This window comes from Bombina bombina, chromosome 7 (genome assembly GCF_027579735.1).
Source record: "Bombina bombina isolate aBomBom1 chromosome 7, aBomBom1.pri, whole genome shotgun sequence".
NCBI classification, from domain to species: domain Eukaryota; kingdom Metazoa; phylum Chordata; class Amphibia; order Anura; family Bombinatoridae; genus Bombina; species Bombina bombina.
The window spans coordinates 66,927,373-66,999,461 of record NC_069505.1 but is presented as its reverse complement, the minus strand read 5'-3'; positions in this window follow the sequence as shown (position 1 = coordinate 66,999,461).

Genomic DNA, 72,089 nt, shown 5'->3' with positions numbered 1-72,089 from the left:
CTAAGTCAGGGATGTTGTTCGTAATAAACATATCAATAATTAACGGATTGCTTGCATTATGGCAAAAAATCCTGGCTGTCAAGACAGCAATTCCAGCAGTAATTACATATGTACAAAGGCATAAATATATACAAATGATCATCAGCGTAATCCACAGGAAAAGACGTCATATTAATAAATTTGACAATCCTGTTCATACGGTGAGTGCCTTTTCTTATTTCTAAAGAATTGTGCATATACAGTATATATATTTATATATATATATTTTTATATATATATATATATATATATATATATACATATATACATATGTATATATATATATATATATATATATATATATATATATATATATATATACACATATATACATATACATATACACACATATATATTTATATATGTGAACTAAAAAAATATTTATGTGTGTTTATGTATTTATATTTAACGCCTATGTATACGTGCATTGAAGCCCTTTGCAGTCAAGTAGATGAAGACATGTAAAATCATGTCTATGCAATGTTCATATTTAATAAACTGTGCTTTTACTGTAAATATTATACATTCCAATGTTCTGCACATAGCAGAATATGCTTTATGTATTATGAAATATATATATATATATATATATATATATATATCATTTATTTTTTTATTTGTGAACATATCCATCAGATATATATTTAAATATATCTAAGAATAAATAGAACACAGTTTGCTATGTGCAGAACATTGGATTATGAAATATTATTGCAATTAAATAATATTAATGCAATATTATCTTCTTATTTTGTGCTTTTAAATATCCGTGATCGTGTTTGCTAGACTTGTGGGTGTTTTTTTTTTTTTACTTTTTCCACTCAATTGAAGTCTATGGGGGAATGTTCTTTTGCGTTAGCTATTTCTCAAAGTCTATTTGTTACTGAGACTTTGCAAACATGAGAACATAAACTTTTTTACTTTCAGCTCGTAGTCTGAGTGCAAAAAACATACTTCTAGCGGTGTTAATGATCGAATGTGAGTACAAACTACCGATCCACTCGTAATCTAGCCCTTAGTTATTTAAAAGTGTTTTTCTGTAGTGTAGAGATCCCTCTTACCCTCCACACTTTCCCCTTCCAAGTGATCATCTTTCTGTAGTGTAGGAACCCCTCCAACCAATTAACTTGCCTGTAGTGTAGCCATCCCTCCCTCTTCCCTGCAAATCCAAAGTGTAGGGGGCCCTCCTTTTCCTCAATCTCTCAATGGGGCGCCCACCTGCATCCCTCCTTACCTCCCATACTACCAGAGCAATGATGCAGACAGCGATGCTGTCTGTTTCACTCTCTGTATCGGCGTTGTGGCTTCATATTGTAAGGGATTATGACCAGTGCTCCCTAAGCATATGAAGGCAAATTCCTTCTGCCCCTGATAGCGGGCCCGCAACCTGTGCCACAGAGATGGATGTAGGTGCTACGTCACAGTTTGCTAGGGAAAGTGCTGTGTGATGTTGTACCAAGGTCCATTTGGTGCAAGTGGTTAAGCACGCAGACTAGAACTATGATAGCAAAATTTAAAAGGTTTTGCAAACATTCCGCTAGATTTAGAGTTCTGCGGCCAAAGGGGTGCATTAGCTACGCGTGCTTTTTTTCCCCCGCACCTTTTAAATACCGCTGTTATTTAGAGTTCACAGAATGGCTGCGTTAGGCTCCAAAAAGAGAGCGTACAGGTATATTTACCGCCACTGCAACTCTCAATACCAGCGGTGCTTACGGACGCGGCCAGCTCCAAAAACGTGCTCATGCACGATTCCCCCATAGGAAACAATGGGGCAGTTTGAGCTGAAAAAAAAATCTAACACCTGCAAAAAAGCAGCGTTCAGCTCCTAACGCAGCCCCATTTTTTCCTATGGGGAAACACTTCCTATGTCTGCACCTAAAACCCTAACATGTACCCTGAGTCTAAACACCCCTAACCTTACACTTATTAACCTCTAATCTGCCGCCCCCGCTATCGCTGACCCCTGCATATTATTATTAACCCCTTATCTGCCGCTCCGTACACCGCCACAACCTACATTATACCTATATACCCCTAATCTGCTGCCCCTAACACCGCCGACCCCTATATTATATTTATTAACCCCTAATCTGCCACCCCCAACGTCGCCGCCACCACCTACCTACACTTATTAACCCCTAATCGGACCTCACTGCTACTATAATAAATGTATTAACCCCTAATCCGCCTTACTCCCGCCTCAATAACACTATAATAAATATTATTAACCCCTAATCTGCCCTCCCTAACATCGCCGACACCTAACTTCAAGTATTAACCCCTAATCTAATTAGTCCCTTCCAAAAACCTGAGTCCCTAAACCAGCCAAACAATGCATGCTCTCAACCAGAGCATGCATTGTTTGGCTGGTTTAGGGAGCCTTCAATATTTGCTTGTAAATGAGTGCTGGACTTCCTCTGTGTGATATATATATAAATATATATATATATACACACATACATACATACACACATCAGCAGATAAGCAGGTACAAACTGTCACTCAAACTCTGTTTCCTCGCAAAGTCACCAAACGTTTTTCTAACAAATTAGCAGAGCTTTTAAAGCAATGGAAATAGGACCAACAAATAGTGTGCAAGAATTTAAAGGGATAATATATATATATATATATATATATATATATATATATATATATATATATATATATATATATATAGATGATAGATAGATAGATAGATAGATAGATAGATAGATAGAGATATAGATGATATAGATATAGATATATATATATTTAAAAAAAATGCATAGCATGATCATTCGGGTCAAGATGGTGTTAAATGCCGTTCTCCTGTAATTTTGCTCTTTAAGTCCAAGCCACCAATGAGCCACTATATTTTTTAAATTATGTGCATCATAGGGTTATAACATATTACTTTCTCATGTTGCACATTTTGATATTATTTAGTTTGAGAAATGTTTTATTTATTTCTGCCTCTCCAACCAGGAAATATATTTGTATATGCCCATGATGTATAGAATATATCTTAAAGAAGTTAGAACTTAAAAAAAGTGAATTCGTAATAAATTTTTTACCCCCTTAAAGGAATAGGAAAGTAAAACTTAAGTTGCATGATTCAGATAGAGAATGTACTTTTAAGACACTTTTAAATTCACTTCTATTTTCAAATGTGTTTCATTCTCTTGGTATACCTTCCTCAAAATGAATATGCACATATCTTTCAGTAATGGGAGCTAGTTTCTGATTGGTGCCTGCACTCATTTGTCTCTTATGATTGGCTAACTAGATGTTTTCATCTAGCTGCCAGTAGTGCAATACTGTTCCTCCAGCAAAGGATAACAAGAGAATTAAGCAAATTTGATTAATAGAAGTAAATTGGTAAGTTGTTTAAAATTTGATGTTCTGTCTGAATCCTGAAAGAAAATGTTGGGGTTTCCTGTCCCTTTAACTACCAGATAGCTCTAAAGCAAAACTTGCTATTGGAACAAAAATGGTTGTAAAAGCTTTTCTGGGATATCCTTCGTTAAGAAATAGCAGACCTGCATGGTTTGCCATTGGTTTTCAATAACTAGAAGACCACTAATTGCAGCTATACACCTTACTTCTGTAATTCCCAGCAGTGAGGAAGTTAATCAGTTATCAGTTAAGGATTAATATTTATTGTAGTGCAGGGGATTACCCTCCTATCTGAAACCTCCCACCTGCCGATCCTTACCTGATCCCTCCCAAACAGAAATCTTTCCTCTCACGAGCCAACACCATCTTAGGCCTGCCCGTACCCAGTGTAGGACCTTTATTTTTTATATTTATATTTGTCTGTAGTGCTGTTATTAAATTTAAATTTATTTAGGGTCAGATTACAAGTGGTGCAATATTATTTGCGTGGAAGCTATATCGAGTTTCCGTGGCCGTTTGCGCAAAAATAAATTCTACACGTATTACAAGTTGAAAATAAAATCGATTGCACAAGCTCAATTGCGATTTATGCTAGAATGATTACCGCAACCTTAGAACTCTTGTTAACGTATATGCGAGTCAAAAAAAAAAAAAGTGCCACAAAACACATCAAAATTACATTTAAAAGTACATTTACACTCATAATAGATACGATAGCTCATAGATATGATGTCTCAAGTGTTAGACAAAAAGGTCTATAACATAGAGGTAAGTACATATACATTTGTAAATATGGATATGTGTATATAATACACACACATACGTATACATTTCTAAATATGTATATGTGTATATATACAGTATATATACAGTATATATACAGTATATATATATATATATATATATATATATATTATTAGCGCAAGCAGGGGTTGGCACTCTATAAAGAAATTGTATACAAATCAGCAGCTGCCAGGGTGCTCCATGCAAGTCACATACACAATTCTTTAGAAATAAGCAAAGACACTCACCGTATGAACAGGATTGTCAAATGTATTAATATGACGTTTCGGGGTGGTGTCCCTTCATCAGACAGACAATACATAACACAAGGGACTTACCCTCTTAAGTACCCACCACCAATTACAATCTAATGAGACCCACCATGTCCACGGCGTCCTCCCTGCGCTATTGTGCATGTGGAGGACTGACAACCATAGCCCAGAAAGGCCAAAACTAAAACGCAAACAGGAAAATGGCTGGATTGTTGATCACGTAACTAAGCAACCTAATAAGTTATCAGAACAGCACATAGCAGCAATACAATTGACAGCCAGGGAACCATAGATGCCAAACAGCAGCAAATCGCTACTAAGTCAGGGATGTTGTTCGTAATAAACATATCAATAATTAACGGATTGCTTGCATTATGGCAAAAAATCCTGGCTGTCAAGACAGCAATTCCAGCAGTAATTACATATGTACAAAGGCATAAATATATACAAATGATTATCAGCGTAATCCACAGGAAAAGACGTCATATTAATAAATTTGACAATCCTGTTCATACGGTGAGTGCCTTTTCTTATTTCTAAAGAATTGTGCATATACAGTATATATATTTATATATATATATATTTATATATATATATATATATATATATATATACATATATACATATGTATATATATATATATATATATATATATATATATATACATATATACATATACATATACACACATATATATTTATATATGTGAACTAAAAAAATATTTATGTGTGTTTATGTATTTATATTTAACGCCTATGTATACGTGCATTGAAGCCCTTTGCAGTCAAGTAGATGAAGACATGTAAAATCATGTCTATGCAATGTTCATATTTAATAAACTGTGCTTTTACTGTAAATATTATACATTCCAATGTTCTGCACATAGCAGAATATGCTTTATGTATTATGAAATATATATATATATATATATATATATATATATATATACAGTATATATATATCATTTATTTTTTTATTTGTGCACATATCCATCAGATATATATTTAAATATATCTAAGAATAAATAGAACACAGTTTGCTATGTGCAGAACATTGGATTATGAAATATTATTGCAATTAAATAATATTAATGCAATATTATCTTCTTATTTTGTGCTTTTAAATATCCGTGATCGTGTTTGCTAGACTTGTGGGTGTTTTTTTTTTTTTACTTTTCCACTCAATTGAAGTCTATGGGGAATGTTCTTTTGCGTTAGCTATTTCTCAAAGTCTATTTGTTACTGAGACTTTGCAAACATGAGAACATAAACTTTTTTACTTTCAGCTCGTAGTCTGAGTGCAAAAAACATACTTCTAGCGGTGTTAATGATCGAATGTGAGTGCAAACTACCGATCCACTCGTAATCTAGCCCTTAGTTATTTAAAAGTGTTTTTCTGTAGTGTAGAGATCCCTCTTACCCTCCACACTTTCCCCTTCCAAGTGATCATCTTTCTGTAGTGTAGGAACCCCTCCAACCAATTAACTTGCCTGTAGTGTAGCCATCCCTCCCTCTTCCCTGCAAATCCAAAGTGTAGGGGGCCCTCCTTTTCCTCAATCTCTCAATGGGGCGCCCACCTGCATCCCTCCTTACCTCCCATACTACCAGAGCAATGATGCAGACAGCAATGCTGTCTGTTTCACTCTCTGTATCGGCGTTGTGGCTTCATATTGTAAGGGATTGTGACCAGTGCTCCCTAAGCATATGAAGGCAAATTCCTTCTGCCCCTGATAGCGGGCCCGCAACCTGTGCCACAGAGATGGATGTAGGTGCTACGTCACAGTTTGCTAGGGAAAGTGCTGTGTGATGTTGTACCAAGGTCCATTTGGTGCAAGTGGTTAAGCACGCAGACTAGAACTATGATAGCAAAATTTAAAAGGTTTTGCAAACATTCCGCTAGATTTAGAGTTCTGCGGCCAAAGGGGTGCATTAGCTACGCATGCTTTTTTTTCCCCGCACCTTTTAAATACCGCTGTTATTTAGAGTTCACAGAATGGCTGCGTTAGGCTCCAAAAAGAGAGCGTACAGGTATATTTACCGCCACTGCAACTCTCAATACCAGCGGTGCTTACGGACGCGGCCAGCTCCAAAAACGTGCTCATGCACGATTCCCCCATAGGAAACAATGGGGCAGTTTGAGCTGAAAAAAAAATCTAACACCTGCAAAAAAGCAACGTTCAGCTCCTAACGCAGCCCCATTTTTTCCTATGGGGAAACACTTCCTATGTCTGCACCTAAAACCCTAACATGTACCCCGAGTCTAAACACCCCTAACCTTACACTTATTAACCTCTAATCTGCTGCCCCCGCTATCGTTGACCCCTGCATATTATTATTAACCCCTTATCTGCCGCTCCGTACACCGCCGCAACCTACATTATACCTATATACCCCTAATCTGCTGCCCCTAACACCGCCGACCCCTATATTATATTTATTAACCCTAATCTGCCACCCCCAACGTCGCCAGGCCACCACCTACCTACACTTATTAACCCCTAATCGGACCTCACTGCTACTATAATAAATGTATTAACCCCTAATCCGCCTTACTCCCGCCTCAATAACACTATAATAAATATTATTAACCCCTAATCTGCCCTTACGTCACAGGTTAGCTAGGGAAAGTGCTGTGTGATGTTGTACCAAGGTCCATTTGGTGCAAGTGGTTTAAGCACGCAGACTAGAACTATGATAGCAAAATTTAAAAGGTTTTGCAAACATTCCGCTAGATTTAGAGTTCTGCGGCCAAAGGGGTTGCATTAGCTACGCATGCTTTTTTTTCCCCCGCAACCTTTTAATACCGCTGGTTATTTAGAGTTCACAGAATGGCTGCGTTAGGCTCCAAAAAGAGAGCGTACAGGTATATTTACCGCCACTTGCAACTCTCAATACCAGCGGTGCTTACGGACGCGGCCAGCTCCAAAAACGTGCTCATGCACGATTCCCCCATAGGAAACAATGGGGCAGTTTGAGCTGAAAAAAAAATCTAACACCTGCAAAAAAGCAACGTTCAGCTCCTAACGCAGCCCCATTTTTTCCTATGGGGAAACACTTCCTATGTCTGCACCTAAAACCCTAACATGTACCCTGAGTCTAAACACCCCTAACCTTACACTTATTAACCTCTAATCTGCCGCCCCCCGCTATCGCTGACCCCTGCATATTATTATTAACCCCTTATCTGCCGCTCCGTACACCGCCACAACCTACATTATACCTATATACCCCTAATCTGCTGCCCCTAACACCGCCGACCCCTATATTATATTTATTAACCCCTAATCTGCCACCCCCAACGTCGCCGCCACCACCTACCTACACTTATTAACCCCTAATCGGACCTCACTGCTACTATAATAAATGTATTAACCCCTAATCCGCCTTACTCCCGCCTCAATAACACTATAATAAATATTATTAACCCCTAATCTGCCCTCCCTAACATCGCCGACACCTAACTTCAAGTATTAACCCCTAATCTAATTAGTCCCTTCCAAAAACCTGAGTCCCTAAACCAGCCAAACAATGCATGCTCTCAACCAGAGCATGCATTGTTTGGCTGGTTTAGGGAGCCTTCAATATTTGCTTGTAAATGAGTGCTGGACTTCCTCTGTGTGATATATATATAAATATATATATATATACACACATACATACATACACACATCAGCAGATAAGCAGGTACAAACTGTCACTCAAACTCTGTTTCCTCGCAAAGTCACCAAACGTTTTTCTAACAAATTAGCAGAGCTTTTAAAGCAATGGAAATAGGACCAACAAATAGTGTGCAAGAATTTAAAGGGATAATATATATATATATATATATAGATAGATAGATAGATAGATAGATAGATAGATAGATAGATAGAGATATAGATGATATAGATATAGATATATATATATTTAAAAAAAAATGCATAGCATGATCATTCGGGTCAAGATGGTGTTAAATGCCGTTCTCCTGTAATTTTGCTCTTTAAGTCCAAGCCACCAATGAGCCACTATATTTTTTAAATTATGTGCATCATAGGGTTATAACATATTACTTTCTCATGTTGCACATTTTGATATTATTTAGTTTGAGAAATGTTTTATTTATTTCTGCCTCTCCAACCAGGAAATATATTTGTATATGCCCATGATGTATAGAATATATCTTAAAGAATTTAGAACTTAAAAAAAGTGAATTCGTAATAAATTTTTTTACCCCCTTAAAGGAATAGGAAAGTAAAACTTAAGTTGCATGATTCAGATAGAGAATGTACTTTTAAGACACTTTTAAATTCACTTCTATTTTCAAATGTGTTTCATTCTCTTGGTATACCTTCCTGAAAATGAATATGCACATATCTTTCAGTAATGGGAGCTAGTTTCTGATTGGTGCCTGCACTCATTTGTCTCTTATGATTGGCTAACTAGATGTTTTCATCTAGCTGCCAGTAGTGCAATACTGTTCCTCCAGCAAAGGATAACAAGAGAATTAAGCAAATTTGATTAATAGAAGTAAATTGGTAAGTTGTTTAAAATTTGATGTTCTGTCTGAATCCTGAAAGAAAATGTTGGGGTTTCCTGTCCCTTTAACTACCAGATAGCTCTAAAGCAAAACTTGCTATTGGAACAAAAATGGTTGTAAAAGCTTTTCTGGGATATCCTTCGTTAAGAAATAGCAGACCTGCATGGTTTGCCATTGGTTTTCAATAACTAGAAGACCACTAATTGCAGCTATACACCTTACTTCTGTAATTCCCAGCAGTGAGGAAGTTAATCAGTTATCAGTTAAGGATTAATATTTATTGTAGTGCAGGGATTACCCTCCTATCTGAAACCTCCCACCTGCCGATCCTTACCTGATCCCTCCCAAACAGAAATCTTTCCTCTCACGAGCCAACACCATCTTAGGCCTGCCCATACCCAGTGTAGGACCTTTATTTTTTATATTTATATTTGTCTGTAGTGCTGTTATTAAATTTAAATTTATTTAGGGTCAGATTACAAGTGGTGCAATATTATTTGCGTGGAAGCTATATCGAGTTTCCGTGGCCGTTTGCGCAAAAATAAATTCTACACGTATTACAAGTTGAAAATAAATCGATTGCACAAGCTCAATTGCGATTTATGCTAGAATGATTACCGCAACCTTAGAACTCTTGTTAACGTATATGCGAGTCAAAAAAAAAAAAAGTGCCACAAAACACATCAAAATTACATTTAAAAGTACATTTACACTCATAATAGATACGATAGCTCATAGATATGATGTCTCAAGTGTTAGACAAAAAGGTCTATAACATAGAGGTAAGTACATATACATTTGTAAATATGGATATGTGTATATAATACACACACATACGTATACATTTCTAAATATGTATATGTGTATATATACAGTATATATACAGTATATATACAGTATATATATATATATATATATATATTATTAGCGCAAGCAGGGGTTGGCACTCTATAAAGAAATTGTATACAAATCAGCAGCTGCCAGGGTGCTCCATGCAAGTCACATACACAATTCTTTAGAAATAAGCAAAGACACTCACCGTATGAACAGGATTGTCAAATGTATTAATATGACGTTTCGGGGTGGTGTCCCTTCATCAGACAGACAATACATAACACAAGGGACTTACCCTCTTAAGTACCCACCACCAATTACAATCTAATGAGACCCACCATGTCCACGGCGTCCTCCCTGCGCTATTGTGCATGTGGAGGACTGACAACCATAGCCCAGAAAGGCCAAAACTAAAACGCAAACAGGAAAATGGCCGGATTGTTGATCACGTAACTAAGCAACCTAATAAGTTATCAGAACAGCACATAGCAGCAATACAATTGACAGCCAGGGAACCATAGATGCCAAACAGCAGCAAATCGCTACTAAGTCAGGGATGTTGTTCGTAATAAACATATCAATAATTAACGGATTGCTTGCATTATGGCAAAAAATCCTGGCTGTCAAGACAGCAATTCCAGCAGTAATTACATATGTACAAAGGCATAAATATATACAAATGATTATCAGCGTAATCCACAGGAAAAGACGTCATATTAATAAATTTGACAATCCTGTTCATATGGTGAGTGCCTTTTCTTATTTCTAAAGAATTGTGCATATACAGTATATATATTTATATATATATATATATATATATATATATATATATATATACATATATACATATGTATATATATATATATATATATATATATATACATATATACATATACATATACACACATATATATTTATATATGTGAACTAAAAAAATATTTATGTGTGTTTATGTATTTATATTTAACGCCTATGTATACGTGCATTGAAGCCCTTTGCAGTCAAGTAGATGAAGACATGTAAAATCATGTCTATGCAATGTTCATATTTAATAAACTGTGCTTTTACTGTAAATATTATACATTCCAATGTTCTGCACATAGCAGAATATGCTTTATGTATTATGAAATATATATATATATATATATATATATACAGTATATATATATCATTTATTTTTTTATTTGTGCACATATCCATCAGATATATATTTAAATATATCTAAGAATAAATAGAACACAGTTTGCTATGTGCAGAACATTGGATTATGAAATATTATTGCAATTAAATAATATTAATGCAATATTATCTTCTTATTTTGTGCTTTTAAATATCCGTGATCGTGTTTGCTAGACTTGTGGGTGTTTTTTTTTTTTTTACTTTTTCCACTCAATTGAAGTCTATGGGGGAATGTTCTTTTGCGTTAGCTATTTCTCAAAGTCTATTTGTTACTGAGACTTTGCGAACGTGAAAACATAAACTTTTTTACTTTCAGCTCGTAGTCTGAGTGCAAAAAACATACTTCTAGCGGTGTTAATGATCGAATGTGAGTGCAAACTACCGATTCACTCGTAATCTAGCCCTTAGTTATTTAAAAGTGTTTTTCTGTAGTGTAGAGATCCCTCTTACCCTCCACACTTTCCCCTTCCAAGTGATCATCTTTCTGTAGTGTAGGAACCCCTCCAACCAATTAACTTGCCTGTAGTGTAGCCATCCCTCCCTCTTCCCTGCAAATCCAAAGTGTAGGGGGCCCTCCTTTTCCTCAATCTCTCAATGGGGCGCCCACCTGCATCCCTCCTTACCTCCCATACTACCAGAGCAATGATGCAGACAGCAATGCTGTCTGTTTCACTCTCTGTATCGGCGTTGTGGCTTCATATTGTAAGGGATTGTGACCAGTGCTCCCTAAGCATATGAAGGCAAATTCCTTCTGCCCCTGATAGCGGGCCCGCAACCTGTGCCACAGAGATGGATGTAGGTGCTACGTCACAGTTTGCTAGGGAAAGTGCTGTGTGATGTTCTACCAAGGTCCATTTGGTGCAAGTGGTTAAGCACGCAGACTAGAACTATGATAGCAAAATTTAAAAGGTTTTGCAAACATTCCGCTAGATTTAGAGTTCTGCGGCCAAAGGGGTGCGTTAGCTACGCATGCTTTTTTTTCCCCGCACCTTTTAAACACCGCTGTTATTTAGAGTTCACAGAATGGCTGCGTTAGGCTCCAAAAAGGGAGCGTACAGGCATATTTACCGCCACTGCAACTCTCAATACCAGCGGTGCTTACGGACGCGGCCAGCTCCAAAAACGTGCTCATGCACGATTCCCCCATAGGAAACAATGGGGCAGTTTGAGCTGAAAAAAAATCTAACACCTGCAAAAAAAGCAGCGTTCAGCTCCTAACGCAGCCCCATTTTTTCCTATGGGGAAACACTTCCTATGTCTGCACCTAAAACCCTAACATGTACCCCGAGTCTAAACACCCCTAACCTTACACTTATTAACCTCTAATCTGCTGCCCCCGCTATCGTTGACCCCTGCATATTATTATTAACCCCTTATCTGCCGCTCCGTACACCGCCGCAACCTACATTATACCTATATACCCCTAATCTGCTGCCCCTAACACCGCCGACCCCTATATTATATTTATTAACCCCTAATCTGCCACCCCCACACTTACCTACACTTATTAACCCCTAATCGGACCTCACCGCTACTATAATAAATGTATTAACCCCTAATCCGCCTTACTCCTGCCTCAATAACACTATAATAAATATTATTAACCCCTAATCTGCCCTCCCTAACATCGCCGACACCTAACTTCAAGTATTAACCCCTAATCTGCCGACTGGACCTCACCGCTACTCTAATAAATGTATTAACCCCTAAAGCTAAGTCTAACCCTAACACTAACACCCCCCTAAATTAAATATAATTTTTATCTAACGAAATAAATTATTTCTTATTAAATAAATTATTCCTATTTAAAGCTAAATACTTTCCTGTAAAATAAACCCTAATATAGCTACAATATAAATAATAATTATATTGTAGCTAAGTCTAACCCTAACACTAACACCCCCCTAAATTAAATATAATTTTTATCTAACGAAATAAATTATTTCTTATTAAATAAATTATTCCTATTTAAAGCTAAATACTTTCCTGTAAAATAAACCCTAATATAGCTACAATATAAATAATAATTATATTGTAGCTATTTTAGGATTAATATTTATTTTACAGCCAACTTTGAATTTATTTTAACCAGGTACAATAGCTATTAAATAGTTAATAACTATTTAATAGCTACCTAGTTAAAATAAGTACAAAATTACCTGTAAAATAAATCCTAACCTAAGTTACAATTAAACCTAACACTACACTATCAATAAATTAATTAAATTAACTACCTACAATTATCTACAATTAAACCTAACACAACACTATCAATAAATTAATTAAATAAAATACCTACAAATAAATACAATTAAATAAACTAACTAAAGTACAAAAAATAAAAAAAGAACTGTTACAAAAAATAAAAAAATAATTTACAAACATTAGAAAAATATTACAACAATTTTAAGCTAATTACACCTACTCTAAGCCCCCTAATAAAATAACAAAGCCCCCCAAAATAAAAAAAATGCTCTACCCTATTCTAAAATAAAAATAGAAAAGCTCTTTTACCTTACCAGCCCTTAAAAGGGCCTTTTGCGGGGCATGCCCCAAAGAATTCTGCTCTTTTGCCTGTAAAAAAAAAACATACAATACCCCCCCCCCCCCCAACATTACAATCCACCACCCACATACCCCTAATCTAACCCAAACCCCCCTTAAATAAACCTAACAAGAGATCCATCATCGGGCTGAAGTCTTGATCCAAGCCCAAGCGGGCTTACCTGTAAAATAAACCCTAAGATAGCTACAATATAATTAATAATTACATTGTAGCTATCTTAGGATTTATATTTATTTTACAGGTAACTTTGTATTTATTTTAGCTAGTTAGAATAGTTATTAAATAGTTATTAACTATTTAATAATTACCTAGCTAAAAGAAATACAAAATTACCTGTAAAATAAATCCTAACCTAAGTTACAATTAAACCTAACACTACACTATCATTAAATAAATTAAATAAACTACCTACAAATAACTACAATTAAATACAATTAAATACAATTACATAAACTAACTAAAGTACAAAAAATAAAAAAAGCTAAGTTACAAAAAATAAAAAAATAAGTTACAAACATTTAAAAACATATTACAAAAATTTTAAGCTACTTACACCTAATCTAAGCCCCCTAATAAAATAACAACCCCCCCCAAAAATAAAAAAATGCCCTACCCTATTCTACATTAAAAAAGTTCAAAGCTCTTTTACCTTACCAGCCCTTAAAAGGGCCTTTTGTGGGGGCATGCCCCAAAATTCAGATTAGGGGTTAATTATTGTAGGTAGTTGGCGACGACGTTGTGGGGGGCAGATTAGGGGTTAATAAATATAATATAGGGGTCGGCGGTGTTAGGGGCAGCAGATTAGGGGTACATAAGGATAACGTAGGTGGCAGTCGGCAGATTAGGGGTTAATTATTGTAGGTAGTTGGCAGCGACGTTGTGGGGGGCAGATTGGGGGTAATAAATATAATACAGGGGTCGGCGGTGTTAGGGGAAGCAGATTAGGGGTACATAAGTATAACGTAGGTGGCGGTCGGCAGATTAGGGGTTAAAAAAAATTAATCGAGTGGCGGCGATGTGGGGGGACCTCAGTTTAGGGGTACATAGGTAGTTTATGGGTGTTGGTGTACTTTAGAGCACAGTAGTTAAGAGCTTTATGAACCGGCGTTAGCCCAAAAAGCTCTTAACTACTGACTTTTTTCTGCGGCTGGAGTTTTGTCGTTAGATTTCTAACGCTCACTTCAGCCACGACTCTAAATACCGGAGTTAGAAAGATCCCATTGAAAAGATAGGATACGCAATTTACGTAAGGGGGTCTGCGGTATGGAAAAGTCGCGGCTGAAAAGTGAGCGTTAGACCCTTTTTTGACTGACTCCAAATACCGGCGGTAGCCTAAAACCAGCGTTAGGAGCCTCTAACGCTGGTTTTCACGGCTACCGCCAAACTCCAAATCTAGGCCTTAGGGTTTATTTTACAGGTAAGTATTTAGTTTTAAATAGGAATAATTTATTAAAGTATAGTGTAGTGTTAGGTGTAATTGTAACTTAGGTTAGTTTTTATTTTACAGGTAAATTTCTCTTTATTTTAGCTAGGTAAGCTATTAAATAGTTAATAACTATTTAATAGCTATTGTACCTAGTTAAAATAAATTGAAAGGTACCTGTAAAATAAAAATAAATCCTAAGATAGCTACAATATAATTATTATTTATATTGTAGCTATATTAGGGTTTATTTTACAGGTAAGTATTTAGTTTTAAATAGGATTAACTTAGTTAATAATAGAAATATTATTTAGATTTATTTAATTAATATTTAAGTTAGGGGGGTGTTAGGGTTAGTGTTAGACTTAGGTTTAGGGGTTAATAATTGTATTACAGTGGCGGCGGTGTAGTGGGGGGCAGGATAGGGGTTAATAAATTTATTATAGGTGGCGACGGTGTAAGGGGGGCAGGATAGGGGTTAATAAATTTAAGATAGGTTGCGGCGGGTTCAGGGAGCGGCGGTTTAGGGGTTAAACTATTTATTTATTTGCGGCGAGGTGCGGGATCAGCAGGATAGGGGTTAATAATATAGAGGGCGACGGTATAGGGGGGGCAGGATAGGAGTTACTAGGTATAATGTAGGTGGCAGGGGTGTCCGGGAGCGGCGGTTTAGGGGTTAATACATTTATAAGACTTGCGGCAGGGTCTAGGAGCGGCGGTTTAGGGGTTAATACATTTATAAGAGTTGCGGCGGGGTCTAGGAGCGGCGGTTTAGGGGTTAGTAACTTTATTTAGTTGCGGGGGGCTGCGGGGGGCGCCGGTATAGGCGTTAGAGCAGTGTAGTTTAGTGTGAGTGCTTAGTGACAGGCTAGCAAGAAAGCTGTCAAACAGCCGAAGAGCAGCGAGATCGGATGAGTGATAACTCTCACAGTCCGCTGCTCATCGCCCAGCGGCTTTTTGACCGCTTTTTTTGATAACTTAGGAGTATTTTTTAAGGTCCGCTGCGCAAAGGTAGGCGAGCTTAGGCGGGCGTATTGGGCCGGCGAAGTCAAAAAAGTTGACGGCTTGATAACTACCCCCCATTATCTTTCTTTTTAAACAACAAAAATTCTGGTGTTGACTGTCCCTTTAATACATGTTAATTTTCCATACATTATGACTTATTTTTGATACTGTAAATAACATTTTATTTTGTTTTTAGTGTGTGTCACATTTATTCATGTTTAATACTTCATACTAATCATATATCCCCCACCCCATCTGCTTTGAATGATTGACTACACTATAACTATTTATAATGAATAGGCTAGGAAGAAATTTGTCAGGTTCTTTAATAATAAAATAGGAAATATGAATTGTTTCAGACCTTAATAACATCTTTATTTTCATAAATATTGTAAAAACGTTCTCTGCCTGTTTTTTCTGCTTTATGAAAAATGAAAGCTGCAGGGAAAAAGTAGAATATGTTTCATATACAAAATAAATAAAAAATATTTTTCTAGAAATTACATTAATTGTATTTAGTTCCTTCTTCAAAACTTTATTCTACTCATTTACACAATTTTAATACATTTGCATGGAAAAAATATAACTGCTCATTTTAAAAAATACAATGGTTTATCATCACTATTAGTTTTCTTTTTTGTACTTCTGAGTAATTTTTTTTGCAGGTACTTTTATGTTTTTTTTGTTATTCTCTAAATTCCTGTTGGAGGATGACAATACCTTCTTCTCCTGCACAAGGGGGTTTGATCATTTACTCTGCGAGGGGGGGGGTAAGATCTCCTCATTTCTGGTGCTCAAGAGCGGCCTGATATAAAAGATCTACACTCAGATGAGATTATATAAAATGATGCTTCAGCACTGTGAGATCACTCACAAAGATGCTAAAAATCAGATTTTACATCACACATAAGAGTTTCCTGAAGGAGATACAAGCCCAGTGCAATATTTAGAGTTGTTCTAAATTTACACTTTGTGCTTTGTATTTTATATTACTTTACACTTCAGATTATATCCTAAATGCATTACAAATACAAAATAGAAAGTACAAAGCTTAAATGTAATAAAACTTAAAGGACCCGGGGGGCGGAGCTAGCCACGGACTAGAGCAGATGTATAGTACAGGAGCTCCGTAGCCAAAGGTGCATAAAATTACCTTTTTAGGCAAGAGAAAGGGATTACAGAACACATATATTGCGAGACAACATACCCTATAGCACCTAGGAGAAATCTATCTAAGCAAGGAAAGCTATTTACTGAATTATCCGGATTGTAAAGCTGAGTGCAGTGGAGAGCAGCCATCTTTTTCTCCCCGAGTGGCGCAGCATAATTTGCTGAAATGGAGGTTCTCTATAACAAACTGGATGCTATACTACAAAAAGTCGAGAGGAAGCTTACTCTCGTGGTAACGGGGTATGACTCTCCTCAACAGCTACCTAAAATGGAACAAGAATCAATAGTACCAGGCTGGTCCTCTGCTGACAGAGAAGGGGACGCAGAGCAACAAACGGAACATGCTAAAACTCCCGAAGTAGAGCAAGTGACTATTGCGGTGAGTGCGACAGGAGATTACACATCTATCTTACAGATGCCTATTTTCTACAAAATCGAGTCTCTTCATACCCCAAATACGATCCTCAGATCCACATAGCAGTGATGATGATGTCGGAGTGCAGCGGCTCTGCAGGACTGTGACACTTACTGATTGTTTTGAATTACCCTGCTTCTAATGGTCTACAGATATTCTTGAATTGTTGCAGTGACCGGGGTCACTTACTTTTTGCGATCTGTGGTGCCCCAGGCATCCACCACATCAGCGAGACTGAACGGAGCGTCATAGAGGGGAGAGAGTTTAGACCCTCTGCTTGGAAACTCTGGCCTTCAGTTTCTGTAAGCCCAAAGCAGCCGGCTAAGCAACTGCTTTCCCACACAGAGGGATTCCACATCAAGTCTCTGGTTGGCTCAATTTCAATGGGCTCGGATCAGGACAATATAGTGCAGTTGCAGTTCAGTATGAATAAGTGCATGGCTGGGATTGGATAGATATCCTTATAACAGCATACCTCCATAGTCAAGAATCGTAATTCTGCTTTTTCTATAGTTATGTACCCACATTTTATGTGTTTCAGTGTTTATTGTTGTTACCTGAACTTATGCAAAATGATACTTTAACTATTAGATGTTGAACCTATATATGTGAGTTAGTGTGACTGTTCTTTTGAATCCTGCTGTATAACAGGGCTAGTTCAATAGAAGTTGATTAATGATTTAGGTTGACACCTATTACAAATCTCACTTTTTACCTATGGATGGAGGATGGACAAAGACCAGCTACTATAAATGTTTTTATTATTTATTCATGAAAATGCTGGCCTGGGACTGTAATAATATATTTGGACTCTAGAGCCTTTCTTTCTGTACCCCTTTCAGTGTTAAGATAGTTCTGTCATGTTTATTTTGCTAATATCTATGTGCCTAATACTGGGGAGTTTATTGTTTCTATATGTCTTATATGATCCTTAACTTCCATATCTAGCTATAGTATAGTCTAATATTTCAGTACAAATTCCTCTGGGTACTACAGACCAATGCTAAGTTTTAATGCTTTGCTATGCCCCATGTTTTGTGCCTTATGCTCTCATCAAGAATATACTGTTTAATTGCTTTGCATTTTCAATGTTTGGGGGGGACTACTAGAAATGCCTGTGAGACTACAATTATATAGGTTTAGAGCTCTTAGTTTGCTTACAGTATTTGTAACATTTTATACACCCGTATACTATCATGGTGCCAGTAAAGGAGAAATTGCAGGTTTATGTTAGGTCCGGCAGGATTTTTATACAGTATATTAAATGAGATCATCTAAGGAATTTGGAGTGCTACTGCGTTGTCAGCGGCCGAGACGACGCAGTTTGGAGTTTATTCTGATCTAGTGTTAAGAATCTCTATAAAGTGTAGTCTTCTAACCTGCCTTGGACTATACCACTATATATACTAACCATTAAGCTAACCCTGATAGTCCTGATGGCGAACTGATCATAAGGCCTAATGAGATAGGATGTACAATCTACATAAATACGTTGGTTGTAATTAGCTACAGGCCCATGATAGTACTTAATCTGTGATATCCACTGTCCACCACAGGAGACCAGATATTGGGCAACTTATATGGGACTATGGAACTTTAGTTCATTCTGTAGTCCACCTTTTGTACTCCTCTTGAGGTATAATCGCAGAATTAATCTGTACATATCGCCCTTAGGTGTTTTGTGAAAACCCTTCCGCATTAATCTATATTTAGCCTTATTGCTCATTCACTCCTGCAAACAATTATTTTATTACTTTTATACATAAAGATATAGCTTATACGTCTATAGTGTTTGCAGGCTCTATCTGCAAGTCCGATATGTTACGAATCTACTATTTGAGCCACCAGTACTCAAGGTTAGAAATGTATTATTATTGTAAACCTGGAAATAGCACATGATTTCATATTATACAGTGTATTAAGGGTATAGCACATCTACACACGTTACTTTTCCTTCAGTCTACTTGATAAAAGCCCAGGACTTAACCTTTATCTATAGTAACATTACAGCGCGGATGAATGAACAAGAATCCCATATTATTCTCTTGTCTTATAGCTATTTTGTATTATTTGTTCCCCCAGGCTATTTGATAAAAACCCAAGATTCAACCTCTATGTCTCAAAATATTAGAGTAAGGATGTTTTTCAGTTTAGAGGAAGATGGATAGCCCTATCAACACTCCTAGTACTAGCTCATGTGCAATTCTACTATTTACTGTTTTATGTTTCTAAATTGCTCCTACCCTAATGGGCTCTGCCCCCCCCCCCATTTGTGGGGCTTATGTTTTAAGCTACGGGGCACAGATCCCATTTAAAAACCCTTATAAATCATACACAAGTCCTTTAATATAGTTATGGTTGATAAACCTTCCCTTATATATGTTTTTAATTACAGTCCTGATGGCCCAAAAAGGGTCATATATGTTTTATAGTTAAAAAATCTGAGGCCAGTTTCTACGTCCTTTGACCACATAGGAGTATTTCAATTTTAGAATTATTCTTGACTATTAGTCCTCTATTATATATTGTTTTTGAAATGTAAGATCTCATTTATGACTTTGCTTATGATCTGTCATGCTCCACGTATCGATAGTGATGTATATGTTTGATAATTGCCTTTACAGGCTAAAGGCCTATGTTTGTGGTTGCTATGTGCTATACTGTTATATTACTTGCCTCAATAAATATATTTAAACAAAAAAAAAAACTTAAAGGACCCAATCTAAAGTGTAAAGTAATATAAACTATAAAGTACCAAGTGTTAATGTAACAAAACTCTCAAATCACACTGTGCTATATTGCATTAGGCTTGTCTCTCCTTCACATACAGACATGCTGAGAATGCACCTTAGAGAAATATAGCAACATGTCTAGAATCTTGAGAGAGATCTTGCAGTTCTGGAGGATCATTTTAATTCATGTCATCTGAGCTTTATATGAGGAATCTCATCTCTCTGTGACCTCCAGGTTCTGCCCTTTTACTTTGAGCATTCAAGGAGTTAAGCCCCTGTTAAGTCTGCACTATAATTTCTCTCCAAGCAGGAGAACCTTTAATCATCAGACCCCTAAACTGTGTGAAATGGAATGTGGTTGTGCTCCAGGAGTATTGGCACATTATCGTTTGAAAATAAGAGTCATATTCTTGTAAGATGCAGATAATCACAGTGGCAGTTAATCTGCTGTTTTGCCCCGAGGCAGAAGGGGGCACTATCTTTACCCCTCTCTGTTATAGTAAGCTCTTATGTGAAAAGAGATGTAGGTGGGGCGGAGATAGCCAGCAGAGCGAGAGGACGTGTGTGACTGCAGCTCTGTCACTTATATACCCTTTCTTATGTTTAAATACTATTATCTGCAAATTTTGTGTTTTTTTTTTACATTCCCCATACGCTCCCCACTGGTATCCTGTATTTTCTGGGACACAACAGACTTTTTTTTTTGATGAATAGTGACTCCGGGGCTGCTGGAGGCCTACAGCGGGATCATACCCTTTGCCACGCAACTGATCAAAGACCCGGCACTACGGGGAGGCATTCGAGCTACAGCTGCTCAACGGAGCCACCCCTAGCTGAAATTTGAAGTGCCAGCAGCCGATATCTAAACGACCAGTGAGACCCTCTATGGTAACGCAAGACCGGAGCCCTGCCAACCGTCTCGCTTGCTAGCGGTAAGAAAAACACGCCATTGAAAGCCGGTTGAGAGGGAGGTTACGGGGCCACAACCGCTTTCTCAGCAGATCAGACCAACTGCCCATTGGGACATAATTGAGGCAACCCTGGGTTCATATTGCCCTTAGCACCGCACCCTCAATATTACCCGGTGCACAGACAGAAAGATTAAGGCGCGAGTCGCCATCTTACTTGCATTAACACATACGCAACATTTTCACCGCACAGCTCTTAGCTTGTAATTTGTATACTGGATGCAATACCAACTTATATTTAACTGTTAGCAAGTGGATTTATCATAGAAGTGACAAATTATAACAGAGACTGTTCGTTCTTATTGTACTGATACTTGCCGCTCATACCTGACATATCACAGAGCCCTGCACTTTTATCTTTTGGAAGAACTTTTGGCTACACAGTATAAGTGGATTTATAATAACACAATCCTTGTTACCTGCCATATCTACCCTCTCTCCGGTCAAACACCCATTGTGCTTTATGACTAGCTGAGAAGCTCCCTCATTTTGATATACATAACTAATACTGGGACTTTGATGCTAACCTTTTTGATATTAACTCATACATCAACTAATGTTGTGATCTGCATTTATTGGGATTACGTCTACTGGTAATGAAGTGTGGTGTGTACTACAACTGTGACATTTTCCTCCTTGTGTGATCCCTATTAGCCTGCATCTAATTCTTCCTGAATCATTTCTCTAGCATCAACAGCTGTTTGCCCATCAATATAACTAGAGAGGATACTAACACCTCTCCCTAGGTCTGGACACCCTCTCATCCTTTCCCACTGCCCTTGGTGACAGTGGGTCATACCCAACATCCTTCTCCTACTTCGCCCAAAAGGGGGCACTCCCCTGAGAGGGGGTCATATATAGATCCCGAATTTGTAAGGCTGGTACCAACATCCTGGACACACTAAGATCATCACAGTATAAGATTAAAATTACCCCACTAGGGGTCTGAAACTTTATATCTTCATAGTAATCTCTTAGGTGGCTAGGGAATATGCCTTGGCTCTGAGCCCACCATATCATTGGAAAGTGAGGGGCACAGGACTACCTTATTAAATTCAAGGACACTCTCTTAGACCACAAATGTGTTGCTAAATCGCATTGTTGTGGGGGGAGGGAGATTTTAAGTCTCTGGATCCTGATACATATACTTACTACTTTAGTCTAACTTGCAATTCTAAGCTTTGTTGTTACCTCCTCTGGTCTTGGCTTTCAACCCTACTCACTGGCTGTACCCTACACAGTTCCACAATGGCACAGTCCACCAAAAGGAAACCAAAAATAACAACTGGACCCAAAAGAACTGTGGTAGATCACTTTCATCCTATGCCGTTGCCTTCAAATGAAGATTCACAAGACAGCTCAAGCACCTGTACACCAGGGTCAGACATGGTGGCTGCCACTCTTCAGGATCTACAAGATGCTGCCCCATCAATTGTAACACCTTTATTCATTTTATCATCCCTGCAATCTTTACTTGAGGCACACCACTCCTCTTTCCAATCCCAAATCTCTGCCTCATTGGCTGAGATGAGGCGAGATCTGACCTCTACTTCAGAAAGAGTGGACACAATTGAGAGGAAACAGGAGGACATGGTAGTTGAACAAGCCAATGTCCTGGCATATGTGCAAAGTCTAGCAGAGCAGCTTTCTATGCTGGAAAATAAAGTTGCTGATGCTGAAGACCGATCTCGTCGGAATAACCTACGTCTTCGGGGTATTCCTGAGAGTGTGGCCTCTACTGATCTAGTCAACCACCTGTCTGAGTTCTTTAATCTTCTAGCACCGCCAGGGAATCCAAATGAGGGTCTAATTGACAGAGCACATAGGGCCCTCCGTCCTAGAAGCTTGGCGACTGACAAGCCAAGGGATGTCATTGTACGTATACACTTTTATACGTATAAAGAACGGCTTGTTAGAGCTTCCCTATCCAAACCTATTTTGCCAGACCAGTTCAAGGACATCATCATTTTTGCCAACCTGTCTCACCACACCCTTCAACAGTGAAAGACTTTTGCCACCTTCACGAAGTTCCTTAGAACACACAACATAAAATACAGATGGGGTCATCCGACAAGACTGTTTGTTTTGAGAGATAACCAGCAACATATAGTCACCACCATTGAACAAAGTCGAAGTCTCTTAGAGAGATGGAGCTCTACATCTTTACAGGACGGTTCACCCCAAAGCTCTTTAAATCCTCTAGTCCCACAATGGAGCCCACTACCTCAAAGGTTACTCAAGGACTCATCTGCACCAAGTCAGGCCCAAGAGGAGGGTGAAGACTGAATGGGAGGTGCAGGGTTATATAAAGATTGCAAGTGACTCTCTTATTAATACAATTCTCTCTTTGCTATTCTGATATATGCAAAGTTCTCATTCCTAATGTATATGTGTCCCTTCCCATCTGCCCCTCTATTCTCCTTTCGTCTCTCTCCCCTCTTCTTCCCTCTCCTATCTTATCTACCTTCCCCTTTCCTTCTCTTTTTCTTTTCCCCTATCTTCCTCCCTCTCTTTTTCTCCTTTTTGTCTTGTACCCTCCCTGACTGATATACCCTCCCACACTCAATCCATAAATGTGAAATGCACTTAAGTCTATGGGAATGTATTTGTAAATTTGCCATTGCTTGAATGCTATACTCTGCTTGAATAGGGGGGTAGACACATTCGAGCAATCTAATACTGAGTCCACTAAATATCAGTTATGATGTTCTCTTATGCTCTGATATTTTAGCTATATTACTTTCTCTATAATTGAATTATACCCTAAGTAATGCCTACTATACTGTATATGCCATCTTGTGTTGCACACTCCCTTTTCTACAAACAGCTTGTTGATTTACCCGCCTAGAGGCTGGATTATGCGCTGCCTGCAATTTGCCACGTTGAGAGGCATAGTGTTTCACAATTGGCATATTTGCTCTTTCTGTTTCATTTGTTAATGTCTTGGTGAGGTTTTACAACCATGCATTGTTAAAGCTTAAATGTTAATCTTGTTGTGACTGTTAGTGTTCTATTTATGATTTATGAATATTGTTGCTGATTGACCGCATATTTCTCACTCAACCCTTAGACTCCTCTATCTTTTCTGTTCTTCTCTCACACCTCCTTTGCCCCTCTGGGCTGCATGTTACTTTTACCACTGTTGCACTATTGATCCTATCTACCCTAGGGTGAGCCCGTAAGTTATTTGCTATTTGCAGCTCCATGAGGGTGGGGTGTTGTTCAAATGGCATATTTGCTGTCTCCACTTTGACTGGTATTAGTATCCGGTCGGTTAATAGCCAATAATGCCGACCTGGCATTTATAGCCCACATACAGCCCTAACTTCTTGATCTCACCCCCCACCCCTCCTTCTTCACCTATTAACTGGGTACTAGGTTCGGGTCTGCTCCTATTTGTTTCTGCATTTTCTGGTATAGTGTACTCTCCACCCCTCTGCCTTCTTCCTCCTCCTCTCTTTCCCTATCCTTCTTCTCTATCCCCCTTTCCTCCCCTTCACTGCCCCTTCTTAGATCCGGAGACTATAGCTTCCCCCCCCCCCCATTCTAACGCCACGCTCCTCTTTCTCTTATCTGTATAAATAATCTCCTAATGCTCAATTAACAACCCTTTGGTTACCCCCCCCCCCCACTTAAGGTACTCTGGAAGTACACTCCAGAGACTACACACGCGGTTTACCTTGTTTATATACTGCATCCTTTGTATTCATTTTTATTATTCTTGTTTGCTGTGATTGCCTGCCTGTATTTTTATCAGATATTGTTTGCACAGTTAGTTCTAGTTTCTGATTATTTGAGACTGTGCTGAGTTCTATCTAGCTCCCCACCCCCCTTCCCTTTTTTTTTTCTCTTCCTCTCTTTTTATTCCTTCCCTTCCATTCCCATTCCTTTACCTTATCCGCCCCCCAACTACTTTTTTCTCCATAGTGAACTTCATCTCTTGCCTGACAGCCCTTTGAGTGTCTAACCATCGGAGGGAGGTATACGGGTGAGTCATGCCACTCTGCTGTGTAACCCACAATGTAAGGGGGCTTAACTCCCCGACTAAGCGCAGTATCTGCCTTAGGTCGCTGGCAAAATCTGGAGCCCATCTAGTTTTCCTCCAGGAAACCCATTGGGTAAGGGGCACAGCGGTGCCAATTCAATCTAAATTATACCCAATAATTGAGACTGCTAGCTTCTCCCAGAAGTCGAGAGGTACGGCTATCCTTATTCACAAGGATATATCTTATGAGAATATCTTTGTTGAATCCGACCCACAAGGCAGATATTTGATTCTGATCTGTAAGTTAGACGGGACTACTTATACTTTGGCCTCATATTATGGCCCTAACAAGCAACATATTCGCTCCTTACGTAGATTTCTCCAGTAATTGGAGGCTTTGCGTCAGGGCCTCTTACTTCTTGCCGGTGATTTCAATATTATATGGGATCCCAACCTAGATAGACGGTCGGATGCGAACCGTAAATCAATTAAGCCAGTGGCTGATTTGTCACACAAATTTCGGAATTTGATATACCAGTTTAACTTGTTTGACATATGGCGTACCCTTAATTCGACTACTCGCGATTACACCTATTTTTCTTCGGTGCATCGCTCCTACTCACGATTGTACTTTTTTTGTGTGACCCGGGTCTCTTGGATGGGGTAACCCGCGCTTGGATTCCCCAATGCTCGTGGTCGGATCATGACCCTGTACATATCACTCTGCGCTCCCGTTTAGACCTTCAGCGTCTCTCAACGTGGCGCTTGCACCCATATTTATTTACAAACCCCGGGATGGAAACAACTATTGCCTGGGACCTAACAGAATTTTTAATCCTAAATGACACTGGTGAAGTGGATGATTTCATTTTGTGGGCCACATTAAAGGCGTATATAAAAATAGCGGCAGCCGAGAAAAAGCGTAAAGGAGACACTTTAGCACAGCTTACTGTGAGTCTTCACAAAATCTCTGAGGAGCATAAGGTGACTCCCACAGCTGAGCTGTCTAGGAGGCTAGCAGACCTCAAAACACAGATAGTCCACCTAGAAACCGAGAGGTCAGCCGTAAGACTCTTACGGCTTAAAGAAGTCTACTACCACAAAGGTAATAAGGCCGATAGGCTTCTTGCCAATAGGTTGCGCCAAAAAACTGCAGCAGCGCGCATTCTTCTGCTGAAGGTAGACGGACAATACGTCACAAAACCAACTGATATTGGCAATGCCTTCGCTGATTATTATGCTTCTCTCTATAATCTGAAACAAGGGGGCTTGACTCTGCCACCAACATCTGAAATTATTGACACATTCCTGACCACGCTAAATCTTCCTTCGGTTCCCTTGGATCGCATTGACTCTCTGCAGGGCCCCATTCTGCCAACAGAAATTAAGACAGCCATCAAGTCCCTCAAAGCTTTCAAATCCCCGGGACCAGATGATTTCTCGGACTTATTTTATAAGAAGTTTCAAACCCAGCTGATCCCTATTCTAGGGCGACTTTTTTCACTAGCAAGGGCGCGGGGAACTTTCCCAGCGGAGTTTTTGCAGGCTACTATTATCACCCTCCCGAAGCAAGGGAAGGACTCGACACTTTGTGGAAGTTATAGACCAATTTCACTACTGAATCTTGATGTCAAACTCTATGCTAAAATTCTAGCCTCGCGCCTTAACTCCCTACTACCTATGCTAGTTAACCCTGACCAGGTGGGCTTTGTCCTGCGGCGTCAGGGCCCAGATAATACCAGAAGACTCCTAAATATTTATTTTGAGGCTCATAGACTGCAGCTGCCCTGTGTCACCCTGTCGTTGGACGCCGAAAAAGCCTTCAACAGGGTGAACTGGGATTATATGTTTGCCGTTTTGCGACGATTCGGCTTCCCAGAGTCCTTTATCACGGCAATTACGGCGTTATATTCTAATCCGTCGGCAGTGGTTAAGGGCCTAGGATTCTGCTCTAAGTCCTTTCTGATAACGAATGGTACGAGACAGGGGTGTCCCCTGTCTCTACTCATATTTGCCCTTATGATGGAAACCCTTGCTGCGGCTATCCGATCATGTCCCCAGATTAAAGGAGTTTCTATATATCAAACGGAGCAGAAAACAGCCTTGTTCGCAGACGATTTAACAGTACTCATTTCTGAGCCTCTTACATCTCTCCCCCACTTGTTCTCCCTGCTGGATAGATTTGCCCTGGTTAGCTACTATAAATTAAATGTGCTTAAAACGGAAGCTTACGCGATCAACATATCTGAAGAGTCTCTTAACACACTAAAAAACACGTATAAGTTCCTATGGTCCACATCACATATCAAACATCTCGGGGTATATTTATCCCATAATGTTTCTGAGATGATAGCCTTGAACTTTATTCCCCTGTTATCGGATGTAGAGAAATCTACAGACACGTGGAATGTTCCATCATTATCATGGCTGGGTCGAATAGCGGCTTTTAAAATGAGTCTTCTTCCGAAACTTACTTACTTGTTTCGCTCCTTACCCATTCCAATCCCTAGGTCCACAATTTATAAATTCCAACAATTGTGTAATAAATTAATTTGGCGCAACAAGGTCCCGAGATTAGCTACCAACATCCTACAACAGCCCTTGTTGGCTGGTGGGGCGGCGGCCCCCAATATCTTAAAATATCATGAGGCAGCCAGATTGTCCCATGTGACCCAGTGGAACTTGGTGTCAGTGAGCCGGTGGGCTGAGATTGAGCAAGCATCCCTTCCAGTGGGATATACCCTGAGATCTACCATGGATCCCTAAGCACTCTAGGCCACCTGGCCTCTCGATGAACCCTATAATAAAATCGAATTTGCGGTTCTGGGATAAAATACACAACCTCCCGTCAGTAGCGCCTCATCCTTCTCCATCGCACTCGTTACGTGGGCTGCTATTGTCTTTACCAGATTCTCATCCTAATCTATGGTTTGTTTTAGGCTTAACCAAGCTAGCAGACCTCTATACTGGGGATAAATTAATCACCTATCAAGAGTTTCTTCGAAAGTTTAACCCGCCTGCTATCCTGCACTTTGAGTTCTGGAGGCTACATAGTCTCCTTTTGTCGTGGGGCTTTGATAAGGGTCCTTTGCAAACCAGAACCATTTGGGAAATAAAATGGGACTCTCCGTCCTCCTCTACCAAACTCCTATCTGTCTCATATCGTGTACTCCTGAATTCTCCGGTCTTTTACAAATCTCCTCCAATACGACACTGGGAGTCTTCCTTAATGGTCTCACATAACCCTCGCCAATGGCAAGAAGCAGTCCAATTAACCAAAAAAGCTATACACTGTATTACACTATATGAGTTGTTTCTCAAGGTCTTGCTACAATGGCATATGACTCCTATTCGTCTTTTTAAAATCTTGCCCGTTAATTCACCTAAGTGTTGGAGAGGATGTGATGATCTGGGAACCCCTCAACATATATGGTGGTCCTGCCCACAGATTCAACCGCTTTGGCAGAAGGCAATCCAATTTTGCTCTTCCGGAGGCATTCATCTACCTATGTCACCAAGTGCATGTCTGCTTCATATTCTGCCTAGGCAGCTGACCCTGCCTCAAAAATTGTTTTGTATTTACCTATTCTTAGCCGTTAAGCTGGCTGTGGCCCGCATGTGGCTACAGCGTACCTCACCCTTATGGGAGCAAGTGACTGATATATTAAATTTTGTGAGGAGAATGGAGTCTTATGTCTCACACATTCATGGATCTGCGGATCTCCAAATCAAAATTTGGGAGTATGGCCCAAAGTAATTCTCGCTGTATATACTACAGGGCACTCACAGGCCCTGCACACTGTCTTACTCTAGCCCCTTCTGAATACTTTCACCTGCTCCACCTCCTTCCTACCCTCCCTAGAATGAATCCAACTCTCCCTGCCTTCTCCCCTAAGCCCCCCCATAACCCCCCTTTTTTTTTTTTTTCTCCTCCCCTCTTCCCCTAACTGATAGCTAGACACAGTCCTTATCTGGATTGATTGATATACTTGCTTTGCAACACAGCATGTTTATGCTTTGATGTTGGTAAGAACAGCCACGCTTAGACTTTTATATTTTCTGAGACTTTTATATTTTCTGAAAATGCTGCCTTAATTAGATAACTAGCAACATGTTTGCCTTTTTGAAGCAGCCAACAGTTAGCCCCCATATCTGTTGAGATGGGGGTATAGCTGATAACCCATAGGCAACTGCTTCCAGCATCCAGCGTTCTCTTTTGTATCTTTATTATTATGCATGTCTGTTCTACATATTGTAATTTCCAACTAGTACCGTACTCTGTACTACCGATATTCAAATGTATGCTTTTGATGTTCTTATGTTTGCTCATTTATTGAAATAATAAAAATTATTATATAAAAAAAAAAAAAAAGAGATGTAGGTGATCACCATTAAAAACCATCATGTAGTTATCGTACACAGGGAACAGTAGCTGCAAAGGCCTCTATCACCTAAAGACAACATACAGCACACACAAAAATATCCCTTATATGAAAAATGAATAAAGATAAATCTCTTACCAAGTGATGAGTCATATCTATAGAAGCAGAACATAGCAGCCATTAATTTGCTTTTGGGGTGCTTTGGGGCTTTAAAAAGGAACCCAACACCCAAAAATAAGCACTAAAATTGAATGTGACTCCTCTTTTGATAGATGAGAGACCCCTTTTTCAAAATATGAACCACATAATCAAGTGGCTAACAGCTCATAACTATGGCATAATACTTAGGACATAACTGAAAGCAGCAATCCTCCTCTCTCAAATGACTGAATCTGTGACCATCCAGAGGCCAGGTAAATGTGATAACAACATGTTTTGGCGGATCTGATCATTCAAAAGATTCCTTTATCACCCTTTACCTTAGAAATATATCAGAACACTCTTTGCTTGAAATAGTTCCCCACATTCAAATAAACTTTATGTTCTCATAGCTGTCAAGTGATCATTATAGAAATAATCACCCGGTAACATCTCAATCAAAAAAGAAAAAAAAAAAAATAAGAAAAATTCTTACTCACTATAGAAGACAAATACACTTTGAGTTAAAGGGCCATAATACCCAAATGTTTAAACACTTGAAAGTGATGCAGTATAGCTGTAAAATGCTGACTAGAAAATATCTCCTGAACATCTCTATGTAAAAAAGAAAGCTATTTTACCTCAAAAGTTCCTCAGTAGCCACCTCCCATTGTAAAGGATTTCTAAGCAGCATTTTAGTGTGTCCGTCCTGGGACATCTTAGGGGATGAGCCTTGTGAACTCTCATATTATTTCACCAATCAGGTAAAGGAAGCTTACTATGAAATCTCATGAGAGTTAAGTCAAATCTCATGAGATCACAGTAAGAGTTCATGACCTCAGCACTGCTGATGCCGATTGGCTGCTGTTCATTTCTTCATTTTTTTTTTATTTTTACCTGCAGCTGGGAGAAGCTGAGTATAACTTTTTACACAGAACTTACTCTGCTGAGCTGAGGAAATTATGAGGTAAAATATCTTCCTTTTTTACATAGAGATGCTCAGGTGATATTTTCCTGTCAGCTTTTTACAGTTATACTGCATCAGTTTCAAGTGATTTAGCATTTGAGTATTATGTCCCTTTAAATCAGGAGCATATTATGATATTCCAAGACTTCTCAGCAGAAACTTCTAAAAAGAGGCGGGAGTTGACCCCATATTGTACACAACTGATAAAACTCTAAAACTCTAATAAAACTCTAATAAAACTCTAAAACCCTAATAATGGATGTCAATTTTTTTTTTTGACAAGGATAAAATGTAAAAAAGAAAGGTTATCCTGCCCAAACACATCAAAAGGGAACAAGACAAGATTGCCCCTTATCTCCTTTATTATTCAACATAGCATTAGAACCACTAGTAGTACTATGTAAAAAAGAACTGTAAGGGATAGTCATTGGTAAAAGGACATTTGACCTCTTATTGTATGCAGACAATATATTATTTTTTATGGGCAACACAAAAAAATATTCCCTGTCTCTTAAACATAATATCAGACTATAACACTTTTCCAGGCTACAAAATTAACTTAAATAAATCAGAAATCCTATGGATTATCATAAGAAAAGATAGTTTTTTAAACAATCCCTTTGTCTTAGCAGAAAAGAAAATTAAATACCTGGGAATATGGGGGGGAGGAGCCAACTGCCGGGGTGATAGGACGGACATAGCAAGAGCTCCTGCATTCAATGCTCAATTTTGGATTTTTTTCACATAATTTAACAAAAAAAAAATTCTCCAGAAACACCTATCACCCTGGCTAAACTATACCTATAGAAAGCCAATATAAAAAATTCAAGAACTTGCTGAAAATACGGCTCTTATTGTGTTCTCCTCCATTACCACGAGGAGCTGGGGCACAGATACCGGAACTCTACCTTCTGACTGGCAATCTAATAACTGGCATCTAACATGGATCCCCATGTCCTCCTGCAGGAAATTGGCTTACTATTACGGCAGTACCGGGAGACCTACGCAGTTTTCGTTGACCCTATTTGTGGCGCCCTTAATTTCAGCCCCTCAGACAAGGACTTTGCCAGCGCTACTTCCGTTGCGCTTACCCCTGGTGGCACAGCACTGTCCCCCTGCAGCACCTCATCACCTTCACTCCTAGAACCCCACTTACAGGGGCTTACCAGCTCATTACCAGTTGGGGGGAGCTACCTCGAGACCACTGTATCCCGCGAGTCCATAGCCGACTGGGGGCCCAATGATATGGGAGCTGCGGCTGACAGTTTGGTTGCGGAGGAACCATACAATCCTGAGAGCCAAATTGCTGAAACAGTGGAACTCGCAATGCTTGAACTCCCCCTAGAGTTGCTGCATCAACTGCCTGCCCGACAAAAGTTAGACATGGCCCTGGGGATTCTAACGGGAATTGAGAAGTCGGATCCTAAAGTTATAATGCAATCAAAGGGTGATCACTTGCCTGGGACTTTACCACGCTCATGGGAACTCAAGCCCCGGATAATCGACGCTTGCAACAGCTTGAAAGCTGGGGTAGGATAGAGATATTATCCCTGTCACCTCCCGGTGGCTTAGCCTCCCTACACTAGATGTTGTGCTGGCTTGTCGACCTAGGAGAGTCACTGTTAAACAATTTTCTGGCCAAATAGTCATTGAACTGTCATAACATTATTAACCAATTGTCATGTATTTCTATTGTCTTGCTTAGCTGTCAGGCTGCTTGGGCTTCCTCCTCCCTCTATTTCTGTATAAGCAGTTTATCTATGAGTAGAGTACGATCTATGTTTTATTCTTAAGTTAACTTGAGAAGTACCATTATTCATATAAATACCTTGCTAACCAACTGTTTAGCATGCTTTGTGATAGTTAAACTTAACGTTGTGTTTATCTACTATAACCACAAGTTCCTGGAAATATACTATGTGATGGGACAGACATGGCAGGAATCTATCTTACTACGGCGCTATTCCACCTAAGAGACTTTGTTATGATTATGATTTAGACTTGTGGAGCTGCCGCTATAAGTACATAGGACTCTAATGTTCCATATTGTTTTTTAAATGGTTAATTTTCTCCCAAACATGACAATGGCAAAGAGTTTGGCTGCTAACTTTTGTGACTGCTCTACTCCTCATGCTGAATATACTCTTACACCTCCCATTTAGTTAGTTCTCGTGAACCTAATCTGCACACAGCTCTATCATGTTAATATTAACACCACCCTTTATCTACTGCACTATCAAGGTCTTATGTAGAGGCTCTGGAGTATTACCTTCACGCAGAATTTCTGCCTTAGTTATTCAGTTACCTATATCGTAGAGTGTATAGACTTAGACTTATAGTAGATTCTCATGTACATTATTTATCCATGTGCACTCAAGACTCTTAACTATTAACCTATTGTTATAATCACAATTTTAGGAGTTATAGTTTGCTTAGTGAACCGTTGTTTGCCTAAAGTCATGAGTGCTGCCCTTCAAACTAGAGCTCTCGTATTGTTTAGAATAGGCTCCTGCTGTGGGGTATAGGGCCCGTACCCTGCTAGCAGGTCCAATAAACCCATATAGAGAATAGAAAATAAGTACTGAATGTTGTAGAGATAAACATCATAGTTTTTTCACACTGAGGTAACACTACCCTGGTTTATGGAAACTCCAGCCCTATAGTATCTCTCGAGAATCTACCTATTATAATTTTATCTATATGTACACAGATAAAGCACAGCATATTTCTTCCCCTCTAAGCATATGTTACACTGATAAATTCAATCTCAAGCCGGGCTTAAGCTACCTTAGCGGCAGGATTGGTTTGTGCTCTTTCTTATACTTGCAACTCCCCACGACCAATCTATACCCTCCTTCTCCCCCCCCCCCCCCCCACGTAATGAGTCCCCTAGCAATAGGAGAATTAACTATGCGGTTTCTCTCGCTTATACCGCACCTTTACCACTCCCCTAGTTCTCATTCTCTTTTACACAATGCCATAGCCTGGGTTCCTTCCTTTCTACCCGGATCAGCTGGTCTGATCACCAACGCTTACCATCTAAGCCCCCATTACTAAAAGTACTTGTCAGGGGCCTCCCTTATGACCACAGAAAGCAGAACAAAACCTGGAAGTGCCCCCATTCGATAGTTAGAAGGCTGCCCTATGGATCACAGACATTACTAGGGGAGTTCATATCTCATCCTACTTTATAGCACAGAACCCATTACATCCCACACTATATATCATATCCTGTACTTGTTCCTTAGCTTTAGGGATGGTTGAACTTATGTGTTAAAGTTAAAAAAGAAAAGAGATTTCACTAAATCTAGTCCATTCGCTTATTTGGCTGTTCAACAAAGATGTCATTTATAATTCTACATTTGTAAACGTTTCTGCAAAAGAGTTCTTACAGATCCCTACGTCTCAGTTTCACAAACGCCTTGTAAAGCTTATTACATACCATGTCAACTTACATATACTATGTGTAACTTCTGTTAATGTAAATGGACAAAAGTTTGTTTTTGCTGCTGTTTGTATTTGAAATCTCAATAAAAAATTATTTAAAAAAAAAAAAAAAATACCTGGGAATATTTCTAACTAAAAATCCAGAAGAGTGGTACCATCTGAATTTCTCTCCAATTTGGGGGAAGTTTTCTGTATCTTTTAGGATCTGGTCAAGGCTCCCTCTTACTTTGACTGCCAAAATGACCATGATTAAAATGATTATCTTTCCAAAACTATTGTTCCTTCTACAAAATATCCAATTTTTTTACATAGTAAAGACATAAAAAACTTCAACTCCTCCTGCTCTAGATTTCTGTGGGGAAGGGGGAAACCACGTATATCTCTATATCCAAACTTCCACATAGTAAGGAAGATGGAGGCCTTGCACTTCCAAACATAAAATTCTATAACTGGGCTTGCATGACTAAAGTGGCACTAGACTGGCTCACATAAGCTAATTATATCACACACTATCATGAGGAAGAGTCTATGATTCTACCTTATTCTCTTAAAGGGACACTCAAGTCAAAATTAAACTTTCATGATTCAGATAGAGCATGCAATTTTAAACAACTTTTCAATTTACTTCCATTACCAAAATGTGCACAGTATTTTTATATTTAAACTTTTTGAGTCATGAGCTCCTACTGAGCATGTGCAAGAATTCACAGAATAAGCGTGTATGCATTTGTGATTGGCTGATGGCTGCCACATGGTACAGGGGGAGTGGAAATAGACATAACTTTTAAAATTGTCAGGAAAAAAATCTGCTACTCATTTGAAGTTCAGACTAAGTGCTATTGCATTGTCTTGTTATCTTGCATTTGTTGATTCTGCAAATCTACTGTGTTGACTGGTCCTTTAAGGCACTTCTACACAAATTGAAAGAACCATTACCCAAAAATAAAATTCCTAGGTATATATTTCAAAATATAATTCAAGCTTGGATGAAATTATGTAGAACACCAGGGATTGATAATACAAGTTCTAAATATTTACCAATCAGAGGTAACCCTGATTTTAAACCAGGGCTTAATTTCTATGGCCTAGATTTGGAGTTTGGCGGTAGCCGTGAAAACCAGCGTTAGAGGCTCCTAATGCTGGTTTTAGGCTACCGCCGGTATTTGGAGTCACTCAAAAAAGGGTCTAACGCTCACTTTTCAGCCGCGACTTTTCCATACCGCAGATCCCCTTACGTCATTTGCGTATCCTATCTTTTCAATGGGATCTTTCTAACTCCGGTATTTAGAGTTGTGGCTGAAGTGAGCGTTAGAAATCTAACGACAAGACTCCAGCCGCAGAAAAAAGTCAGGAGTTAAGAGCTTTCTGGACTAACGCCAGTTCATAAAGCTCTTAACTATTGTACTCTAAAGTACACTAACACCCATAAACTACCTATGTACCCCTAAACCGAGGTCCCCCCACATCGCCGCCACTCGATTACATTTTTTTAACCCCTTATCTGCCGACCGCCACCTACGTTATACTTATGTACCCCTAATCTGCTGCCCCTAACACCGCCGACCCCTGTATTATATTTATTAACCCCTAACCTGCCCCCCACAACATCGCCGCCAGCTACCTACAATAATTAACCCATAATCTGCCGACCGCAAAGCGCCGCCACCTACATTATAGCTATGTACCCCTAATCTGCTGCCCCTAACACCGCCGACCCCTATATTATATTTTTTAACCCCTAATCTGCCGCCCTCAACGTCGCCTCCACCTGCCTACACTTATTAACCCCTAATCTGCCGAGCGGACCGCACCGCTATTCTAATAAATGTATTAACACCTAAAGCTAAGTCTAACCCTAACACTAACACCCCCCTAAGTTAAATATAATTTAAATCTAACAAAATTAATTAACTCTTCTTAAATAAATTATTCCTATTTAAAGCTAAATACTTACCTGTAAAATAAATCCTAATATAGCTACAATATAAATTATAATTATATTATAGCTATTTTAGGATTAATATTTATTTTACAGGTAACTTTGTATTTATTTTAACCAGGTACAATAGCTATTAATTAGTTAAGAACTATTTAATAGCTAAAATAGTTAAAATAATTACAAATTTACCTGTAAAATAAATCCTAACCTAAGTTACAATTAAACCTAACACTACACTATCAATAAATAAATTAAATACAATTCCTACAAATAACTACAATGAAATAAACTAACTAAAGTACAAAAAATAAAAAAGAACTAAGTTACAAAAAATAAAAAAATATTTACAAACATAAGAAAAATATTACAACAATTTTAAACTAATTACACCTACTCTAAGCCCCCTAATAAAATAACAAAGCCCCCCAAAATAACAAAATGCCCTACCCTATTCTAAATTACTAAAGTTCAAAGCTCTTTTACCTTACCAGCCCTGAACAGGGCCCTTTGCGGGGCATGCCCCAAGAAGTTCAGCTCTTTTGCCTGTAAAAAAAAACATACAATACCCCCCTCCCAACATTACAACCCACCACCCACATACCCCTAATCTAACCCAAACCCCCCTTAAATAAACCTAACACTAAGCCCCTGAAGATCTTCCTACCTTATCTTCACCATACCAGGTTCACCGATCCGTCCTGAAGAGCTCCTCCGATGTCCTGATCCAAGCCCAAGCGGGGGGCTGAAGAGGTCCATGATCCGGCTGAAGTCTTCATCCAAGCGGGAGCTGAAGAGGTCCATGATCCGGATGAAGTCTTCATCCAAGCGGGAGCTGAAGAGGTCCATTATCCGGATGAAGTCTTCTATCAACGGCATCTTCAATCTTCTTTCTTCGGGAGCCATCATCTTCCATCCGACGTGGAACATCCTCTTCTCCCGACGACTACTAGCCGAATGACGGTTCCTTTAACCCCTTAATGACAACTGAGGTACCAGGTACGTCATGCATTAACAAGTAGTTAATGACAATGGACGTACCTGGTACGTCAGTTGTCTAAGAGAGTGCTGGAATCGATCGCAATCGCTTCCAGCAGCTCTCAGGGTATTGCAGTGATGCCTCCATATGGAGGCATCCTGCAATACCTTTTTAGAAGACTCTGCTCTGTGGCCCTCTCTGCACCGGTAGCGATGGTGCCGGTTCGTTGGTGGGTGGGAGCGCAACAGGGAGGCGGGTGGGCGGCCCATCGCTACCCGGCATCCGGTTCCTAGAAGTGCAATGTGCACGCCGGGTGCCGGGAGCGTGCAGGGGTGCGCGTGCGTGTGCGCGCGCATTAGCTGGCCACTGACACCAATGAGGAGGGAAGAAGGGGGGGAAAAAAGATTTTTTTTTAAAATAATATAAAAGGATCTGGGAGGGGGAGGGGGGGAGGGGTATTGTGGGGGGCTGCTACACTACAGAAATCCCAAAAAAAAAGCAAAAGAGCAAAAAATACTTTTGTTTTTAGGCAAATTGGATACTGGCAGACAGCTGCCAGTACCCAAGATGGCCGCAATTAGATAGGGGAGAGGGTTAGAGAGCTGGGGGGGGATCATGGAGGTTGGGGCTAAGGCAGGAGTCCATCACAGCTAAAATATTTTATTTTTTTTATAAAAAAAAACAAAAAAACTCCTTTTATTTAGTACTGGCAGACTTTCTGCCAGTACTTAAGATGGCGGGGACATTTGTGGGGTGGGGGAGGGAAGAGAGCTGTTTGGGAGGGATCAGGGGGTGGGATGTGTCAGGTGGGAGGCTGATCTCTACCCTAAAGCTAAAATTAACCCTGCAAGCTCCCTACAACCTACCTAATTAACCCCTTCACTGCTGGGCATAATTTACGTGTGGTGCGCAGCAGCATTTAGCGGCCTTCTAATTACCAAAAAGCAATGCCAAAGCCATATAAGTCTGCTATTTATGAACAAAGGGGATCCCAAAGAAGCTTTTACAACAATTTGTGCCATAATAGCACAAGCTGTTTGTAAATAATTTCAGTGAGAAACCTAAAATTGTGAAAAATGTAAAGTTTTTTTTTTATTTGCTCGCATTTGGCGGTGAAATGGTGGAATAAAATATACCAAAATGTGCCTAGATCAATACTTTGGGTTGTCTTCTAACAAAAAATATATACATGTCAAGGGATATTCAGGTATTCCTGACAGATATCAGGGTTCCAATGTAACTAGCGCTAATTTTGAAAAAAAGTGGTTTGGAAATAGCGAAGTGCTACTTGTATTTATGGCCCTATAACTTGCAAAAAAAGCTAAGAACATGTAAACATTGGGTATTTCTAAACTCAGGACAAAATTTAGAAACTATTTAGCATGGGTGTTTTTTGGTGATTGTAGATGTGTAACAGATTTTGGGGGTCAAAGTTAGAAAAAGTGTGTTTTTTTCCATTTTTTCCTCATATTTTATTAATTTTTTTGTAGTAAATTATAAGACATGATGAAAATAATGGTATCTTTAGAAAGTCCATTTAATGGCGAGAAAAACGGTATATAATATGTGTGGGTACAGTAAATGAGTAGGAGGAAAATTACAGCTAAACACAAACACCGCAGAAATGTAAAAATAGCCATTGTCATTAAGGGTAAGAAAATTGAAAAATGGTCCGGTCATTAAGGGGTTAAGGGACGTCATCCAAGATGGCGTCCCTCGAATTCCGATTGGCTGATAGGATTCTATAAGCCAATCGGAATTAAGGTAGGAATATTCTGATTGGCTGATGGAATCAGCCAATCAGAATCAAGTTCAATCCGATTGGCTGATCCAATCAGCCAATCAGATTGAGCTCGCATTCTATTGGCTGTTCCAATCAGCCAATAGAATGCGAGCTCAATCTGTTAGGTTAGGTTTTTTTAGGTTAGGTTTTTTTTCAGCTCAAACAGCCCCATTGTTTTCTATGGGGGAATCGTGCACGAGCACGTTTTTGAGGCTGGCCGCGTCCGTAAGCAACTCTGGTATCGAGAGTTGCAGTTGCATTAAAAATGCTCTACGCTCCTTTTTTGGAGCCTAGCGCAGCCATTCTGTGGACTCTCAATACCAGAGTTATTTTAAAGGTGCGGACAGAAAAAAGCCGGCGTTAGCTACGCGGGTCGTTACCGACATTTATGTATTTAAATGTTGGTCTCAGAAAGAGTTAAAAAATATATCACATCTAGTAGAACTCCAGTCTAAAACTATTAAATCATCTAATCACTTATCTTTGGAATATATGCTAAACAAAAAACAATTATTTGCTTATCTACAGATAAGACATTATACTTCTAAATTAATTATGGACGAAAACTTGACCTGGTCCTTGGGGTCTCTAGAGCCTATTATCAATCGCTTTTGTATGGGGTTTCACTCCATATCCATAACATATAAAACACTAATAGAAAAAGTTGCACTTCCCAATTTGACTCGCCTCTATCAAAAATGATTATATGAATTTAGAGATTTAGAGCATGAAGCGTTTAGAAAGAGTATCTCCTCCGTTTTGAGATATTCTACTGCAACTTCAATAAAGCAATCTCATATGAGACTAATGCACAGATCTTATTTGACTCCAAGAGTAATGGCCAAATGGTCGAGGCAAGAGAAAAAGGTATGCCCCAAGTGTAGTGCCCCCGCAGCGGACCTTATACATATATTGTGGTCCTGCCCAAAACTCCAAAAATTCTGGCATCAAGTTGCCTATTGGATCAATACATTTTTACCTGCTAAATTAATTCTTGACAGATCTTATATTTTTTTTAGGACAAAGAGAGCTCAATTCAGAATAAATCCTTTATCAATAGGGCCATCCTTATGGCCAGACAAATGATCTTAAGAAAATGGAAGGATAGAAGGCCACCAGGTTTAGCTGAATTTACCCAAAATATGTTATATCGAGTAATTATTGATCACTACGATCCAATGATCTACACAGAGGGAAAATTGAGAGCTTTCCTTAATATATGAACCCCTAAACCGCCGCTCCTGGACCCCACCGCAACTATAATAAATATATGAACCCCTAAACCGTCGCTCCCGGACCCCGCTGCAACTATAATAAATATATGAACCCCTAAACTGCCGCTCCCGGACTCCGCCGCAACTATAATAAATATATGAACCCCTAAACTGCCGCTCCCGGACCCACCGCAAATAAATTGTTTAACCCCTAAACCGCCGCACCCGGAGCCCTCCGCCACCTACATTATATTTATTAACCCCTATCCTGCCCCCCCTACACCGCCGCCACCTACATTACATTGATTAACCCCTAATCTACCCCCCTACACCGCCGCCACTATATTAAATGAATTAACCCCTAAACCTAAGTCTAACCCTAACACCACCCTAACTTAAATATTATTTAAATTAATCTAAATAAATATTCCTATAATTAACTACATTATTCCTATTTAAAACTAAATACTTACCTGTAAAATAAACCCTAAGATAGCTACAATATAACTAATAATTACATTGCAGCTATTTTATGGTTTATTTTTATTTTACAGGCAACTTTGTATTTATTTTAACTAGGTACAATAGCTATTAAATAGTTATTAACTATTTAATAGCTACCTAGCTAAAATAATTACAAAATTACCTGTAAAATAAATCCTAACCTAAGTTACAATTATACCTAACACAACACTATCATTAAATAAATTAAATAAATTACCTACAATTACCTAACATTAAATAAAATTAACTAAAAATAACTAAAGTACAAAAAAAATTAGAGAAAATAAAAAAATATTACAAGAAGTTTAACCTAATTACACCTAATCTAAGCCCCCTAATAAAATAAAAAAGCCCCCCAAAATAATAAAATTCCCTAACCTAAACTAAATTACAAATAGCCCTTAAAAGGGCCTTTGCTGGGCATTGCCCCAAAGTAATCAGCTCTTTTACCAGCCCTTAAAAGGGCTTTTTGTGGGGCATTGCCCCAAAGTAATCAGCTCTTTTACCTGTAAAAAAAATAAATACAATACCCCCCCCAACATTACAACCCACCACTCACACACCCCTACTCTAAAACCCACCCGATCCCCCCTTAAAAAAACCTAACACTACCCCCTTGAAGATCACCCTACCTTGAGCCGTCTTCACCCAAGCGGTCATCCGATCCGTCCAGAAGTCTTCATCAAATCCGGGCAGAAGAGGTCCTCCAAGCGGCAGATGTCTTCATCCAAGCGGCATCTTCTATCTTCAATCAACCGGAGTGGAGCCATCTCAAATCCAGCCGCTATCTTCTTCTTCCGATGTCCTAGCACTGAATGAAGGTTTCTTTAAATGACATCATCCAAGATGGCATCCCTCAAATTCCGATTGGCTGATAGGATTCTATCAGCCAATCGGAATTAAGGTAGGAAAAATCCGATTGGCTGATGTAATCAGCCAATCGGATTGAAGTTCAATCTGATTGGCTGATTGGATCAGCCAATAGAATGCGAGGTCAATTCTATTGGCTGATCCAATCAGCCAATCGGATTGAACTTCAATCCGATTGGCTGATTACATCACCCAATCAGATTTTTCCTACCTTAATTCCGATTGGCTGATAGAATCCTATCAGCCAATCGGAATTCGAGGGACGCCATCTTGGATGACGTCATTTAAAGGAACCTTCATTAAGTGTTAGGACATCGGAAGAAGAGGATGGCTCCGCGGCGGGTGGATTCAAGATGGCTCCGCTCCGCTCCGGTTGATTGAAGATAGAAGATGCCGCTTGGAGGACCTCTTCTGCCTGGATTCGATGAAGACTTCTGGATGGATCGGACGACCGCTTGTGCCCGGCTGGGTGAAGACGGCTCAAGGTAGGGTGATCTTCAAGGGGGTAGTGTAAGGTTTTTTTTAAGGGGGGATCGGGTGGGTTTTAAAGTAGGGGTGTGTGGGTGGTGGGTTGTAATGTTGGGGGGGTAATGTATTTATTTTTTTTTACAGGTAAAAGAGCTGATTACTTTGGAGCAATGCCCCGCAAAAAGCCCTTTTAAGGGCTGGTAAAAGAGCTGATTACTTAATTTGTAATTTAGTTTAGGGTAGGGAATTTTATTATTTTAGGGGGCTTTTTATTTTATTTTATTAGGGGGCTTAGATTAGGTGTAGTTAGATTAATCTTCTTGTAATATTTTTTTATTTTCTGTAATTTTTTTTTTTTGTACTTTAGTTAGTTTTAGTTAATTTTATTTAATGTTAGGTAATTGTAGTTAATTAATTAATTTAATTTATTTAATGATAGTGTAGTGTTAGGTGTAATTGTAGCTTAGGTTAGGATTTATTTTACAGGTAATTTTGTAGTTATTTTAGCTAGGTAGCTATTAAATAGTTAATAACTATTTATTAGCTATTGTACCTAGTTAAAATAAATACAAAGTTGCCTGTAAAATAAAAATAAACCCTAAAATAGCTACAATGTAATGTATCTTAGGGTTTATTTTACAGATAATTATTTAGTTTTAAATAGGAATAATGTAGTTAATTATAGGAATATTTATTTAGATTAATTTAAATAATATTTAAGTTAGGGGGGTGTTAGGGTTAGGGTTAGACTTAGGTTTAGGGGTTAATTCATTTAATATAGTGGCTGCGGTGTAGGGGGGTAGATAAGGGGTTAATCAATGTACTGTAGGGGGTGGCGGTGTAGGAGGGGCAGATTAGGGGTTAATAAATGTAATGTAGGTGGCGGAGGGCTCCGGGTGCGGCGGTTTAGGGTTTAAACATTTATTTGCGGCGGGGTCCGGGATCGGCAGGATAGGGGTTAATAACTTTATGTAGGTGGCGGCGGTATAGGGGGCGGCAGATTAGGGGATAATAGGTATAATGTAGGTGGCGGCGGGGTCCGGGGGTGGCGGTTTAAGGGTTAATATATTTATTATCGTTGTGGCTGGGTCCAGGAGCAGCGGTTTAGGGGTTAATAAGTTTATTTAGTTGCGGCGGGGTCCGCAAGCGATGGTTTAGGGGGTAAAACAGTATAGTATAGTGTGGGTGCTTAGTGACAGGCTAGCAAGAAAGCTGTGAAGAAGCCGATGAGCAGCGAGATCGATGACTGTCAGTGAACAACAGTCCGCTGCTCATCGCACCGTACTTGGTGCGCGGCTTCTTGACAGCTTTCTTGATAACTTTGGCGAACGTATTCAGGTCCGCAGCGGCGATATTAGGCGAGCTTAGGCGAGCGTATTGGGCCGGCGAATGCAGGTAAATACGGAGCTTCATAACTAGAGGCCTATAAAATTATTGTTTTTGTGCTACATTAAATACAAGTGTTGTGACCCGTTTCATGACTAGGTTATTAATCTCTTTATGTTGGGATACAGCCTAAATGAAATTTTGCTTATTTAAAGGGACACTGAACCCACATTTTTTCTTGTGTGATTCAGATAGAGCATGACATTTTAAGAAACTTTCTAATTTACTCCAATTATCAAATTCGCTATACGCATGCGCACAAAGCTTGCTCCGTGACCAGCCTGACAAAAAATGTGGCCCTACGCTGATGGTAGCCCATCGGGAAAAAACCCAGTATCCCAAGCACTGGTCCGCATCCATGAAAAACCTTTTTTTAGATTATTTTTTTTTGACAGACGGTTGGCGCAGCCAATAGCATACACACCACCTACCCTATGTTTCTCTATGGAAACATATGGTCTCACGCTGTACTATTTCCATCAAAATAGATAGCACAGTAAAATGTAGTTAGAAATCCAAAAATAGTTGCATATTTTGGGGCCTAGTTATCAAGCCGTCAACCTCAAATAAGCTGGAATTCCGCAGCGTATTTGTGGCGAGGCTGATTCGCCTTAGTTATCAAAGGCTTCAGACCAGCAAAAGTAGAATTTTGTGACGTAAACTTCGATCCGCCGGACTCCGTCCGACACAGATCGATTCTTACGTCACTCCAGATGTTCGGATCAGCCAATAGAATGCGAGCTCAATCTGATTGGCTGATTGGATCAGCCAATCGGATTGAACTTGAATCTGATTGGCTGATTCCATCAGCCAATCAGATTTTTCCTACCTTAATTCCGATTGGCTGATGGAATCCTATCAGCCAATCGGAATTGAAGGGACGCGATCTTGGATGACGTCCCTTAAAGGAGCCTTCATTCGTCGGTAGTTCGTCGGGAAAGGAGGATGTTCCGCGTCGGCGGGATGAAGATTCAAGACCCGGCTTCGACGATGACCTCGCCCGGATAGAAGACTTCTTCAGCGCCTCTTGGAAGATGACCTCGCCAGGATGGAAGATTTCTTCAGCGCCGCTTGGAGGATCACTTCATCGGATGGAAGATTTCTTCAGCGCCCCTTGGAGGATAACTTCTGCCGGTCCGGATGTCCTCTTCAGTTCCATCGGTGGCTCGGCTGAGTGAAGACAACTAAAGGTAGGATGATCTTCAGGGGATTAGTGTTAGGTTATTTTAAGGGGGGTTTGGGTTAGATTAGGGGTATGTGGGTGGTGGGTTTTAATGTTGGGGGGGTTGTATTTTTCTTTTACAGGCAAAAGAGCTGAACTTTGGGGCATGCCCCCACAAAAGGCCCTTTTAAGGGCTGGTAAGGTAAAAGAGCTTTGAACTTTTTAAATGTAGAATAGGGTAGGGCATTTTTTTTATTTTGGGGGGTTTGTTATTTTATTAGGGGGCTTAGATTAGGTGTAAGTAGCTTAAAATTGTTGTAATATGTTTTTAAATGTTTGTAACTTTTTTTTTTTTTTGTAACTTAGCTTTTTTTTTTGTACTTTAGTTAGTTTATGTAATTGTATTTAATTGTAGTTATTTGTAGGTAGTTTAATTAATTAATTTAATGATAGTGTAGTGTTAGGTTTAATTGTAACTTAGGTTAGGATTTATTTTACAGGTAATTTTGTATTTCTTTTAGCTAGGTAGTTATTAAATAGTTAATAACTATTTAATAACTATTCTAACTAGCTAAAATAAATACAAAGTTACCTGTAAAATAAATATAAATCCTAAAATAGCTACAATGTAATTATGAATTACATTGTAGCTATATTAGGGTTTATTTTACAGGTAAGTATTTAGTTTTAAATAGGAATAATTTATTAAAGTATAGTGTAGTGTTAGGTGTAATTGTAACTTAGGTTAGTTTTTATTTTACAGGTAAATTTCTCTTTATTTTAGCTAGGTAAGCTATTAAATAGTTAATAACTATTTAATAGCTATTGTACCTAGTTAAAATAAATTGAAAGGTGCCTGTAAAATAAAAATAAATCCTAAGATAGCTACAATATAATTATTATTTATATTGTAGCTATATTAGGGTTTATTTTACAGGTAAGTATTTAGTTTTAAATAGGATTAATTTAGTTAATAATAGAAATATTATTTAGATTTATTTAATTAATATTTAAGTTAGGGGGGTGTTAGGGTTAGTGTTACACTTAGGTTTAGGGGTTAATAATTTTATTACAGTGGCGGCGGGGTAGTGGGGGGCAGGATAGGGGTTAATAAATTTATTATAGGTGCCGACGGTGTAGGGGGGGCAGGATAGGGGTTAATAAATTTAATATAGGTTGCGGCGGGTTCAGGGAGCGGCGGTTTAGGGGTTAAACAATTTTTTTATTTGCGGCGAGGTGCGGGATCAGCAGGATAGGGGTTAATAACTTTATTACAGAGGGCGGCGGTATAGGGGGGGCAGGATAGGGGTTACTAGGTATAATGTAGGTGGCAGCGGTGTCCGGGAGTGGCGGTTTAGGGGTTAATACATTTATAAGACTTGCGGCGGGGTATAGGAGCGGCGGTTTAGGGGTTAATACATTTTTAATAGTTGCGGCAAGGTCTAGGAGCGGCGGTTTAGGGGTTAGTATCTTTATTTAGTTGCGGGGGGCTCCGGGGGCGCCGGTATAGGGGTTAGAGCAGTGTAGTTTAGTGTGAGTGCTTAGTGACAGGCTAGCAAGAAAGCTGTCAAACAGCCGAAGAGCAGCGAGATCGGATGAGTGATAACTCTCACAGTCCGCTGCTCATCGCCCCGCGGCTTTTTGACAGCTTTTTTTGATAACTTAGGCATATTTTTTCAGGTCCCCGGCGGCGAAGGTAGGCGAGCTTAGGCGGGCGTATTGGGCCGGCGAAGTCAGAAAAGTTGACGGCTTGATAACTACCCCCCTTTGTCTAGTATATATGTTTGTTCTCCAAAACTGAAAAAAGTACTTTGTTTATTTTTCAGCTTGCTCATTTGGATTTGTGGGGTGTGATTCACTCGCAGGCAAAAAAGCAGCTATGTAATGTTATGTAAACATTGACCAGCTTTAATCTAGCCCATTTAATGTTTACATTACAGACATCGGATCTCGCCTACAATTGTGCCTGCGAAACTGTAGTGATTTACGATCTGATGGAAATAGTACAGTGCGAGGCTGTGCTTCCATAGAGAAATATTGTGGGCTAGAATACAAGGAGCGATAGTTCTGCGATTCACGCTCATATTACGTGTTAAAAGTAAAAAGTTTGTGCTCTCGAGTTCGCAAATTTGCAGTAACAAATATACTTTGAGTAGTCACAACTGCAAAATCACATTCCCCATACACTTCAATTGAGCTGAAATAGTTGTAAGAAAGGAAAAAAGAAACAAAAAAACACACCCATAAGTCGTGGAAACACGATCACAGTTATTTAAAAGCGCAACATATGAAGATAATATTGCATATTTCATAATCCAATGTTCTACACATCTACACATAGCAGAATATGTTTTTATATATATATATATATATATATATATATATATATATATATATATAAAGAAAAGCCACCCGCTGGACTAGTATAAAATTAAACTTAAAGAGTTTATTATGTAGATAAAAAAGGCATAATGTTTCGGTTTTCCATCAGCACCTTTGTCAAATGTCACAAGTGGTTCACAGAATATGGACCTAAAAACAATTGTCAGTACACAGTACTACACAGATTTAAATACCTAGTATTCTGGCATCGCCGCCTCCATGCCATCCACTAGTGATGATGACATCATGGGCGGACGCCCTATGATGCATCACGTGTACCACTTGTGTCATTGCAGTTGTCATGGTTACGTGTACACATTATCTGTTTTACCTATTGGCATCATGTTGATCTAGAAAATTTACGTCAACTGAAAGATCACTTAACAATAATCAATCAACACCTGTAAATATCTATTAGAAGCGCCATATGGGGTATAGATTACACAGTAACAGCGTCCGGCAGCAGCCTACATTACTGCGATTGATGTGCCTTCTTTCAGTGTATGTCAGTTGTCATGGTTACCCAAAGCGAGGGTATAACACCATAATTGTTTGACAACTCTGTTTGTTAAAACATCTCACAAAGTAAAGCATACCTCTAGATGCTGTTAAGCTAACAGTTAGAGAATATACAATGTTATTAAAGATATATAATGTTATTCATGTAACTGATGGCAAGATGTACATAGGAACCTAAATATATTCACAATTAAACATGTACTTAGCACAGAGGCCATGGAACACAGAGACAGCATCCCCATATATGTGTTCCCATAATTATGCATTACTTAAGTCAAAACTATTTACATTATTCCACACATAGCATAACCCTGACGTAAACTTCTTCAGTGTCACTTGGAGTTTGTATAGAAACCTGTGGGTACCCACTAGAACGTCTGATCATGTGGATATATTGAGGTTCAACTTTCATCAGAAATCATATATGTATAGTGTCACACATGATAGTATCAACCATGATAGAAGGGTCCAAAGTCCAGGAAGGTGTTGGAAGGTGTTCAGTCCCCTAGGTATCAATGTGTCCAACATATAGATGCACCTTGTCTCTAGACAAAGTAGTCTATTTGCTCTATCATCCCCTCAGCTAGCGGGGGTACATGATCATACACCATTGAGCGCAGACTGGAGAAACTGTGTTTATGTTTAGTGAAGTGTAGCAAACTGGCTGCTCTGAATCCCCTTTCTCCAGGGCCTCTCTGAAAGCACACCGGTGGTTTGCCATCCTCTCCCTAAAAGTAGTAATCGCCTTCCCTACATAGACAAGGGAATACGGGAACATGAGAATATATATCACATGCACACTAGTACATGTCAGCCTGCGACGAATTATGTATCTTTTGTTCCTGTGTGGATGCTGAAAGGATGAGCCCTTCAACATGCTGTTGCACGTCACGCAACTACCGCATGTGAAGCAACCCTTTTTGGTTGTTTGTAACCAGTTGATGCTCTGGTAACAATGAACAGGGTCTTTTTTCACCAGAATATCTCTCAGCTTGTCTGCCCGATGATATACTATCCTTGGTGGCCTCATTTGATGGAATGATAGAGTTGTATCCATCTCTAATAATGTCCAAGCTTATGTAGTGAGACAGCCAGGTTCTTATACGCGGGATCAAATGTGGTGACAAAGTTCAGTTGTCGCCTCCCTTCATTAGGATTTATAGCTTTGTCCAATGGTTTATCCCTGAGGAGTTAAGCTACCTCGCTTTGATACTTTCCACCAGGTCTATGTCATATCCCCTGGAAACCAACTTCTGTGCCATTTCTGTCAATTGGATCATTATAGTGGGTACCTCACTATTATTGCTGATAACCCAAGTGAGTTGTGAGGTGATAATCACCTTCTTCCGGTGCATGGGATGATAACTCCTGGCCTCGAGTAAAGAGTTACAGTTCGTAGGCTTAGTATATAGTGAAGTTCCAAAACGGTAATCATCACAGGCACCAACCTTAAATATATAGAGATCAAGAAAGTGTATGGTAACATTGTCAAACTCTAAATTAAAACATATAGGACTTGCAATGGTATTCAAATTGGTCACCCATTTAACCAGCTAATCCACTTCTCCCCTCCATATCAAAAACACATCACCGATGTATCGAGTGTAATAGGGGATGTACGGGGGTAAAAATGGTTGCATGATTTCTCGCTCAGACCATGCCATATATAAGTTGGCATACGTGGGTGCCATATTTGAACCCATGGCGGTCCCTGAGATCTGCAGGTAGAGGTCTAGTTCAAATTTTAAATATTTGTAAGTAGCTCAAATAAGAACTAAATAGGTGGACCTGTATATTGTGGACATTCTGTCAACATGAACCCGACAGCTCTGACACCCCCCTAAATCTGGGTAGTACAGTGTACTGACAATTGTTTTTAGGTTTATATTCTGTGAATCGCTTGTGGCATTTAACAAAGGCTCTGATGGAGCCCCCTGAAACGTTATGCCTTTTTATTTACACAATAAACGCTAAGTGCCTTTTTTTGGATGGTTTCTGTGGTTATCTATTAATTTAAAATATCTCTACTTTCTACTAAATATAATATACTAAATCTCTATGGTGAAACCACTGAAACCAACACAGATAAATTGTGAAAATAAACTATATGAGGATCCTCCATTATTTGTCAAACAGTTTATTTAGGAATCAATATATGTTAATAATAAGATAAATATTTACAGATATATATATATATATATATATATATATATATATATATCAATCTATTTTACAGATACAGTCCACATTTTAAGATACAGGGCAACTTTTCTAAACTAACCCCAATTGTGCTACACAGAATATTATCCCAGAAATACTTAGCCAGATTCTCTGTGTCCAACATCATCCATCTTTACAGCATGCCCAGGATACAAAAGAGAGAGGCAGAGGCTCTGGTGTTACAATATTTTATAACCCAATTCAAAAGGGAGTGGCTTATCAAATGCCACTCAAAAAGACCAATGGGAGTGTCTATAGTTCAGAGAGAAAGGTGTACCTGGGGGAAGGGATCCCAATAACAGCTAAGTGAATATTCCAGTGATAAAATGTCACCACAGTTTCTTTTATGTTACATTAAGTGCACCCTGGCAGCTGATATATTCGTGGGACTGTGCAAATCCTCTCTTGAATTGGAGAGATAGAGATAGCGATAGAGAGATACATAAACATAAACATACATACACACATGATTACATATGGGTATAGATATATACTTATATATGTATGTATTGGGTACTTGTAAAGCGCGGCTACTCACCCGTAAGGGTCTCAAGGCGCTGCTCATTTTATCGACCTCGGAAGGATGAAAGGCTGAGTAGACCTCGCCGGGGATCAAACCTGCAACCCTTGGGTTGCTACAGAGCTCAGCCACAGTGCCTTAGCAATACATATATAGGAATATCTATTTGCCTATATATGTATACATATGTATTTATGTGTTTTTATGTGTATATATGTCTGTAAATACATATACAGTATATACACATATGAATACATATGTACACTCATATAATATACATATTTAGATGTGTGTGTGTGTGTATGTATGCATCTCTAAGTTAAAGCCCTTTGCCTTCCTTTTTTTCTCTTACATCTGAGACCTCATACCTTTGAGCCCTGATAACTTTTTATTGTAACTTTTTTATATATCATTTTTATTAGTGTTATTATGACTAACTGCACTTTTAAATGTGTTTTGTGACACTTTTTTGATTTGCTTAACCAGAGCTCTGAAGTCATAGTAATCATTCTGGCGTAAATTGCGATTGCACTCACGCATTTGCATTTACTTCCAACTCATAAACATAAATAACTTGCGCGCAAATGGCCATGAAAACCCGATATTGCTCGCTCGCAAACCATAGCGCTCCACTCATAATCTAACCCTTTGTTGGCTGCACCACCATCCTGTGTAAAAAATAAGAAGTTTTCACTGAGGCAGATGTGGGAAGACTAATACATCTGATAAGATGGTAAGTTTTATACAAATTTACAGCTTTTAGAAAGAAACTATTTACAGAAATCTACATCATTAATAAGATTATTTTATAGGAATTGACTCACTTTACCATTACTTTAAAGGGACAGTCAGGTTAAAAATTAAACTTTCATTAACTTTTATCATCAAATTTGCTTTGTTTTTTTTTATTCTTTTTTAAAAAACTAAACCCAGGTAGGCTCATATGCTAATTTCTAAGCCCTTGAAGGCCACCTCTTAACTCAATTCATTGACAGTTTTGCACAGCTAGATAGTACTAGTTCATGTGTGTCATATAGATTACATTGTGCTCATTCCCATGAGGTTATTTATGACTCAGCACTGATTGGCTAAAATGCAAGTCTATCAAAAGAACTGAGATAAGGAGGTAGTCTGGGAGGCTTAGATACAAGGTAATTACAGAGGTAAAAAGTATATAAATATAACTGTGTTGGTTGTGCAAAACTGGGGAATGGCAAATAAAGGGATTGTCTATCTTTTTAAGCAATAACATTTTTGGTGTTTACTATCCCTTTAATTGGTAAAGGAAGCAGACAGATTGCAAGTACAGATAAAATATGCACAGTGTAAACTCTGCATCATGAGAGGTTAAGTGCATTTAACTGTACCGTCTTCTACAGCCTAGGCGTGGACTCTCTTTGTCTCACTCTTGTGGATGATTGTTGAAACAGGTAAGTAGAGAGTTTGGAACAATCCTCCTCACTGCAGAATAGTGATGGGCGAATATGTTTATATTCAAATTCGAATGTTAGAACAAATGTTATTGGCTTTTAATTATATTTGGACTTTATTCTAATTTGCCTAACCTTTTGTTAATAGACTCTCTTGTGAACTCATTGAATTATTTTTCCTCTTGAAGTTTTGTTTTCTTTTGTGATGGCAGCTCTAAGTCCTACTGCATTTCTGCAGTAGGGATGGGCGAATGTTTCTAAAAATTCGAAATTTAACATGTATGACTTCACCCACCAGCTTAACTATCAACAGAGCGCTCTGTGAACATTTAACTGGAAATTTGTATTTAGTGATGTCGCGAACATAAAAATTTGGGTTCGCGAACGGCAAACACGAACTTCCGCAAAAGTTTGCGAACTTGCGAACCGGGCGAACCGCCATAGACTTCAATGGGCAGGCAAATTTTAAAACCCACAGGGACTCTTTCTGGCCACAATAGTGATGGAAAAGTTGTTTCAAGGGGACTAACACCTGGACTGTGGCATGCCGGAGGGGGATCCATGGCAAAACTCCCATGGAAAATTACATAGTTGATGCAGAGTCTGGTTTTAAGCCATAAAGGGCATAAATCACCTAACATTCCTAAATTGTTTGGAATAACGTGCTTTAAAACATCAGGTATGATGTTGTATCGATCAGGTAGTGTAAGGGTTACGCCCGCTTCACAGTGCGCAGTGTAGGTGATATACCTGCCCTGACCATGCTTTGCAGACCAGGTATCAGTGGTCAGATGGACCCTTGCCCCAACACTGTGTGCCAGACATGTCATTATAGCAGACTTATATGGCTTTGGCGTTGCTTTTTGGTAATTAGAAGGCTGCTAAATGCCACTGCGCACCACACATGTTTTATGCCCAGCAGTGAAGGGGTTAATTAGGGAGCATGTAGGGAGCTTGTAGAGTTAATTTTTGCTTAAGTGTAGTGTAGTAGACAACCCAAAGTATTGATCTAGGCCCATTTTGGTATATTTAATGCCACCATTTTACCGCCAAATGCGATCAAATAAAAAAAAATTGTTCACTTTTTCACAAACTTTAGGTTTCTCACAGAAATTATTTACAAACAACTTATGCAATTATGGCATAAATGGTTGTAAATTCTTCTCTGGGATCCCCTTTGTTCAGAAATAGCAGACTTATATGGCTTTGGCGTTGCTTTTTGGTAATTAGAAGGCTGCTAAATGCCACTGCGCACCACACGTGTTTTATGCCCAGCAGTGAAGCGGTTAATTAGGGAGCATGTAGGGAGCTTGTAGAGTTAATTTTAGCTTAAGTGTAGTGTAGTAGACAACCTAAAGTATTGATCTAGGCCCATTTTGGTATATTTCATGCCACAATTTCACCGCCAAATGCGATCAAATTTAAAAAAAACTTTTTCACAAACTTTAGGTTTTTCACTGAAATTATTTACAAACAGCTTGTGCAATTATGGCACAAATGGTTGTAAATGCTTCTCTGGGATCACCTTTGTTCAGAAATAGCAGACATATATGACTTTGGCGTTGCTTTCTGGTAATTAGAAGGCCGCTAAATGCTGCTGCGCATCACACGTGTATTATGGCTAGCAGTGAAGGGGTTAATTAGGTAGTTTGTAGGGAGCTTGTAGGGTTAATTTTAGCTTTAGTGTAGAGATCAGCCTCCCACCTGACACATCAGACCCCCTGATCCCTCCCAAACAGCTCCCTTCCCTCCCCCACCCCACAATTGTCCCCGCCATCTTAAGTACTGGCAGAAAATCTGCCAGTAGTAAAATAAAAGGTTTTTAATTTTTTTAATTTTTTTTAGCATATTTACATATGCTGTGGTGTAACATCCCCCCTTAGCCCCCAACCTCCCTGATCCCCCCCAAAACTGCTCTCTAACCCTCCCCATCTGCCTTATTGGCGGCCATCTTGGATACTGGCAGCTGTCTGATATTATTTCACAGTCAAAAAAGTGTTTTTTTTTAAATGTACACTACTGTTACACCAGATATGAGTGGTGGCACTGGGCAAGTGGGCACAGTATATGCTGTGAGCCTGACACAGACGCTGGCAGGCAGGCAACTGCAATTAGATTACACAGGGAAAAAAAAAAAAAAGCAGACTGATGTTCTAGCCCTAAAAAGGGCTTTTTGGGGTGCTGTCCTTACAGCAGAGATCAGATGAGTCCTTCCCTATTAAATCAGCAGCAGCTACACTGTCCCTCCTCTCACTAAGAATGCAGCTTCCGAATGAATTTAAAATGGATGCTGTCCAGGAGGTGGGAGGGTCTGGGAGGGAGGGTCTGCTGCTGTTTGGCTGTAATGTGTGTTCTGACTGTGAGGTACAGGGTCAAAGTTTACTCAATGATGAGGAATAGGGGGCAGACCGAACATCGCATATGTTCGCTGTCCATGGCGAACGTGAACATGCTATGTTCGCCGGGAACTATTCGCCGGCGAACTATTCGCAACATCACTATTTGTATTACAAGAAGAAGCTGACAACAGGCTTTTAAATTTCACGTCGAAAAATCTTAGCGGAAGTGATCCACATCGTAGAGCTGCTATTATCAAATTTTCTTCATTATCTTGCTATCTTTATTTTAAATGCAAGAATGTAAGTTTAGATGATGGCCCATTTTTGGTGAACAACCTGGGTTGTCCTTGCTGATTGGTGGATAAATTCATCCACCAATAAAAAAGTGCTGTCCAGAGTTCTGAACCCCAAAAAAAGCTTAGATGCCTTCTTTTTCAAATAAAGATAGCAAGAAAACGAAGAAAAAATGATAATAGGAGTAAATTAGAAAGTTGCTTAAAATTGCATGCTCTATCTGAATCACAAAAGAAAACATTTGGGTTCAGTGTCCCTTTAATATGAAAATATATACAATCTTAAAATCTTAAACATCTTATGCTAATTCCTTTTCACAATAGAATTGAATCAGCTCTAATGGCCTTAGCTGAGTCTATAAAAGCAGGTATTTGTAAACCAAAATTTAATCTTACCAAGGGACAAAAGGAAGCACTCATTTCTCTTGAATAAAATAGGGCATTGGTCATACGCCCAGCGGATAAGGGAGGGACAGTTGTAGTCATGGATTGATCCATGTATATTACTGAGGATCAACGTCAGCTTACAAATACCCAAGAATATTCTAAACTAAATGGGGTCCCACAGGTGTGTTCAGTTTGGAGTTAAGGCAACTTTTAGACAATGGATTGGAGCAGGGTTTCTTTGATTCTCAAACAGTAGTTATTTGAATGTTGAATATCCAAAGACACCCTGATTTCACCATTTGCCTAAAGTCCATAAGACCACAACTAATGTACAAGGTCGACCTATTATGCGTGGCATTGACTCTTTATTGGAACACACCTCTGAGTGGTTAGATTCCCTGTTACAGCCTCTAGTTTCTTCCTTGGTTTCCTATATTAGAGACACTAAGCATGTTTTAAATATTATCAGAGAAGTCCAATGGGACTTTAGCTTCACTTGGCTTACAATTGATGCCGTTTTGCTCTATTAGTCAATTCCACATGATATGGGCTTAAAAGCCTTGTTTTTCTTTATCCAACATTTCACCCAATACACAGACGCATTTCAGCAGTTTATCATAAAGGTGGCTAAGTTTTTGCTCACCCACAATTATTTTAGATTTGAGGGGGATTTTTCCTCTAAAGCAGTGGTACAGCCATGGGAGCAAAATTTGCCCCATCCTACGCAAATTTATATCTAGGTTGGTGGGAGATGGTGCACATCTTTGGAGGGGGAAATCCCTTTGGATCTCATATAAGACTGTTTAAATGTTTTATAGATGATTTGCTGCTGATCTGGTCAGGTCCTACTGAGTGGATTAAACCTTTCATTGACTATTTGAATACTTAAGATAAGGGCTTGTGGTTTACTTTAGAATATCATTCCAAATATATAATTATTTTTTTATTCAACCCTAATGGGGGATGATAATGGTAAAATTATTTCCAAGGTTTACCGCAAACCGATAGCATGCAATACCCTTCTTCACGCCACCTCTTGTCACCCAGATCATGTGACTTTTGCAGTGGCCAAAGGACAGTTCACCAGGTTAAAGCAAAATTGTAGTGGTCAGAATGATTTTGTGACAGAGGCAAGTGCTTTAGAAGAATAATGATTATATGCCAGAAAATATCCTAAAAGAGAAGTAAACAGAGCAAGGAAAGAAATCGACAAAATTGAGAGAGACACTTTTGTCTGATATCTCCTGCAGGAAGAAATAATCTAAATTTGATGGTTAACATTTTGTAACAGGTTATAGCACCCAGTATCCACAGATTTGTGCTATCATCAAGAAACATTTTGTGTTTCTTGCAGCAGATGACGGTTTAAATGATGTTGTGGGAAAAGGAATTAGATGCTCTTACAAGAAGTGTCGCACTCTTGGTTCCATTGTATCTCCCACACAGCTCAAGTCCATATCCCCTACTGTAAGTTCTTGGCTTACCCATGTGGGGGTGTATAAATGTGGTCACAATCATTGCAGACCCTGTGACTTTGTCTATATTACTAACACCTTTAGATACTCCACAACTGGAGAAAGCTTTGCAATACAATCATGCCTTAATTGCACATTTTCCTGTGATTTACCTCATTCATTGAATGCACTATTTGGGATTTACAATATGTGGGACTCACGAGTAGGGACGTCAATTCCCGTATATGTGAACATTTGTCTACTATTTGCAGGGGCAAATCCTCCACTCCACTTGTGTAACATTTTGCTACTAAACATGGTAGCAATATGCATTCATTCAGGTGGTGTGCAATAGAAAAAACAAAAGCTCCGAAAAGAGGAGGTAATCTGGATCAGATCATGGCTAAAAGAGAGATGTATTGGATTTAACATTGTTCAACTGTATTTCATGTGTTTTACTAGTTGTCTGTTATTATTATCCAGTCCGCTTCTGTTGTTACACGTAATGAAGTAATTGGGAACAGCATATCAAATTAGCAGCAACCTATATGGTTGTTTCTTAGTATTTCGTAAGCCGAAATGCATAAGCCAGGTGGTGCTACGCTTGCACTTGTTTTCCTTCCACGTTTTTAAGGATACAAATAAAGCTTTTTGGATTTTAATACGAACTGTCCATCATTATTTCTATGAATCTTCTACATTACCAGAGTGACAGTTCATTTATTGGCACCTCAGCAACCCGTTTTTAAGCCTAACCAGCTCCGAGGCTTCATCTTCACACAGGACACGTCACTGGATCGTCACAGTTGCTGCAGCCCTAGGATTGGTTGTTTACCTCCAAGGTCCATTCGCACAGGGGTGAGAAGCTTAACAATCATACGCACAGCGTGTGGCGGAGTATCATACTGGCCAGTTGGGTCTCACCTAAGCACGGTATCCTTTTCAGCATTATTGCTTTGTTCCTATAGAGGCTTGCTTATAGCACTGGGGTGACTTTATTCAGCAGAACTAACAGTTGGAATTTATGTTACAAGATTTGCCTTATGGAGTTATTTGGTTTTGATGGCTTAACGGACAGTACATTAGTTTATATTTCTTGACCTTTAGACGAACATTATAAGGTCTGACCTAGAAGTCCCCTCCATCCCACACTTTCTACTTTAATAAGAGCTATGCCATAACTTAAAATGTATAACCAAGCAAATGGTATTGGAAATGCAGGCCCTTAAAATCAGGTGATGAGACTTATGTAGCAGGTGTGTGAGCTGTGCAATGCTAACTCTTAAGGTGGAATTGTAGTGTTATGTCACAGAAGCAGGAGTGTGAGCTGTGCAAATGTAACTCTTAAGGTGGTATTGTAGTGTTATGCCACAGAAGCAGGAGTGTGAGCTGTGCAAACCTAACTCTTAAGGTGGTATTGTAGTGTTATGTCACAGAAGCAGGAGTGGGAGCTGTTCAAACAATTGTAGAATTATGTCACAATGTCCCATACAGGTTCAACAAAGTATAGGGTTAATAAATCCACCACATGAGAATCTTACTCTTACAGAAGGACAAATTCTCTTGGATACTGGAACAGGTTAGATAGGGGAGACCACGACATTGCAAAAACACAAGTACAATGCAAAATGTTTCTTGCATGCCTGATGAAATGACCTGTGAGAGAAGAAACACGTTGTATTCTACTTGTGATTTTATACTATTAGCCTCTGACAGCGTATCTCTTTTTAATAAACATCACTGTATCATCATTTGGGGTAACTTGTTCCTGCCTGGCCTGCAGTGGAGGTTCCCTGAGCCCGTTCAATGAGCTTCCTGGATTAGCACTATTGCTTAACATAGTGCTCCAGACACATGCACTTTCTTGAGCCTACCAATATATGCTCATCAACAGAGGATACCAGATAAAGTTATATGAATAATATAGTAAATTGTTAAGTTTTCTTTTTATTTGTACTCTCAATGTATTTGATCTAGATAAAGATTTAATGACTCGTCTAATATTTTTGTATGTTTTACCGTGAAGACTAAAAATGTTTGCAAACAGCAATACTGATTCCTGTTGCTTTGAGACTGTCCTTATCTTATTACTTTTATAGTTTAAGCTCACATGGTATATGTATACTAGTCTGTGATTGGCTGATGTCTGTCACATGGCACAGGGGGGAATATGAGAGAAAAATGTAATTTGTCAGAAAAACATCTTCTGCTTATTTGAAATTCAAAGTAGGTGTTTTTGCATTATCTTTTTTTATGAAGCACTTGTTAATTCTGTAATTCTACTGCATTATTCCTGAACTGGACATCACTGTGGGCTCGATTTATCAAGCCCTTGTCCTCCCTATGACTGCAGGTTCTCACAAGAGATTTATCAAGCAGCGATCATTAGACCACCGTTTCCCTACCCTCTTCTCCACCTCTTAGGTGAAGAATGGCAATCTCCCTGGTCTCGTCCAACTGTGGAAATTGACAGCTGATTGGCGTGCTTGGCTATGTGCAGGCAGGGGGCAGGGTTGCATGCAAGGGCAAAATAGTGCTCGTGTGCAATGTTAAATTCCAGCAGCGGATTGCAGCCCACCAGAGGAGAGCTGGGACGGACAGGGGAAAATATGTACGCCTCTTTCCACCCTTGATTGATAAATCGAGCCCTATGTGTCAGTGAGGATCAGCACAGACTGGTGAGTAATTCTGCACCTCAGCTTCAGTCACATGGATTTCTAAAAGCCCAATGTTAGCATTATGTTATGTGACAAACAGTACATTTAGCATTACATTGCTCACAAATCATATTTATCCTTTCACAATATCCTTGTATCTATGCCTTTGCACCAATCTACCTGCTCACAGGTGAATTTGGAGAAGGGGACATAGCATTATGTACCTGCCCCTATATAAGTGTGATATGTTTTATTATGTGGATTGACATGACTAGAGGTCCGAAATGTTGTATTTTTTGTGCACCTTGGTGTCTCCAAATATCTGTGAATTTTGGATTGGTGAGTGCTACTGTCTTTATGGACTTTGACCAATCTACTTTAACTCAGAAGTGTGTGCATACCTGAATTTAGCCAATCAGTTATCAATCTGTTATAAATCCATGAGAGTCAGCCCAGTTTTATCTATATGGTACGCATTAACTAGCTTTTGGGCGCCATGTACTAAGGCGTCAAAATTTTCGCACAAACCGTATCGAATTAACCCGCCGGAATTCGCACCTTGTGGTTTGAACTAAAAACCAAGCCGTAAAATTTTGCATCTAATCTGTCTCGAAGACAATCGGATTATTTATAACTTTGAAGCTTTGCCCGGCGCGAAAGAACAAAGTTACTAAGCAGTCTACAGTCTAATTGGTTTAGTTCTTAACCCACTTGACCATCTAGGCGTCATAATCATCATACAAGCGTCAACATTAAGCTGCTGACATGTATAAGAATGTGCATTTCCCACAAATCTTAGAATATTGTATATTTACTTTTCGATATTTACTTTGAGAAGATGGCTTGCTCCGGAGATTCAGCTACTTCCAAGAAGACTCACAACCCTAATTTCTCACATCAACAGAATGTTGTACTTACATAAAAAGAGAGAAGCACTCAACCTGGGAACGAACAATAGCATAATAGCTTGTTCTATGGCTAGTTACCACCCAAGAAGCAGCCTCTTTTTGCTCAACATGTGCCTTTCACAGAGAAGAACTTTCCTGAAGCATATCAGTCTGATCCTGACTTCACAGTACAGTCCAGTCCTGAAATACCAGGCAATCCCTCTCTGAAGAAGAGAAACAGCAAAACCCCAGACGAGGCCTATTGTGGGCCTATTGTGGGCCTCGTCAGTGAGGTGCAGCCATATCCCTCTAGGCACACTGAGCAAATTATGACATTTTGGGAAGTCTCCCTAAGTGTGATGCGGGAATCCAGACATGGACCCGTTGCTCAGTGTGCCTAGAGGGATATGGCTGCACCTCACTGACGAGGCCCACAATTGGCCCAAACGTACGTCTGGGGTTTTGCTGTTTCTCTCGTTCAGAGAAGGATTGCCTGGTATTTCAGGGCTGGACTGTACTTTGAAGTCAGGATCAGACTGATATGCTTCAGGAAAGTTCTTCTCTGTAAAAGGAACATGTTGAGCAAAAATAGGCTGCTTCTTGGGTGGTAACTAGCCATAGAACAAGCTATTATGATATTGTTCGTTTCCAGGTTAAGAACTTCTCTCTTTTTATTTATGCAAATTATGACATTTTAGGAAGTCTAGTGTGATGCGGGAATCCAGACGTGGACCCGTTGCTCAGTGTGCCTAGAGGGATATCACTGCACCTCACTGATGAGGCCCACAATAGGCCGAAACATACGTCTGGGGTTTTGCTGTTTCTCTCATTCAGAGAAGGATTGCTTGATATTTCGGGGCTGGACTGTACTGTGAAATCAGGATCAGACTGATATGCTTCAGGAAAGTTCTTCTCTGTGAAAGGCACATATTGAGCAAAAAGAGACTGCTTCTTGGGTGGTAACTAGCCATAGAACAAGCTATTATGCTATTGTTCATTTCCAGGTTGAGCGCTTCTCTCTTTTTATTTATGCAAATGTTGTACTTGTTGATCTAGTACTCGAATACTATGATAATATTTATGGTAGTCGGGTCAAGCAAAGCCCTGGTGCCCGTAAGAAGTTTATTTGGGAGAAAATTAGTGACGCAGTGAGTGCTCAAGGACCAACGAAAAAAGATATTGAATCCTGCAAAAAAAGGTTTGATGATATCAAGCGTCAAACTGAATCCAAAATTGCCAAAGAAAAGCAATATGCACGTGGTACTGGAGGCGGATAACCTTATGACGCAGATTTGACTGACTTTGAAGAAAAGTTCTACAGAGGCTTAGCACAGAGCACAGAGGTCATTGAGGGCATAACTGATGACTGTGATAGTGATATTCGAGGTAATTATAAATTAATGTCCAAATTAATATTTATATTGTTTAATTGTCTGCACCAAAAATGTGTCTCTTACGTTAATGCTTTTAAAAACATTATTAACCATTTTTTAATGTGCTATTTACTCATATTATCAATTTTTCTTCCTTCTCTTTCTATCTTTATTTAAAAAGCCAGAATGAAAATCTTAGCAGTCAGCACATTTTAGGTTCATCACCATGGATAGAAGTTGCTTATTGGAGGTCGACATTTAACTATTGTACTCTAGTCTTTTCACTTAAGTACTTCAACCTGGTATCAGTTTGATACCCCCTATAGTTTTCTATTGTATTTGCTACCTAAATGGTCATGAAGCAAATCACGCAAAGTTAGAGTGAAAGTTGTAGCAGACAGATTACTTGTAACATTAATAATTTCCGATTAGAGCGAATTTACGTGTGATCGATCATGTAGTACGTGGAAAAAGGGTTAGGAATGATTAGTTGCGTAAAAAATTATGATCGCTGATGAAAAATAGTGTTTTTGTCAATTCGATCGCGGATTGGTAAATAAGAGATGCAGACCGTGAGCGGATTTTGATGCAGAAATACAGATGAAGGGTCACTTTGATGCTTAGTACATGGCACCCTTTGCCTTGCTGTGAAAAATTTATAAAATGCTATGAATTTTAGTTCTTATAAATGATATTAAAATGGACAGTCTAGTCCAAAATAAACTTTCATGATTCAGATAGGACGTGTCATTTTAAACAACTTTCAAAGTTACTTTTATCATCCATTTTGCTTTGTTCTCTTGGTACTATTAGCTGAAAATTAAAACTAGGTAGGCTCATATGCTAATGTCTTAGCCCTTAAAGGTCGACTTATCTGAATGCATTTTGACAGTTTTTCACAACTAGATTGGCTAAAATGCAAGTCTGTCAAAAGAACTGAAATAAGGGGGCAGTCTGCAGAGGCTTAGATACAAGGTAATTACAAAGGTAAACAGTTTATCAATATAACTGTGTTGGTTATGCAAAACTGGGGAATGGGTAATAAAGGGATTATCTATCTTTTTAAACAATAACAATTCTGGTGTAGACTGTCCCTTTAATATAACAATGTTGATTGTGTAAAGCTGGGGAATGGGTAGTAAAGGCATTATCTATCTTTTTAGACAATAAAACATTTGAAGTAGACTGTCCATTTACATTTTACACTGTACTCAGACAGATAATCTCAATGTAAACAACACATTTTGCAGCTATACTTTTGGATAACCTTTGCAATGTACAGCATTGTGTATAAAATAATACTTCCATGATTCTATTGTGCACAGATCATTATGAAAATGTGTACAGTTTTAACAGCCATTTTTTTTTCTTTAGGTAGTGGAATCAAATTGGATGTTTCAACAATATTAATAAAAAAAGGAATTGCAAACATTTATCTGCTTAAAAAAAGTATGTGACAATATTTTATATTAGAGAATTAACAAAGATAAATATGTATTTGAAATTGTACAATTCATATTTTTTATGGGAAGCACAACTATTTTGTTTTGAGAAACCAGTTTTTAACCTGAATAATTAACTCATTTCTGCTTTGTGAGCATTGCAATGCTAAATGTACTGTTTGTCACATAACATAATGCTAACATTGGGCTTTTAGAAATCCATGTGACTGAAGCTGAGGTGCAGCTACTTACCAGTCTGTCTGTACTGATCCTCACTGATACACTGTACTTAAAGGGACATTATACACTCATTTTTTTATTTGCATAAATGTTTTGTAGATGATCTATTTATAAAGCCCATAAAGTTTTTTTTTTTTTAAATGTATAGTTTTGCTTATTTTTAAATAACATTGCTCTGATTTTCAGACTCCTAACCAAGCCCCAAAGTTTTATGAGAATACCGTCAGATACCTACTCCAGCTTGCTCCTGTTTGTGTAAAGGGTCTTTTCATATGCAAAAGAAAGGGGAGGGGAGAGTGTCTTATTTCCCATTCGTAGTGGGCTTTCCAGCTATCTCTTCAACAGTGGTAAACTGAGAGCTTTTAAGTAAGTTTTTAAACTGTTTTATACTGTATTTTTATATCAGTATCTGTGCATCTTATTCTTTATAGTAGTGACTATTACATGCAGTTATATGAAAATGAGTGTATACTGTCCCTTTAAACTGAAAGTGCTCTTAGCTCAGGCTGATCTGTAGGGGGAGGGGATTCATGATTAAGGTGGAATAGCATGATTATAAATATTTATAAATTGTGCATGCAATTTAGCAAAATGTGCTCACGATTTAGCAAAATGTGCTCACAATTTAGCAAAATATACACACAATTTAACAAAATGTGCACACAATTTATAAAAAGAATCTTGTATGACATCTCAGTCTGGGGCTCCGTAAAATGTTAAAAGGACAGTGTACTTGTACTAAAAAAAATTCTCTTTTAATAGTGTTCCCAATTATCTAAATTACCTGCTGTAGTGTATTAAACTGATACAAATAGCATCTTCAGCTTTATTTTGTTACTTTAAATAGCCAAATTCCCTGTTGTATCTCCATATATGCTGAAAATTTAAATACATAAGTATTGGCTATGGAAAAGCTACAAACACATAACCAGGAGTAGAAATTACACTTATAGTGGGAGGTAGGATTGATGAGAACTAAAAAGTTCAATTTCAATTGTTCCCTCCATCTTCCTGGTTTTCAAATCTGTCCTCAGACCTCCCTAACAGGCCACATTTTGAGGATATCTGAACTAGAGCACAGGTGAAAAAAAAATCAGCTGATTAGTAAACATGGTTATTTTACCTGCTCTCATCTAAGGCAATCCAGAAAATCTGGCCTATTGGACAGGTGCGAAAACTAGTGATCTATATATACAGAGAAAGAAAAGATGAGAATGCTTTGTATGTGTATATAAAGAATGATAAGGTAAGGAGAAATGATCTCCCTGTCAATACAGCCCATTTTCATTGGTTGTGGTTTAAAAGAGCAAGATCAAGTAGTTTATATACAAACATTAACCTAAAAGGAACAATTTCTCATACTTTTTATACTCTTCAGCTGGTATAACAAGTAGTTGGAAACTTATTAAGGAGAATCCGGTTTTATAGGACACTTAACCTTTAATGTTTCATGCAAAAGTTCTACCAGTAAAAAAATTATAAAAACAAAATTCTAATGCATTTCCCACTTTGGTATATACTAATTATAGTTTGAATTTATTAAGAATAAATAATTAAAGGGGGCATTAACCCCTTTCCGCCGTTAGGATGTTCCATGCCATCCTATCTGCGCTAGGCTTTAGCTCCGCTATGATGGCATGGAACGTCCTAGCCGTTTGGCTGTACTGATTGGGATTGTGGGCTGGAGGGGGTGTCTAGCGTGATAAGCAGCCCCCCCCAACATTATCCCATCATTGAAATTAAGCAATCGCATAAACGTTTGCATGATTTCAATTTTTACTTATTTGTTTACATCAGAGGCCCGATCCAATATTCAGTGTCGCCCGCAAAAGCCGGCAACGCCAAAATTTGCGCTGGTTTGGTATCCTATATACGGCGTAACCTAGAAGTTACGCCCGTATATTTCTGCCTTCGCCCGTAGTTTTTTGGGCCATAGGCAGGTATACCAAACTAGCGCAGTTTGGTATCCAATATACAGCGTAAGGACTTACGTGGCGAAAATGGAGAAATCTTACTCCATTTTCACCTCTCCACAAAATGCAGGCGTAGCAAGCCTTAGGCTGTCTATTGGAGCCCCGTAACTCCCTAAACTACCTGCAAAATAAACCTAACACCTAACTCATGCGCAGTGTCTCTATACCTGTCAACCGCGATCCCCCACCGCAATCCCTAATAAAGTGAGCCCCTACCCCGTCGCCATCTATCTTACCTACCCCCTAAAGTGAGAACCTACCCTGCCGCCATCTACCTTACCTACCCCCTAAAGTGAGCCCCTACCCCGCGGCCATCTATCTTACCTACCCCCTAAAGTGAGCCCCTACCCAGCCGCCATCTATCTTACCTTCCCCCTAAAGTGAGCCCCCTACCCCGCCGCCATTTATCTTACCTACCCCCTAAAGTGAGCCCCTACCTCGCCGCCATCTATCTTACCTACCCCCTAAAGTGAGCTCCTACCCCGCCACCATCTATCTTACCTACCCCCTAAAGTGAGCCCTCTACCCCGCCGCCATCTATCTTACCTACCCCCTAAAGTGAGCCCCTACCCCGCCGCCATCTATCTTACCTACCCCCTAAAGTGAGCCCCTACCCCGGGGCTAACTTTCGGTTTAGGGGTTAATAGTTTAGTATATTTCATTGTGGGGGGCTTGCAGTTTAGGGGTTAATAGGTTTATTATAGTGTCGGCGGTGTAGAGCTTAATAACTTTAGCATAGTGGGGGCGGTTTAATTTAGTGTTTGCGATGTGGGGAGCTGGCGGTTTAGGGGTTAATAGGTTTATTTAGTGGCGGCAATGTGGGAGGCCAGAGGTTTAGGGGTTAATATCTTTATTATAGTGGTGGCGATGTTGTGTGCGGCAGATTAGGGGTCAATAACTTTATTATAGTGGTGGCGATGTCGGAGAGCGGCAGAATAGGGTTTAATAACTTTATTATAGTGTCGGCGATATCGGGAGCGGTGGAATTGGGGTTAACAACTTTTATTAGTGACGGCGATGTCGTGAGCAGCAGATTAGGGGTTAATAACTTTATTATAGTGGCGGCAATTTCAGGGGCGGCAGATTAGGGGTGTTTAGGCTAGGGGTTTATGTTAGGGTGTTAACATCATCATCATATGTGCTTACTTACTGTGTTCAACTGCCAAATACTAAGCTGAATCAAGTTTACTTTCAGTTACCGTTGCTACTCAATTTACTTTGCTACGGTCTTATCCGATTCACAGAGATACAACTAAGTTGTGTTGACGTCACAAGCCTCGCTTCCAACTCAGCTCACTGCCAAAACTTACACAGTTACTCTCTGTCACAGCAAGTTAGTACATCCGATACAGGTACTCTGCATTCTATTCCCATAAAGTGAAATAAGTGCTTACTGTGAAATACTATTTATGTTCATATTCATCTATATCTGGGACAATACGTTGTAACTGAATTGAAGTCTTTATCTTGGTAGTAGGATAAGTAAACTTGATATCAAGGACTTAGAACTGCATTAATTCATTATTGTGCTTTCTCTAAATACAATCTGACATCAAGGAATAAGCTATGAACATTATGAACAATTTATTACAGATTTCAATTGCTGAAGAATCACATTCACTCTATAATTTACTTAATATATTCAAGTCTCTTTTTTCCCCAACTTCTCGTTAAAACCAGCTTGTGCTGATTACATTTAACCTAATTTTATCTAGAGACTAAATGCTTCTCTTTTTCAAAGTTCAATCCTTCAATATTGAATTTAATAACTTGAGAAGCTACAAACCCATAACTAACCTCGAACTAAAGTGGTTAAAGCCTTACATTGACAAAGTTAATGACGAAACGCGTTTGACTCTTCTATATTGTTCACATGTGGAATTGCTATGTTTTTACCTTGGAAAAAAATAGCTGATTTTATCTGCTATTTTCTGGATTGAGCCCGTTTTTTTCTAAGTCTGTGTGCTGGGACTTCTTCTGACTGTGTAGCTGCATTGTTCGTTTGGGAGCCGTGGAACTCCCTTAGTCCTCCCTTAGTCCTGGGCAACGGATCTAGGAATCTCAGTTCCCGGAGGGTCTTCCAGTTTTCAACACTAGGCACACAGCGTGAAGACCGCTGCAGGGTAAGAGAAGGTTGTGAGGGTTGAGGAGTAGAGAGCATACCATTACAGAAGATTGGATTCTTCTTACAATAGGTAGCTATTTATACTGTATACATAGGTTAGAAAACTGCCCATTTCCAAATATCTGTATGATAACCAGAGGGTCAAGTGACTCCTTATCATTCTGACATCACAAGTTAGGGGCAGAGTTAATGATTTTTTTACTGCCTATTTTTGGAATCAGACTCTAAAATGTTGTGTCCTAAGTCTCTGAGGAAGGTTAATACTCAACAAAATGCATCAGATTGCAAGAAATTAAGGTCTATACTTTATATTTTTTGGAAGGATTTTTGTGCAATGTCTGCCTTGCTAGTTCTCCTCACCTGAAACATTTTCTTCATCAACGTCTCTCAAGAAATATCCAGATATTTCTACCTGCAGTTTCCATTTCAACAATCCCTGAAAAAATGCATCCTTTGAGTTACCTGTGAATAGCAGGAGCTGGTAAATTATAACAATTGCTGAAAAGGGAAAATAACAAAATGACTGGCTGCAGGATTATCCCACTGGTGAAATATTATACACGTTGTGCTGTCAGAGTGATAAGGTCAATGCAGTGACAAAATTAGTTGTTATGTGACATCTCTCTGATGTGAGACCTGTGACCTGCAGCAATGATGTGTGCGGGTCACCCATAACTAGTCATTGACATTGTGTATGCCCTGTCTATCACATCCAAGCTGAGTAGTTGTAAAGTACAAAAACACTGTATACTTTACAAAGAATTATCTTAATTTTTTTTAAATTAATCTCATTCACCTAATAAAAAAAAAAAATCTCTCTCTAGAGACTTGATCTTGTTTGAGGGGACTATCTAGTGAACTAATACAATCTAATGTCTTACAGCATGTTATTAAAGGAACAAGGGTGTCAATATTAAAATGTACTGATTAATAAAGAGAGTACAATTAGCAAAAGAAAACTAATCTCAGTTTCTTCTGTTGACATATAGCTACCCTCGAGAAGGAAGACGCACAAACCAATCAATATTTGATATATGTACATATCCTCCAATCACTTTTTAACACATTTTATTCTTCATATTCTTCTTCTGTCTGGCTACCTTATAACTGTCTGACATTTTAAAGGGACACTAAATTATCCACTTTCATAATTCCTATAGAGCACTGGTTTTCAAACCTCCCTAACAGGCCAGGTTTTTAGGATTATCTTAGATGAGAGCAGGAAAAATAACCCTGTTTACTAATAAGCTGATTATTTCACCTGTGCTCCAGTTCAGAGATCCTCAAAATGTGGCCTGTTAGGGAGGCCTGAGTACAAGTCGGAAAACTAGTGATATAGAACATGCAATTACAAAAAAAATTGTGCACACTTTTTGAGGCACCATCTCCTACTGAGCATGTGCTAGATTTACAGTATATACATACATACACATTTTTTGATTCGCTGATGGGTGTCACATGATATAGGGGTTCCGGGAAAATGCAAGTAACTTTTGTCAGGAATAAAAAAAATCTGAAATTCAGACTATGATTTAAAGCTCTTTGCTCTGGCTATGCAGAGTTCTGGATGTGAAAGAGCGATGTATACTTTGCATTATAATCATTAAAAGGCCCTTAAAGATTTGGCAAGATTTCTCTCCATGCTGTAGAGTTTTTGATCATCGGACCCGAAGTGATATTGCATTGTCTTTTTATTTTGCATTTGTTGATTATACTTTTTTACATTACAACGTTTGGAGGAAAGCGCAAGTATTAGCAGAAATCATATAAAAAGCGAATGCAATATGCATGATGGGTAAAATGGGGAGCTGGAGCTCTTAGTTGCAGAAGCGGACTATGATATTATCAGTGTTACAGAAGCATTAGTTATTTTGTTGTGAAGAGCTTATTTCCCAGCAGCAATGCCTGAACCAGCAAGCCAGCGCCTAAGAAGGGCTCCAAGAAAACCGTAACAAGTATCATTTCATAAAGAGTTAACTCTTTTTTTTCAGCTTTTAGAAACTATTGCCTAAATACACATTTGCTGGCCTCAGCTCTAAGTTTAGGGATAACCAATCCCATTGTCTAATCACCTCTGGAGCCAGACTGCTAATTGATAAGATGAACTTGTAAACTTGTTATCTTAAGTACTGTAATCCTATTGTGGCCTGTCAAAGGACAGTGCTCTCTATCTAAATGTGTGATGGGGGATTTTGTGCTTCCCCCCCTCTCCCCCTGGGAGTGCCCTGTGTGCATGTAACCTTAATAAAAAAGCAGGCTGGGCATCCCAGTGCTGAGTTCTTGTTTGACCCTCAATCGCAGCGTTGACTCGTTTTTGTGGGCAGAAGGGTATCCTAGCTGTACTACAGCTAAGGGAGATTATTCTATATTTGCGAGACTCATATAGAATACTATGGAAAGCAGCTTCTCCCCTCTTTAGCAATAGGGATCCAGGCTACTAAGCGGTCCATCTCTCAGCGAGACTAAGGGTAACCGTAACATTTGGCGGCAGCGGCGGGATTTTCCTGGATTTCCTAGGAGAGGTACAGAACGGATGGAGAGCGCTTACGAAAAATTGAAGCGTACAACCCTAAAGGATTTACTTGAAAGCAGAGGGGGGTACGCCAGCAACCGGCCGAGGAGAGAGCTGATCGCAGAATTGAACGAACTGGATCAGAGCTTCACAATGGCGGAAACACCGACCACGATTAGTGACGAAAAAACCAGGATTGTTCGGGAAAGGCTCTCATTATACGGGCCGAACCCCTCCATGGAATTGGTACAGCAGTTGATGGCGGAGGCGGACGAGGATATACGAGAGACTCGAGCCCACGAACTCAACCTAGCGAACGCACACCGCAATGCTGTAGCCCCGCAGGTAATCATCCCTGTCGAAAATGCTGGGAGGCCCAAGATACCCTATACGGCATTTCGACCCTTTCTAGAGAGCGAGACAGGGATTGATGAATATTTGGCGGACTTCGAAAGGCAATGTGCCCTGCACCAGATTCCCAACAGAGAGTGGCCCACGATATTGTCTGGGAAACTATCCGGGCGAGCCCTGGAAGCCTTTCGTACTCTGGGTGCTAAGGAAGTGACACAGTATGAGCTAGTTAAGGAGACACTGTTGCGACGGTACGCTGTAACTCCGGACACGTATCGCCGACAGTTTCGGGGCACGGAAAAGAAGCCTAACGATACCCATATGGAATGGGCGCATCGAATGCGGAGAGCGGCAAATCACTGGCTGAGCGGAAGTAAAGCGGTGACTGGGGAGGAAATTTTACAATTGTTTCTCTTAGAACATTTTTATAATGGCATGGAACAGCAAGGGAAGGAATGGCTGCGAGACAGGCGGCCTTCTACCTTAGAAGAAGCAGCCAAATTGGCCGATGAACATTATGACTCCCGTCTTCACGAACCCATGAACTACCGAGCTCCAGCACGGGTCGAACCCAGAGAGGTTAACCGTGCACCCCCTCGTGCTGAATTCCGAGCCCCGGTGCCCACAGGGCCCGTCCGACACTCAGGACCACCCAATAACAGCTCTGAGCGTCACAGACCGACTTGCCACCGATGCAAGCAACCAGGGCATTTCATGGCTAGCTGCCCCCTTAATACGCACCAGACACCCAGGAATTACAATTACCCCTCTGGGTCCTATCGTCCGGCCCGGGCCCTCTGTGTTAACCAAGAGGCCCCTATGGAGGGATATGTGGGACCGCTTCACGAGGCAGACCCTGTATATGCTGCCTCAGATAACCGCCAGCACCATCGGCAGAGGGTATGGCTCGAGGGGCGATCTACCGAGGGATTGCGAGACACAGGGGCTACTATCACGCTGGTACAGAGTCATTTGGTGCCAGAGCACAAGCGATCCGGACAGACTGTGGCCGTTAGAGTGGCGGGGGGGGATGTGTACAAAATTCCAACAGCTAAAGTGCATCTTGATTGGGGAGCGGGAAAGGGGGCTGTGAACGTGGGCCTAATGGATAATTTACCTGCCGAAGTACTACTGGGCAACGATTTGGGCCCCATGACTTCTGCCTATGCTCCAGTATGCAACAACGAGGCGGACCCAGTGACTACACGGGCCCAAGCCCGGACGGAGCGAGAGCTCTCACCAGTGCGGGAGACACAGGTAAGACCTACCCCGACCTTGCCTGACAGGTTAGGCCCCATACCCTGGGACACCCCAGATGCTTTCGAGGCAGAGTCTAAGACTGACCCGACCTTACAAAAGTACCGGGAACGAGCAGAGACCGGAGGGGGCGGGGCAGATAACGAAACATTCTTATGGGAAAAAGGGAAACTATACCGCTGGACAGAGAAAAGGGGACAGCGTAGGCGACAGCTGGTAGTGCCCCACAAATACCGTCAAGAAATCCTCAAAATAGGCCACGACATCCCCTTAGCAGGCCACCTAGCCGTTACCCGTACCCTACACCGCATTACTCACACGTTCTTTTGGCCAGGGGTGCACGCTGACGTTAGAACTTACTGTAACACCTGCGATGTGTGTCAACGAGTAGGAAGGCGAGGCGATCACCCTAAAGCCCATCTAGTAAATATGCCCATTGTAGAGGAACCCTTCAGCCGGGTTGCTATTGACCTAGTGGGACCACTGGCTACCCCTAGTCCCTCCGGTAAGCGCTACATTCTTACCGTAGTGGACTACGCTACCAGGTACCCAGAGGCTGTCGCCCTATCCAACATACAAGCGGATACGGTAGCGAATGCACTAGTACAGGTGTTCTCCCGGGTAGGATTTCCAAAAGAAATCCTATCCGACCGAGGCACCCAATTTACGGCTGAATTAACCCAACAACTCTGGCAGGTTTGCAAAATTAAGTCCCTCCTGAGCTCCCCATACCACCCCCAGACGAACGGGCTGTGTGAGAGGTTCAATGGGACCCTCAAGCAAATGCTCAAGACGTTCACTCAGGAATACCGAGACTGGGAACGCTTCCTGCCGCACCTCCTATTTGCTTATCGGGAGGTGCCCCAGGAAACGACAGGGTTCTCTCCCTTCGAGTTGCTCTACGGAAGAAAGGTACGGGGACCCCTAAACCTGATCCGGGAGCACTGGGAGGGAGAGATGGAGGCTGACGGTGTCCCCATTGTGCCATACGTGCTGGAACTCAGGGACCGAATGGAGCAATTAGCCAAATCCGTGCGGGCTAATCTCCAGTTGGCCCAGAGAAGACAGAAAGTATGGTACGATCGGGGGGCCCGAAAGAGAATCTTCACCATAGGACAAAAGGTGTTAGTACTTAAGCCGGTGAAGACAGACAAATTGCAGGCGTCCTGGCAGGGTCCCTACCAGATCGTAGAGAAAAGGGGAGACACCACTTATGTGATAGCTAGCTGCC